The sequence below is a fragment of the Vigna umbellata genome, chromosome 9, assembly GCF_029865625.1.
Source record: "Vigna umbellata cultivar VRB3 chromosome 9, Vumbellata_1.0, whole genome shotgun sequence".
NCBI classification, from domain to species: domain Eukaryota; kingdom Viridiplantae; phylum Streptophyta; class Magnoliopsida; order Fabales; family Fabaceae; genus Vigna; species Vigna umbellata.
Genome location: NC_142173.1, coordinates 42,105,196 through 42,175,271, shown reverse-complemented (window position 1 = coordinate 42,175,271; position 70,076 = coordinate 42,105,196). Strand labels below are relative to the sequence as shown.

Below are 70,076 nucleotides of genomic sequence, written 5' to 3'. Positions count from 1 at the left end.
TTCTGAATACATGTTTCCAATTAAAAAAAGTATTAATGATGTCCAAACACCTTTTTTTTAGCAAGGATTGTGTACCATGAACAAAACATACATCCCAAGTCACTGAATGAACTTAAAAAACAAAAAGTGTAGGTTCAATACAGTGCTAATAGCACAATTCAAATAAGTGAGGATTTTAGTTATGACTTCAGCACATGAAGGTAGACTTTGTTCTGAATACATGTCTCCTATTAAAAATAGTGTTAATGATGTCCAAACAAAATTTTTTTTCAGCAAGGATGGTGTAGCATCAACAAAACATACATCCCAAGTCACAAAATCAACTTCAAAAAAAAATTGTAGGTTCAATACAGAGCTGATAGCTTAGTTGAAATAACTGGGGAGTTTAGTTATGACTTCTGCACATGAAGGTAGACTTTATTCTGAATAACATTTCCTATTAAAATAATTATTAATGATGTCCAAACACTTTTTTTTTCAGCAAGGATAGTTTACCATGAACAAAACATACATCCTAGGTCACTAAATGAACTTTAAAAAAAAATGTAGGTTCACTACAGGGCTGGTAGCATAGTTCAAATTAGTGGGGAGTTTAGTTATGACTTCTGCACATGAAGGTAGACTTTGTTCTGAATACTTGTCTCCTATTAAAAAAATTATTAATGATGTCCAAACAACTTTATTTTCAGCAAAGATGGTTTACTATGACAGAATGAACATAAAACAGTTTTGTCTCACACTCCATTGATTTAAACAACCATGATCTATAATGAAGAAAACTTCCTTTCAAATAACTATGTATGATGTTCGTACTTCAAATGCTCTTCCCCAATTACAGATTTCAGTATCATCTCCATAAAAGGTTAATTTCAACAACCTCAGTACAATAATGACAAACACAAAAGACAAAAGAAATTGAAATTAATGGGAAACAACAATTCTAGAGTACATGATCATATGTTTTGTTCATTGTACACCATCCTTGCTAAAAAAATGTGTTTGAACATCATTAATCATTTTTGTAATAGGAGACATGTATTTAGAACAAAGTCTACCTTCATGTGCAGAAGTAGTAACTAAACTCCCCACTTATTTGAACTATGCTACCAGCCTTGTACTGAACCTACACATTTTTTTTAAGTTGATTATGTGACTTGGGATGTATGTTTTGTTAATGCTACACCATACTTACTGAAAATAAATTTGTTTCGACATCATTAATAATTTTATTAATAGGAGACATGTATTCAGGACAAAGTCTACCTTCATGTGCAGAAGTCATGACTAAACTCCCCACTTATTTGAATTGTGCTACTAGCCCTATACTGAACCTACACTTTTTGTTTTTTAAGTTCATTCAATGACTTGGGATGTATGTTTTCGGTAGCCTGGGCAGTTTTGAAACGGTGGAACAGCGTCGAAAAGTACTCTGGTGAACGGTCAACGGTGGCGCTTCCGATGAACGGTGGAAATTCGCTCAAACTCCGAAACCTCTTCACGCGACTTTTGGTGGGCTGGGCAGTTTTGAAATGGTGGAACACGGTGGAAAGTGCTCCGGTGAATGATCAACGACGGCGCTCCCGATGAACGGTAGAAAGTCCCTTAAACTCCAAAACCTCTTCACGCGACTTTCGGTGGCCTGGACTCCTCTCTCTAGTATTTTTTTTATCCCAAATGTAACTTTTGATTTTGAATTGAAAAAGTGAAATGCACCACTTCAAACTCTTGTCTCAATTTATTTCCATGTCATTTTGTTTTTTTATTATTTGACAACTGAACCTTTAAAAAGAGAACACGTGGTGGTGTGTATTTTTTTTAGTTTCAAAGTATCATTATCCATCATAAGTTATCTAAGAGAAAATATGCAATCATTTGTAAAAACATTCTCTAGTTGTTAGGTGAAATTTTCTCATACATAAGTGGAAATATGAAGTATAAAATGTGGAAATCGAGAAGATGTGAAAGATACTACTATGCATATCAAGAAAGTTGGGACACCTCAAAGAAATATTAGCTCAAAAGAAACTATAACAAAAAGATCAACGAAGCATTTATTAAATATGGTGTTTCTAGAAAAGGTGATATCAATAAAAAAACAATCGTGGCACGTGTTAATACGATTAAACTAACTTTGATGTGAAATAAAAGTTATGACAGTTTTTAGTATTTTATTTTTTAGGTTTAATACGTATTTTGGTCCCTCTTTTCGTAGGGTCTGTTCAAATTGGTCCTACTTTTTTTCAAAAGTTCACTAAGATCCCACTTTTCGCAAAAACGATGCACGTTAGTCCTTTTTGGTTACGGCGTTAAAAAGACTAACGGCACAGCTGCCCAGCTGGCATAAAACTGATGAGCTGTACATTTTTTGTTGAGGTGGCACTGTGAATTGGTGATTCAATCCAGTTACAAAATCGAACCTTCAAACCTGCTTTTTTTTTAATTTCTAAAAAAGGGGAAGAAGCCTAACTGTGTATCCATTCTCCTCTTCCAATTTCTATCCAACCAAACAGGTCGTATGAGAAAGACATGCATCCTGATACTTGTTCCATATCTTTCAAAAACATTTTCCATGGAGTTTCAGCTTCACCCAAAGCTCAACTTTCTTTTATGCTTATTCATCCTTACCCTTTCATTTGCCAACGCTCAAGCTACTACCTTTGGATACTGCGGTACTTCCTCTCTCTCTTTTATTCTCTTTCAAATTGTACCCCTCAATTCTGATTTTTTTCGCCCTTCACATTGATCCCCCATATTAAAATTTTATACTTTATTTTTGGGGATTAAATTGTAGTCGGACCCAATTTGTTGATAACATCTGTTTCTGTCTTCGATTCCATTGAAAATTTATGCAGCTGATGTAAACTATGTCGTGAAGGTGTCTGGAGTTGAAATCACACCAGACCCTGTTGTTCGTGCTAGGTCTGTAACCAACAAACCCTAACTTTTAATTTGGGAAAAACAACCATGAATCCTCTGTTTTCAGGATGAATCACCAATTCACAGTGCCACCTCAACGAAAAATATACAGCTCATCAGTTTTGTGCCAGCTGGGCAGCTGTGTCGTTAGTCTTTTTAACGCCGTAACCAAAAAGGACTAACGTGCATCGTTTTTGCGAAAAGTGGGATCTTAGTGAACTTTTGAAAAAAAGTAGGAACAATTTGAACAGACCCTACGAAAAGAGGGACCAAAATACGTATTAAACCTATTTTTTAAAATGTTAATTATTACTTAACATTGATACATTATAAAACAGTTAGGTTTTCTATCATTCTTCTCTTTTTACGTAAAATAGTCTCTTCCTCTTTAAATTTCTTCAACCTTTTACGTTTGTTGTTCCTTGAACAGTACATAAAAGAATTGTTATAAAAAGTTGAAAAATGTATAAATGTTATTTTATCTATATATTTAACACGAGATCAAAATATTTATGCCAATATAAGTATAATAATTATTTATTTAAATCTAGATAGTAACTTAAGTTGCAAGGTATTCATGGCATGAAAATTAGGAACCATTTCCATCAACTCAATATGGAAGAAAAGAGAAACACAAAGATGTTTTAAATAAGGAACCTTTAGTTTGTTATGTATTATGTATGCCATAAATCCATGGTATCTCAAATTTCTTTACATCTTAGCAAAAAAATAAATAATCAAAGCTCTAATAAGAAAACTTATATGCCTTGAACCAAGAATATTTTATAAGCAAATGACAAGAAAATTATAGAAATCTAACATCAGTGAGAAAGGGAATAACTGAACAAACTACTTTCCAAATAGCTTCCTGCGCCTAACTGATGGCTTGACTCGCAAACCAGATGATTCACCAATCACAACTTCATCAACCAAGTCTTTGAATATAAGTCTCTCAACATCCAACACAATCCCAGGTAAATAACCATGAAAATCTGTCCAACTTTCTGAGCCAAGCATAACATCTTGACACAGCATACTTTTCAGATCATCATCTTCATCTTCTAAGCAGCATTCTGGCTTCTTGGCTTGAATTTTTTCGATCTCAAAGCATAGTTCTTTGAGGAGCTTTTGAGCACCCAAGGTTTTCTTAGTGAGTCTGTTACTGTTAGGCAGAAACCATGGCTCTAGGGATGAGCCTAATTTGGCACCAAGAATCTCATTCACAGAATCAAAGATGAATTTCCTGTGAAATTTCTCTTTGTTCAGCTTCATGTTAGAATCTTTTTCGGCGGTGCTTTCTTCTTTTGAAAGCAAACTACTTGCCTTGGTCTGTTCCAAGACAAGGAATAACTCAGGGTTAATGGGATTACCCGAAGAGTGAAGTTGAAATGTCAGCAACTCGGAACTCAAATCTCTGAGTAAGAGGCCTGAAGCTAATAATATTTCAGAGATGTATCTGTGATCTGGATTTGAGTTTTCACATAGGGAAGCAATGTAATCAATTCTAGCTTCATCGTGACTGGAGTTCAGCCGTCGAAGCTTCTGAACAAGGTGGTCTATGTTTTGTAATTTTTTTCGATTGATCTCTCCTGATCCCATGCTGTGAAATGAAAGGCTTTCTGCTGGGTTCCATTGATCTTTAATCTCATTTTCTTTGGATTCTTGAGCATCATCACCTGCAAATTTGATATTATAATTAGGAAGGTGAAAAAGTTTCACATGATTACAAGTGATATCTATTGGGAAAATCCTCAGGACATGCACATTAGGCAAGGAAGAATTTACAAGCCAAAGTTTTCTTAATGGCATGGCCCATAATAATTTTCAATGTGTAACGGATGTGCTTGCTCTCTAGGTGGTACCAATACCATTGTTACCTTTGACAGCAACTAATTCTAGATGCACATACACTTCATATCACTTGAGGCTCAATAAAAAACAAATGATCCAATCTGATCAACTTCGACTTATCGTATTGATACCACTTGTCAGTCCCTCGTTTAACAAAGCATTTCAACTTTTTACTTGTGTAAACATCTCAAAAATAAAATGGATAAGAGTGAGACAAATCTGCAATTCATCCTAATGCTGATCTGATTCTGAAAAAATTAAGATTTCGTCCTACAATTTTATTTAGTATCTTTATCTATAAGACAGAAACTATACCTTTTGAATCTTCAGATATCTGCTTTACTGGGGATGGCACATCATCTCTATACACCGATCCATCAAGAACTGAGATAGGACTTGGATGTTCCGGAGCATCTCCTCCAAGTTCTGCAACCGACTCATCCTCATCCAATCTTGGAGTTGATTTCTGGAACAGTAAGCAAGATATACACATTATCAACTGGTAAAAGGAATATACTATTTGCTTAAATTTTCAATTTTATCACATTGTGCTAATCAGAAAGCTTGATTATAAAGATGAAAATGGCTCCTACTTTTGGCGCTGTCTCTGAAATCAATTGCTTCACAGCCTTCAAAGAAGGACTTTGGCTGTCATCAATTTCAACAGACTTTAAACTACTTGTGACTTCGACTTCCATCTTTGAGTTGACAGTTAAACTGTCTGATTGCAAAGAAATTTCATCCCCCAGGCAACTTAAACTTCTTGATTCGTTGCTTATCTCACTCAGTTGCTCATCATTATGCCGCGAGTTCAGAGTTTTGGGTCTTTGTTTCCCACCTGGTGAACCTGACTCTGTTGCCTTCTTACCAGATTGCCTTCTGAGTTTGGTTGAATCTGATGGTGGAGCAGGTGGACGAGATCGCTTCTCTAACTCCAACTTCTTCTGTTGCAATCTAGGGCTCACGGTTCCTGAGTGCTTCACAGAACTTTGGCTATTTTCTTTTAGATGTTGCTGAGACCTAGATTGAGATTGTGCAGATCTAGTAGTCTTACTACCATTTGCTTTCTTATCAATGGAACTGGCAGAAGCATCCCGATGAATGTTCCTGGGAGACTGATCTTTTGCTACTCGAGTAGCAGATGTGCTGGTTCTATTATCTAAATATACACCAGCATTCTGGTGTTTCTGGGAAACAGAAAGACCACCAATAGGAATGACTGAAGAAGCAGGAATTGCAGTTTTCTCAACAAGCTTTGCTGGCTTCATTATCACTATTGGGGATTCAAAAGCCCTTGCTGATTCAGTTCCCTTGATTGTGGATGGTAGAAAATTGTTTCTCTGAGAGTTTTGTTGCCTTAATGACCTGGTATTCTGATCTTGGCTGGTAGCTCTTTGGTCATAGTCATTTTGACTTCCAATAACATTTGGAGCTTGTTCTTCTTTTCTGCTCTCTAATAGTCCCTTTTCTTGCATTGCTTCAAGTATCTGTTTTAATGCTCTGAGATCCCTTCCAGATTGTTTGAATTCAAGATCCTTCAACCTCTTCTCTATCTCACTATAAACTGAAGGAAAGCTATCTGGTGCTCTCGCTGGAGCTTTTACACCCCTTAAATTCAGTTTCTGGGAGCTTCGATTTCCATCTTGCTGCTTCCATGGTGCTGGTTCAATGGGAAACCTTGAACTTGAGATGGGTTTCATAACTAGATCAGGATTTTTTCGACGAGGGGAAATTGGGTCTTTCAAAGAAACTTTTGGAGAATGAGAAACTCGGAGTGGCCTGGTTAGTCCTTGTTTTGATGATCTTGGAAACTGACTATTATCTTGTGCTGAGTATGTTTCAGTTGAACATGGTTGAGTGTCACCAGCCAAAGAGGAATCTGGTAATGCTTCCAAGCCCATTAGTTTTGCCACAACACCAGGTGGACGACGGGGGATTGTTGAAGGCTGTTGTAGGGTAGAGAATTTGTCATTTGATGTGGGTGTGCCACTGTAAATGTTTCTTGATGGGTGAGTAGCTGAATCAGAACTGTAAGGGCGTAATGAACCTTCCTTACTATCCAGTGAAAGTCTAGGAAGCTCTTTTAGTTTTGGTGTGGATTTGATGGTCTCTCGTGATTCAAAGGACAAACGATTTATTTCTTTTCCTTCATTACCAAACCAAGAAGCATCCTTTGCGTTCGAATGCCAGGGTCCATCTTTTACATCATGTGATGATCTTGGAAGTTCTTTAGTTTCTGCATAATACCAAGGTGCTTCTCTAAGTTTAGCAAGGACTCGGATAGACTCCTTTAGATCAATAGGAACACTTTGTTTTCCATCTATTCCACCTCTATAAGATCCATCAACAGATTTGGGCAACTGCATAGGACGAGGTGAATCCCTGTGCTTCATGGCGTTAATGGCAGATTCTTCTTTGCCTGTAGTCTTCACTGAAAGCCCTCGGGCTTCCCTATACATAGAATCTTTCACCACATCCCTCAGGTCAAGGGAGTTACATCCAAAATGGGAAGAGATGGTTGATTGGTTCATGGCTGCATCCCTTGAAGGAGTTTCAGGAAAAATAATCCGGTCAAATGGAGCCTCTCCTTCAGCCTTGCAGTCCAAAGAGGACACTGATGATGAACAAGAAGAGAATGATGCTCTTGATGATTCGGTTGAAATTCTCTGCCTTTCATTCACACCCTTGTTTAAGCTGCTAGTATCCTGCAATGAATTCAGTTTGCTCCATAAGTTCAGTTTCATGTGAAAACTGTCATATTCCTTGATAGTTAAAATAAATGCATCAACATCAGAAAGTATCTGTCGACTATACATGAATTTTTTTTTCATGAAAAAGAAAAAGAAATTATTGTGCAGAAGTCCATGAGATGAGATGATAAATATAGAAAATGATTAAAATATGCTCAAGTCTTCACCTTCTACATTTGTCTCCAATAAATGGCAGTTAAATCAATCATAAGTGATGGATAGCATATCATAGAATCAGTGAATGCACACTGATATCGTAATAAAACTTTTCTCCCTCAATTTAAAGCCTAATTCAATCATTTTTAACTACAAAACAGTAAAAAATGTGGGTAAAAAGAAGGTTCGTACTGTTGTTGTTTGGCGATGGTGTATATTATTAGAATCTCTTTCCAAGCTTCCATAACTGAAGTGCGAATTACCTAAGGAAAACATAAGCATTAGATGCAAGTTGGAAATTATTCCAATGAAATTGAAACATATGACAAGAGCCAACAATAGTAATGCAAATCACATTAACTGACCACTTCACACAGAGGATCACCAAAAAAACAACAAAGATTTATATTGAACTTACAGTCAATACTATAAAAATAAAATCTCTTTCAAAAAGTATCTTTCAAGGCCTTGTTCTGTTACTAAATACAATGGAGTAACCAGATGATACAAAATTGTGAAAAGAAATGCAAAAGACATCCCCTCTCTCTTCCAAAGTGGGAAAGTCAGATGCTAATTCATAAAAAAGAAAAAAAAATTACGATACACAAATGCAACTAATACTGATATAAGATTAGCATCCATGTGATAAGATCAATTAGTAATCAGAACTATCACTAAAGTCAACGACTTGAATGATAAATTATATCAGAGATTGCCAAGTGGGAAAAACAGAGAAAAAACAAAAAACACAACTGAATTAGTAAAATTGAATATTGTTCCTATTAGGGGAATACCAGAAGGAAGCCTCTTCTGGGCAATGCGGCGAGCCGTGAGAGCATGGTGACGATCAAAAAGCTGAAAAATCCCAGTCATGCATCCTATCTGCTTCTGCAGATCTGGGTTTTCATCTGCTAAAGATTGCAGGAGTTTTGCTGCCATATCAACCTTTTTCCTTTTCACTTGAACTAGACCCCCCAACTACCACAATCAGTTACACCCTCTTCATAAAGCTGTATAATTTATTACTCTTAAATCTACTCACACAACACTGCTAAGCTCAAACCCATTTCCGAAAAGGAATATTATTCTAGTGCAAAATAGAAGAATACAGAATCCAGAAGTTCACAAACCCACAGGGACCATCACTGTCCTGAACCAAAATCCACTGTGCTCAAAAGATAAATTAAAAGAATCTCCTCTCTTTTCGTCAATTATATCCAGTCCTAACCCTGTCAGTTACAAAAAGAATGAAACAGTTTCCACAGTTCTGTAGTCTTAAGGGAAGCATTCAGAAAGATAGATGCTTTCCCAGTTGCAGGCAAACAATTTCCAATAAAAATACAGAAAACACCATCCAGCAAATTTCCCCAAATTATACAGATTTGGATCCTCACAACACGAAAGGTGAAAACTTTATCTCACTGAACCATACAATTCATGTTTTGGTTGTCAAAGTTATCCCACAACCTCCTCGCTTACAAAAGCGAAAATGCAAGATGAAAAGGAATATCCCAGAAAGCTTAATCCCTTGGCACCCGGGCTTGGAAGAAAACCTTGATGAGTTTCAGAAAGGAAACCACACAAAACCCGTCAACAGCCACAAACAATGCAGATAAAGAGAGAGGGAATGATAATCTAACACAGTCTTACAGTGGACAGAGAAGAGGCAGAGAAAGAAACAATTGAAAGGGTGTCTGTCTGAATGGAAGGAGGGACAGAGATAAGAGAAAAGGGTGTTTTTTTCTTAATATTATTTTTTCCTTTGGGCATCTTAAGAATGTGCAATAGCAATCTGGTTAGAGCTGGCAGAAAGGTTTTTCCTTTATTTAATTTAGTTTTTGTATTTTTATGAATTTGTTAATGTGTTATTGGGGAGAGGAAGAAGGGTGAAATGTTTGTGTGGGTCATATGTCACGTAGACTCTCCCAAGAGATCACAAGTGCATGATCCATCCATGTGGGATGAAGATGTGCGGGTGTGGAGTTGTCTGCATGTGCATGTGATCCTGTCAGGATAGAAACAGAATACAGAGTGGGTGGAATGTGTGTGTGTGTTACACAAACCAATTTCTTCAACATATCGTCACAATTAATTTAATTTAAATCAGTTTAACTATTCTTCATCATTAATGACAAAATTTAATATTTTACATTAATAAATCATTTATCTTTAACTTAAATTTATAATATAGTAATTGTATGATTAATTGTTATTTTATAATATTCTTACATAACCTTTCTTTTTTTATGTTCTTGAAAAACCGAAGGTACCAACTCTCGTGCAATCGTATACTAATTGATTACTAACATTGTACAAACCACTACAATTTAATTAAATATTATAAATTACGATGTTATTTTTTAAGTTTAATGTATTTTATTATATATTATAAAATAGTATGTAATAATTTATATAATGAGTTGACTGTATATAAAAAAATATGATATAATATCCATCCGAATATGATATAACATCCATTCGAAAATGTTTTATTAAGTATATTATTTTAACAATTTACAATTTGGAGTGGCAAATTAATCCTGCAGATATTAATGAATTTATTTGTTTTTAATTGTACAAGAGATGTCGAATATTGTTACACAAGAAAAAGTACTGAAGAAACATTTAATGCAAGAAATTTCAATCTTCTATTCATTTGAATTAGTATTCTATTCAGTATAAATAGTTCAAAGTTATAAATAGATGTTTATTTTTAATTAAAAAATTAAAATTGGTGTAGTATTGAATAAATAAACTGAATTCTTTTTAATTTATCTGAGTACAGAAAAAAAAATGAACTTAGTATCAAACAAAAAATGATGCTTCCTCTCTTATTACCAGTTACCAGCTGCAAAGTGCAAAGTTCAGCCTTTCTTTTTCAAACAGTTGTCAGGTAGTGAATCACTATAATACCCTTTCATCATTTGTATTTTTAAAGGCAGAGTCCGTGATTTATTTATTTAACACGTATTTAATTTTTTTTTTCTAACACGATTTAATTGAATAGGTGATTTTAACATCTCCATCTAACACTAACTATATTCAATTTCTAGAAAATTTATTTATTTGGTTTTTACAGAAATTTTTATTTAAAATTGAATAACTGAATTTTTGTTTTTAATCCTTGGTTCTCTAACTTTTTTTTCAATCAGACTATTCAGCCAGGTTTTCTTAAAAAATAATAATAACTATCACACTTTGTTAATATTTTAAAATAATGAATAAAGTTTTATTTGTTGGATAACATTGTAAAGTTTTCCCACCCAACTATTTAGATCAATTCCTTTGATAAATATTGATAAAGAAATGAGATGAACTATTTTATAATTTAAAATTTACTTAAGTATTAAAGGTTATCTTTTAAAAAGTCAATATGAAAAACTCGTATACACATACATAAATTAATTTCAACCCATAAAAAATATTTTACATTTCTTTCTTCTAAATTACTTATAAAAAAACAACCCAACCAAACTTTCAATTCATAACACATGCATTTACACCTAATAATGGCAATTTTGGTACATTTAATAATATAATTATTCCCATTATATACCTGCTTAGCAACTAGTCAAATTGTGCAAAAAAAGTCCATTCATTAACCTAATACTCCATTTTATTTCTTAACAATATGGAGGTAGAAGCATCATTGGAGACAAAAATATTCACAATAAGTGTCAGAACAATTTTACAAAAATATTCACAATCACTTTTTCTAAAGTGATAAAAAGACAAATATTTGTTAATAATTTTCTGAAAATAACAAAATTTTCTGGCTTACATCATTCATGTTAACGTGACTCTCTCTCTTAGGGTTTTTAGCATATTGTTTTTTCTTTTCTGTGCCAACCAATCCAATTTATTGTGTCGTTGATGAGTTGATTTGTCATTAAAAACACCCTACCATACATGGAGGCCATTATTATCAATACCAAAAAGTCCTAAGCCAGTTTCTGCTAATATAGAGTATTTAATTCGATTATGGTGTTGACCGTTGAATATGTATGCACACCCTTTCATATTATATTTTTTTAATATTTTTATAAACATCTTTAAAATACGTTATATATTTTTAAAATATATCATTAAGTCTCTTCTTTTATCATATTGTTATTAGCAAAGAATTTGCATACCTAGATGAATAGTGGAAGGTGAGTGAATTGACTAACATGGAGATTTGAAGAAATAAAAGAAGTCTAATTGAATATAAGGAAGATATAGAAGAGATATCTAAAGAAATATCAAAATTATATTATATTATATATTTATTTCTTTTATTTAAAAGTTAAAAAAATAATAGAAGAGTTATCAGTGTGATTGCTTATCATGTTTTAAGAGCTTTACTATCACATGGAGTTTTTAAATATTCTTAGGTACATATGTTTTTATTGTTTTTATAATCATTCATTTATAAAATCATTTTGAAAATTTGTTTTAATTGAAACAATTTAGAAAGTCAATTTCAATATACAAACTCACTTCATCGTTTCAAATGTATTGGAAGTAATGAATGGAATATATGAGTTGGTAATCATAAAGAATTGAAAATGTTTATTTAGTATGATTTTAGAAATTAATTATATTAAAGTATTGTCTGGTTGAAGTGGTTTTAGTTCATATATAAGAATTTTTATATATTCAAATTGAAAATTATAATATTGCTAACTTAAATAAAAACAACCCTATGACATTTCATTTATTTTGTCTTGAAAGTTCGAATCTATATTGACGTAAATATTTTCATAAAAAAACACACATATACTCTGGTTGATACAATTTTAGTTAATACGTAATATTGCAAGCCTGAATAAAAACAACCACTATATATATATATATATATATATATATATATATATATATATATATTATTTGAATCAATCAATCTAAAAAATTTCATCGAACTCACGCAAACTAAATTTATTTTTAAGATGAATATTTAATGAATAAATAATGAGAAAATTTATATAAATAAGTTACATGTTAATTCTTTATTTTGTTAGAAATTTATATTTATATTTATATATATATATATATATATATATATATATATATATATATATATATATATATATATATATATATATATATATATATATATATATATATATATATATATATGGGTTTGGTAACACGTACGCCTATAATATTTTAACAAGGAGTGTTTCTGATTTTTTCCAAGCCAATTACCAATTTCTTTGATGTCATTATGCTTGTGAAAATTAAATAAAATTATATAAGACAAAAATTATAAAATGAAAACTCATTATAAAATCATTTTTTTGTAAGAAATTGTTTAACAACGAGTATTTCTGATTTTTTCCAGGTCAATTACCAATTCCTTTATGCTTGTGAAAATTGGATAAAATTAGATAAGACAAAAGTTATAAGATGAAACTCATTATAAAATCATTTTTTTTAAGATTTTTTAACAGCAAGTGTTTCTGATTTTTTCAATTGGGACTACAGTAGGGATGACAGAGAAAAGATTGGAGTGAGAAAGAGGAAAGAGAAAGGGTTGAGAGGAATGAGAGAGGTGAGTAAGGGTTTGGAGGTTTCTTTTTTTTTTTTAGTTTTGAGAATGAAAATTATTAAAATATCCTTAACCTTAAAACTTGGAATCCATAATATATAAGGGTATTTTTGTCTACTAAAATCCGGTACACATTGCTAAAATGTATCAACTGAAAAACAGGCGTACGCGCGTTAGCAAACCCATATATATATATATATATATATATATATATATATATATATATATATATATATATATATATATATATATATATATATATATATATATATAAAGAGTTAGAGTTATTTGAGAGAATTGACTTAATTTTTGTTCTATATTAAAAATTTATACTTAGATTTTTCTTTTAAGATTGATATTGAAAATAAATAATAGAGATGTTGAAGCACTTTTCTTTTCTAGTGAATTATCTACACTTAAGTGTTTTCTCTCTTTATTTATAATTTATATTTTTATAGTCATTTGAATTTGTAAATAAACACTTTATCTTTGGAGTGATCATAAAATAGTACACAACTTTTATAGGAAGATTATCTTTTGTCATCTCGTTATTATTATTTTAATCTTTGTCTTTTATCTCATGGTGTAATAACTCATTGTTGGAACATTTTTTTCAACTATTTAGATTTTTTTTATATAATATATAATCATAAAACATAAATATATATATATATATATATATATATATATATATATATATATATATATATATATATATATATATCATTTTATATTCTATATCCATCAAACAAAGATCTTTTTCACCGTATATGATTAGGTAGTATTTTTCCTTTTAGAAGCATGTTCTTGGAAAGAAAACAAATTTTTATATTAAATTTTTATTATTCATTCGTCTTCAAATTCACCAATTCTAACACTAATAAGGTTAGTTAACCGAGAATTACAGACATATCTTCATATACATACATTATTAAGTAAAATATTGTACTATAAAATAATAAATAATGTCCACTTATCAATCATCCTCCAATTGGCTAATGTTGGAATCAACAAATTCTTCATTTTAAGAACTTTTATTGTCAATACTCATACTCTTAAAGTTTATATACCAATAGTTTATATATCAATGATTGTTTGAAAGTCTCCTCCGATTAATTATGTCAAACATAATGGGGATGTGGATTGTTATAGTAACTTTGGTTTTATTACTTTGTGCGAATATTTTTAGAGATAATAAAGAGGATATATAAAAGATTTTTCTTCTTATATGAGTATTGATATATAGCTTTGAAGGTTGGGATTTTTGGTGTTGTGTTAGGTATTGAACTTATTATGAAAAGAGGTTGGAATCCCTTATGGTTCGAAAGTGATTCCATGTTAGAGGTTTCTTCTTTTAAAAACCCTAATATTGTTTGATAGTGTTATCATGATAGATGGAATTGTTACATTGCCATAAGTAAATGTTTGAATTTTAATTTCCCACATATCTATAAAAGGAAATTAATGTGTGATGGACAATATGGTCAACTTGTGTGTGGATATGATGTAGGATTTTTATTCGGTTGATAGTTTGTCTTCTTGTATTACATAGGATTTTGTTTGGAGAATATGTTTGAGATACTTGAAAATATATTAGTTTTGTTTTTGTTCCACCATGCTTTATTTACTATATTTATTTACAAAGGGTAATTAGTGTCTTTGGTTCAACGTTTACTATCATATTTCGTTTTTAATATAATAAAAAAATAGTAACCTTAGTTACAATTTTTAATTTCGTCAGTTTTGTTTGAATTTAGTTAATGATTTAGGTAATTAAACACATATTTAGTCTTTAAATTGTCATGTGTGTTTATTAATATATAATTAACTATGAAGGGAGTTTTTTTTACTATTTGTTTTGTAAATTTAAAACTTTAGTAGTTCCTTTAATACTTATTATATATTAACATTACATTTTTTTTTGCTGACAATTATTAAAGATAAAACACATAGTATATTATCTTATTTGTTAATGAAATTGAAATGAAACTAAAGAAATTAACCTTTCTACTAAAACTAGTTTATTTTATTATTATTATACTAAAAATAAGACATGTTAATATTTTTTACTGAACTGACTATTTATTCTTTAATAAATATCCTTAAAAAAGATATAAAGAGCAAAATTGTGAAAGTAAGTGATATTATTATTAATGTTGCCTTGAAAAACATTTAGATACACAAGAGAGTAGTTGGTATTAGTAATTTACATGCATACCAACTTTATCATTAGTATTCTTTTAATCTGTTTGGTAAAAAGTATAATATCTTAATATTTATTTTTATTGGAGCCTACGGTTCTGATACCTTAAAATTTGGCTCTGTAGCTTATATAAGATACAATATCTATGAAAAAAAAATTGAAAAGAAAATTGAGCACAAATAAGAAAATAAAAGTCTGGATCGCTAACTTTTTTTCACTGTCAGAAACAAATTTTATGCATATGCATTGTTCCAATATGAGTCACCTTAAATTAAATTGTTTTAATAGATCACAGAATATTGAAAATATTCTAAGTTAATTTAATAATTTTGTTAATAAGAATAAAATTGAGAAGTTGTGATGGTTATAGATATTAAATTAAATATTTGACTTAATTTAATCTTAATGATATAAGTAAGTTGTAATAATTAGAGTTTGATGCTAAAAAATAAATAAAATTATTGATGTATAATTGAGTTGGAAGTATCTAGGAGTATTTTTCCATTTGTGTTATTGCTAAGCATGTAGATTTGAATTGAGTTGAAAAAGCAGAAGAGAAAGAATGATGAAAAAGTGTGTTATTGAGGAAACTGAGAATTCCGTGTCAGATTCTTCGGGCACATGCCTCCCCACCTAACCTATTGCATTCCAATTCTCCCTACACCTTCTCCATTCTGCTTTTTATTCTTTCACTTTCAATACACACTATGCACAATTCCACCATAAATTCTCAAATAATAAAAAAAAATATTTTTCATAGCTCTTGAAAAATTTATGTCAATTAAAGATAAAATAAATTCTTCACAAAACTATAAAATGAATTCTTATTTTTTTTAAAAACTTAGTTAAGTAAAAACCAAAACGAATAAAAAATTTAAATATTAAGACTAAATATCTATAACATTAATCATTAAGGAAAATTGTTTACATATATTTTTATAAAATTTATATTTTAAATATTATTTTCTAAATTTGAAATTTTTTAACTATTTTAATAGAATTATAAAAATTATTTATATTTATTTTATAACTATAATCTAAAACATTAATAGAGAAGATTTTTAAATTTCTTAAATTTGACTGCTTTTTAAATTTAATATTTTTTATATTTAAATAATTATTTATAATAAAAAATTATTTATATAATAAATAAATTTTATTTATAATAAAATTATAAAAAATATTCATGTTTATTTTTATAATTATCACTATAATAATTTTAATATCTTTTAAATGTATTTTCACTCAATTTGAATAATATAAATATCGTGGAAGAGAATAATTAATCTACGCTCCAATGGACCCCTTAATCCCATAAATGTCCAAAGGACTCATTTTGTTTTATCACTCCAACATCCCTCGTCATCTTACATGTGTCTTATTATAATAATAATAATAATAATAATAATATTATTATTATTATTATTATTAAAATTAAAGATTATGCAAAACGTGAGCCTCGTGTTCACAATACAGTTTGCCACGAAAGCTGTTAATGGAAATTAATAACGTGGGTTGGAAAAATTTTAATTGAAAAACTAGTTTTAAATTTGTGTTACTTTTGTTAATGTTTGTATGTTTATTAAAAGAGATTTAAAGATTAGAAAAATAATAAATGATTTTAAGTTTATAATTAAGTTTTAAGTAGAACCAACTTTAGAAATAATAGGTCTTGAAAGGCAATATGATTATAAAAATATCAATATAGGTTTCAAAAGTTAATATCTTTATAAAAATATAAATAATAAACTTTTTGCAAAAATATAAATCGTAAAAGTATAAAGGATATGCAAAAATATGTGGAGTTAATTTGCTAAAAATATAAATTAGTATATCAACAGATTGATGTAATGTGTTGTTAGACTTGTCTAATTAATGCATTGACAAACTTGTTCAATATGTGTTGATAGACGTGTTTGATACACTCGACTAATCAATACATGGACACTATAGGAATCTAGAAAATAGAGTATTAGAGTAGATATGTGTATTAAAATAATGAGATCGAGTATTTTATTATAAAATAATCTTATAATATAAATATAATTTACTAAAGTTAGCTCATTATCTAAAATACTATTTATCCATCTAAACTTTTTTCTCTTTGTTTTCTCTCACTTCTCTCTAACCTTTCTCACCCTTAGACCATCTATTCGACGATCAGGAGGTGTCTAGGCGATCCTGATGTCGAGGGCTACCTTTACAACCGATCAATTTCTTGATTTGAGTCGGTATGTTTCGTTCTTGTTTCTTAGCTTTTTCTTAATCTGTGATCATACAAAGAATCGGTCTTTGCATGTGATTAGAGTCTCCTTCTCTTGATTCTTAGCTCAATTTCAGGTTCCAACGGTTGTTTCCTATCACTAATTGGTGATTTGTAGGTTTTTCTAGAGTTTCCTTGCGGTGCAAACATCATTTGGGGTTTTCTAGAGCTGTGAAGATTTACACTGAGGTAAGGGAAGCTAGATTATGGTTTTAATTAGTGATTTAGTATGTATGTGAGATTATTCTACGCTTATTGTGTTGACTGAACTAAATTTAAGCTTTTAGAGTAAATGTATCATGTACAATTTGACTGTTGTGAGTGTGCATTGATGAACTGTGATAATGAACTGAATTGGATGATGTTTGATCGATTATTGGCTATATGAAATGTTATAAATTTGTGATAATGTTAGTTGGTTGTGAATAGAATCACATTGTAATGGTTTAAAGTTAGTTTTGAGGAAGTGGAGTAGTGAAAATGTGAATTAAAGGTTAAATGCTCAATTGGTCTGTTGGGATAGCTTTGGTAAATGAAATAGGACTTGCTCGAGTCCCTAAGTTTCTTAAAACAGTGCTAGAAGTGGTAGAATGCAAATTGGGTCCAAAGGTTGAGGTTGTTAGATTTTGAAGCTTAATGTGATTAAGAAATACTTTAGAATGAGGTTAGTAAGGTTTAGAAACAATTGTTCAAGTCTAATTAAGTCCACAACACGATCTAGGAGGATTAGAAGTTGGGAAAAGTATTTTCAATAGGTCAATTGGGTGCATATTCATAATTTTGTAGTTTGGTGTTGCAGAATTATGCAGACTCGCTGAGCGAGTGGAGTCGCTCAGCGAATGGTTGAGAGTCTAGACCATTGTCTGGGAGATTCGCCTAGTGAGTTGTGCCGCTAAGCGAGAGGTTGGAGTCTGGGATCATTGGGAGTTTTATTCGCCTAGCGAGCCATGTCGCAAAGTGAGTGCATGGGGGGTCTTGACCACTGTTTGGGGGATTCACACAACGAGTAGAGTAGTTGAGCGAGAGGTTAAGGTCTAGGAGAACTGTGAGTTTATTCGCTTAGCGAGCGGGGTCGCTGAGTGAGTGGTTTGGAGTCTGGAGGTACTGTTGTGTATTCACATAGCGAGCTGGTTCACTATGCGAGAGAACTTTGTAGTCGCTCAGCGAGTGTACTTGCTCAGCGACTGGTCTAGGTTTTAGTTTTTTTCTTTCTTTCTTTGTCCTTGATTGATTTAATGATGTTTTGCTTCATTGTGAATTATGTATGGGTGTGTATTGAGTTATATGAGTATTAAAGTTATGAGTTTTTATTCAAAGTGGTGAAAGTAAGTTTCAAAGTGAATTCTCTTGGTGAGATTCCAGTATGTTTAGAATGAATGCAGGAGCTCAGTCTTGGGGGTTATCTTGAAACTCCAATGGTCTTTCATTCTCATGTAGAGAGGATTGATCCATGTCGTGAGGAGTACAGGAGGTCTTAGTCTTGGGGGCTTCCAGTATGCCCCAAGACCCATAATAAACTAACCTTGTGAGTGTGGTAGGGTAGAACCAACCTTGTGAGTGGTAGGGTAGAACCCATTAACAATGGTTTTGCAAAGTAGTAGAAGCCACCACAAGTGCATAACCTGCCATAGCTTGACAATCATTCTAAGTCCGGACAGTCAAGTCATTGTAGTGTCATGCATAAAGTGTCTTTTGTTGGTGAATAATTATGTGTGAGTGTATATAACATAGTTGATGAATATAATGATTGTTCTTTTATTTAAACTAGCTTACCCTGTTGTTTATACTTGTGTTTTGTATGTTGCGATGTTTTCTTCTTTGCAATGATCATCCTGTGGGTGTGAGCAGAGGGTGAGGAGCTTTCAGTGGAGCAGGCTCTTGATGGCGGAGATGTTGCTGAGTAAATTTGTTTTATATTAGCTTTATAGATAGTGTTGGTTTATCCCGCTTGTAAATAAAGTTTAAAATTTTATGGTTATTTTTGGATGACTGTAAGTTAGACTTTATATTATAGATATAATTGTTCTATCATATTAATTATGTGATAACTACAATATGGTTAAACACTATATTTTGGGATGTTACAGACACATTCATTTAATATTTATTGTTAACTCATCTAGTTAGTCTATGAACAAAGTTGTATAATTATCTTAAGGTATATCATTATCTAACTCTTCATTTGTTCACACCGTGAAGTGATCATCACAACAAAAACAAATAAAACACAAAAATACAAAAGAAACAACAAGGTATGCTAGTATGCAAAATAATTATCTTAAGATAATTAAATCATCAACTATAAGCTAAGCATGGATTAAATAAATCATGTAGGTACATACACACAGTTGACGCTAAACTTCATTATTCGGATACATGCTCTTGATATAGAAACTCATTGAAGGTGTGCACTTGTGGTGGTTTCTAAGTTCTACAGAGCCATAGCCTCAAGGAGTTATCACCCGACCATGCACAAGGTTAATTCTCTTTGCTCCTAAGACCAAACAATATCCATAGACTAAGACATTCTCCTACTTTTCACAACATAATACATTCTACTCTATTTAAGTGTAAATGATTATTAAAGTGTTAAAATATCCTCTTACTGAATCTCATATGTCAATTCATACTTTAAATTCATCACCACAAAGAATTTCTCATTGAAATTCCTTCATCACCATCACTACATGTCCACACCCTATCATCAAACAATCAAAGAAGAAAACATATCCAATGATATAAATTGTCGTTTAGATGTGGCGCTCAACCCTAAACCTTTCTCAAAGAGTGGTGCTCAACGACAACACTGACGCTCAACATCATTCTTCTCGCAAAAGTTTACGCTCAGGTACTTTCTGTCGCTTAACGTCCTAGAGCTAAAATGCTTTAGACATACAGTACAAAAGTTGCGCTCAACGGTGTCCTTTAACCACAACACTAAAGCATTCACAAAATACAAACGCTTAGTGGCTTGGAGCTAAAATGTTGTTAGACTTGTACAACAAGGCTAGTGTTTAGGGTTAGTCTGTCATCCCTTAACATTATACCAGATATCAACAATTTCATTTTGTGTTTTTGAGAAAATTTGAACTTGTTAATTGATCAAATTGGTACTTTTTTCTTAATGCATTGGTTCAAAACAATTTTAAACTTGTACCAATTTGTCCAATTACTCAGATTATAAACTCTTTCAATCACACAAAAGCGAGCAAAAACAATCAAGCACAAAACAATCATCAACATGCAAAACATTAGATTTATCAAACTCACCCACACTAAAACAACTAGTTTCTCTTACCTGATCTAACAACTCACAAGACCCTAACCAGCGAAACTTCTCCCATCTTGTAGGATACTTTATCTACACATAGAAATATCATAAGAACAATCAAGATATACTGTTATGATCACTGGTTAGTAGAGATTTGTATAGATGACTAAAAAGATACATACTAGTGAAATAATGTCAACATGCAACTGCTAACAAAAAAAGATCAAGAAAAAAAAGTTGAAAATTAACTTGTATAAACAAAAAATGAAATATCACCTTATAGTATTTTAAAACGTGTTCATATTATCTATAAACATGCTTTTAATGGATTGGAATTTTGGTTTGTTAGCATTTGCATTTATTCATAACTTTTCTATCATCCATCTCATAAATTATTAGTGGGTGTGCTCTAAGTTCCATCATAGGGGAGTTTTAGATTATTGGATAAAGGTTAAGAATTTAATTATAAATTTAAGAGTGTTAGATAATAATAAAAAGTCTCATAAATTAAAAATAAATGAGACAAAAATATATTTTAATAAAACAAATATTCATTTATTATTTTAACGATTTGAATTAAAAATAATTTTTCGATCTCAACATACACTTATTTATAAATTTATAACTCATTAATATTAAATTTTTTAATCTCTACCATTCTCAAGTATTTGAGAACACACTTAAATAAAATACTTACTGATTAAAAAATAACATCAGATTAATTTGGCTTGCATCAAAACATATAATTAAAGTGGGTGGATAAAATATATTTTCTTTCTAAATCTATTTTTGGAGAGCGAAATATGTTTTTCATTTCTATTTTCAATCATTTTAGTTCCCAAAATATACATTTCTCAGTAGAAAGTATGTTTATAGGATATGTTGGACGGAGTGTACTGCTCACAACCCATTTGAGTCCTTCATCAATTTCTTAAATAACATAAACCTAAACAAATCATTCAATATTTTTTATTTTCATTTTATTATTTATTTTGGATGGTTTCTCAAAGAAAAGTTTACCAGAAAGATTCAATTTAAGTTAAATCGAATTAATATTATTTTTAATTCAAAACTTTAAGACAATAATTAAATGTATTTTTTTTATAGTATATGTTTCAACTCTCTTATTACTTTATCATACATTTAAATTCTTAATAAAAAAAATTTCTCTGGGTGGATGAAAAGAGTCCAGCTGTTAGGAAGGAGATGAGGCATGTTGGAAAAATGAAATGATAAGTATAGATTTGGAGAAGGATTGATTTGAATTATTGGAATGTATGTGCATGAAGAGATGTATATATGATTGCATGGAATTATGTGGGTAGGAATTGAAAGAGATAATGATATTTGGGGACAAAGAGGGTTAAGCATAGCTAGCAAAAGAACCCCACATCACAAAGTTAAGGAAGGCACATGTGACATGTTGGAGTGTTTCAGGCACAACCAACTAACCTAAACCAATCATCACTAACCCATCCTCATTCTAACATTACCCAAAACCCTACTTCATTGCCACATTATGCTTTTCCTTTTTGGAACCAAGCATCCCCACTTCTAATCATCATCTCTTTACACTATTAGATTCACCTCAATCAACTATACAAAAACTTCCTATAGCTATGCCTATGCCTTCAACTCAAAAACTTCATTTTTTTTTCAACAAAACAATGTGCATGCTCAATAGAAGAATAGGGTTTGAACAACTCTATAAATGTTTAATAATATATACTTGTTTTTGTTATAATGACTCTTTAATTTTATCCTTTTAGAAAACAAGTTACAATGTGATGTAGTTTGTTTTGTCAAGTTGACAATGATTTTGTTATAATGATATATAATGCCATGTTTGTAATACAACTAATGATACTTAATCACTCGAGGTTTATTTATTGATTAGGAATAAGATTGACATATGATATGTGTATGGAATCATATATGTCATTATAATGATGCCCTCGTCATTAATTTAACGAAAATAATTATATTAATTTTTTTAAAATTTCGAATAAAGTCAAAATGATCAAAATATTAGAATGAAATTGAAAAAAAAAATCTATGATGATGAAAAAATAATTAAAAATAAAATAAATAGAAAAAACGAAATAGTATTTTTTGTAAGTTAAAATGATTTTTTTTGAATTGCAAAAAATGTTTTTACAAATTAACTTATGTCTATATTAGTTTTAGTTTATGGAAAGATTAATTTTGTCTTTGTTATTTTAAAAAATTTAAGCCAACGAGGAAGATTTTGATCTTGTTGGAGTGCACGATGGCATATTGGGAAATTGGAACTTTACTTTACCTTTGGCTTTTTAAGGCTGTGAAAGTGAAAAGTAAATTGGGATATTTTAGATTCAATCTTGGATTTGAAGTAAAGTAGGACTACAAATTAAATAAAAGCTGACTAAATTGTTCGTTCAACTTCTTTTGCTTTTTATAGTTTGAGTATAGGAAAAACTAAACCAAAGTTGTTGGTTGATTTGATTCCATGATTTAACTTTCTATCACGTCTCAGAGTTATTTTATTCTGTGTTATTGACTCCAATTTTTCTAAACAATTACTCTCACAATTAGTTTATGGATAAATCAAGATCCAAAATATCCATTTAGAAAAAAATTGAGAGATATGTCAAATACAAAGTGACTCTCTCATAAAGCTATATAACTTTATAGTTTTTATTATTTATTTCAATCTAATTAAGCATAAAGTATTATTTATAATAACTTTCTATTAAAGATATAAAGTTTTATTTAGAACAAAGTTATTCTAGTTAAATATGAAATATTATTTATGTAATTGTGATCGGTTCAATCAAACACAACATTATTTTGAATGTAACAACTTTTAATTAAACATCAAGTATTATTTAAATATGTAATCTTTTCGATAAAACATGAATGAACTAAATTATTTTTGGCTAAATATTTTGTTTACACAGATTATGATATTATCGATAACATGTTTCATTCATTAAAAAAGAGTAACAATGATGTTAATGATCACATGTTTTGTTTACTAAAAAAGAATAACATAACGTCTTAAGATGAATATAAGATGAAAAACAATCTTTTAAGTTTCTAATGAACACAGCAACTTTCTTACTCACAAACTAAGACAAAAGGATTGATAAAGAATATAAGAACTTTAATGTTATTGTTAACATTTTTTCCTCAAAGAGATCTTATTTAAATATATATAGAAAGGAAAATAGTTGTTGTAAATCCTTTTGAAGATATGGTAAGATCTTAAACAAGTTATTGTGCGTCTGTGTATGTTCAAGTTAATAGATACACAACTTTTTGATTGGTAACCTTTTGATATACAACATGACTTATCAAACTTAAGTGACTTGTATGAAAAAAGAGCTCTTAAAAACTTTGAATTTAGAATATTTGCATTGGGAGGAGAAGTGAATTGAAATTTATGGGCTTTGGTTACAGTAGAAGAAGTCAAGACAATTGATTCGTCGTGCAGGAAGTTGGAGTTGAGTGCAGATTTTCACCACAATGAGCAAATGTGGTCCAAAGAGAAATGGAATCTAAAAACCAAATTCCATTGAGCAAGCGACAAAGATACAAAACACTTGATAAACCAAATTCCGTATGTTGGAAACATAGTCCACTGATAATGATGGAATCTCTGTTCTTAATTTTAGATTTGAAATGTTATTGGAAATACTTTCTTTTTTTTAGAATTAATCTAAACCATCCAAAAACTACAGCTACTAGGAATAGAGTTGATGCCTTTGGATATCATTGTTTTTTTCTTAATGCAGGGATCAATTGACATTAATCGGTGGTGGAAGAACTTTCAACTTGAATTCCTTGCAGAGAAGAAGAATGAAGTATCCAAGAGTTGAACCTGAATTTTAAGGGAAAGTCTAAACCCAAAATAAAAGCTTCCTGAGGGTTTGATGATGAGAATGAAGAATTATTGAAGAAGTCAAAAGCAGTAGTAATTCTTACCTTGAAAATGATGACTACTATGGACTGAAATCTCCTCTAAAGCTTTAAATAAATTTCAGTCATTAAATATCATTTTATTTTAATTTATTTAACTTTCAAAATCATTTTATAATCAACTAGCTCCCTTGTCCAAAAAGGATATGTATGGAAGAAGGAAATAATACCTAATAGACTTGCATATTCTTTTTGAGGATCCAAATGCCACCTTAAGTAGCTTCAAATGAGACTCTAGTTTATTCTGTTAATCCAAGTTTTACATAATAATCAATTTTGAACAGCTCTAAACTGGAGTTCAGTGGTCAGTGATTTCCAACGGCAAACCAAAAGCGTTCCAAGAAGGTAAAAAAATGATGAAAACAATTGAACTATATGCCCTGCTGCTAGTCATTCTGGCTTAAGAAGTAGTAAGTAAACAAAACTGATCTATTTTAAATCAAAACTGAACGTCATTTCATTCATCAGAGTGATTAAACAAATGCAGTGCCTGATCGCTTCTTTTGAACTGATTCTATAACTCTACGGTAGTAACCCCACGATGGATTTGCTTCTCTTATCGGCCGTTGCCCAAAAGGATTTTCTGACACGTACTTTCTTACATTCTCAGCTAAAGCCAACCCTTCTAGATAAATCCGAAGATCACCTTCTGGTCCTGTCAACACAATTTCACATCAGTATCATTAAAGCATTTGTTATTTGAAAAATGGTACATGTGTTATACTGGAGAGGAAGATGAGCAGAACACTGTCCTACCTAATTCTGAGTCTCTGGTGTAGAAGTATCGGTAAGAATAAGGAAATATAGCTGAATGCATCTGAAAATAAATTGCAAGGTTGAAATCACAACAGCAGAAAGTAAAGCTTACTGCATAAAAGGAAGACAAAAGAAGAGAGCTTACAGGATTCATTAGTGCCTTGTAAGGGGAGTCATCCAATAATAATGTGTTGGACTCGTTAAACTCTCCCTTCTCCCATGGTAGATCGGCTTCTTCCTTTTCCCACAATTTTCTAAGTTCCTTCAACACAAGGGGCTTGTGTAAATCCTCAACAGTAGTGAATTCAGTTGTAGTACAGTGGGACTGATTCTGCACATCACATTATACAAAAAGATTAATAGCGTCTAGAGAAATTACAAGAAGGAATGAAGATAACTGTAGCCATTTACAGGCTAAAACTGCATTTATAATGATGAAACACAAGCTATCTTACTAAAATGTAATTATGATTTACCACTGCATCCACTTTGCCTAAACCAAAATCCATACACACTCACAAAAGACAGCCATAATTAAAAGGCTGGCAGTGCAATATAATTTTCTTGTTGATTGACGTTTATTAAAATATCATGTAAGAACTCCATATATTTAAATGCCGCCAATGTACGCTCTTTTTGGGTACTGATAATTAAAACATAAAACTAATGATATGGAAAAGCCTGCAGAAGAGAAGGCATAGGAGTCAGTCAGGAAGAAAAAATATAACAAGCCGTACTGAAGAGACACACGATATTAAATGAGAAAAATTAAATACGTGACAGACAGCAATTTTTTAAATTAACAATTTGTTTTGATTAACAAAATTTCCTATTTAATTCGATATGCAGGGAATTACAAATCAATCCAAATAACCCTTCCACATCTGGCCCACATAAAACAAAAGACCATATAGAGTAAAATTGTAATAGAATACACCTAGATAGAAGATGTACCTAATTCCTAAGACTAGGTTGGAGGAAAATAAATTATTTATTGCAGACTTATATACCTTACCAAAAGCCCCTAAAATAATACTAAAAGATACAAAAAGAGTTATAGATCAGATTACCCAACAAAAGAGAAGTTTGGATGCAGATTTCCCCATGAGAAATTTGATTGCTTCATCAACATTGCACCTGCCAATAGTGGCAAAGTAAAAAAATGTAAAAAGACCACTTTTCTATTGCTTAAATACAATTCGGAAAGTCTTTGATTGCAACTCAAGCCTAGGTTAAAATAATAAAAAAAGAGTCATAGAATGGAAAATACTTGGCTCTAGAAGACCATACTCCTACATGAAATCTGTCAAAGCAAAACTGTAGAAAATTCTCGGAAAAGGGCCTCTTGTAGACTGCAAAAGGAAAAAATAACATGGCACTAATTTTCAACCTAGACCAAAATATGAAATTTGAAATGAGGAAACCAGATATTTGACCATGTTACCTTTTCTCCCTTTCAGTATAAAATCTGGCTCTCGTTCTCGCCTATATCTTGTTCTAGTGTCATAGATACTGACAAAATCAGCAAGCAGTCCATTCACATCAAGGATGAGAAGCTTCTTCTTTGGGTTCCCCGAACCACTTCTGTCTAGTGAGAATTGTGAAATCTTTAAATGACCATCTCTTACTGTGTCTAAGCTTAAATCAGAAACATCACCTACACAACACAGATTATTTCTTGTAATCTCCGCATGATCTAGCTGTCTACCATTAGTTTCAACTTGCTCCACATGAATGCCAACTGCAGATGAGACAGTCATAGACCTTTGCTCATCAATGTTGTCAGTGTTCAACTCTATTTGCTCACCTGCAAAACCAACAATGAGAATTATAAAATCTTTAAATGATCATATCTTACCATGTCTAATCTTAAATCAGAAACATCACCTCCACAACACAGATTGCTTCTTGTAATCTCTGTATCATCCTGTTGTCTACCATCTGCTTCGAGATGCTCCACAGGAATGTCAGTGCTCAACTTTATTTCCTCAGCTGCAGCCCCACTATATGAGGTAACTTGATCAAATGAAAGTTTTGTTTCTCCATCCATCAAGCCAACTCTCAATGATCCATCAGAAAATTGGTGTGAATGATCCTTGTCATGATCCTGAAAAGTCTGTTCCTTGTTAGCACTTTCAGGACTATGGTCACCACTGCTTCTCCTACAATCAGCATCAACCATTTGTCTCCTTGTACAGGCTTTGTAACACATGTTTTTATCGTACAATTCATAATCTGCTGGGTCATCAACATCTTCCTTCATCATAATTGTATCATTTACAAAACTATTCTTATCCTCCAGGTTGGAAATGTTATCATTTATGCTATGCTCAGGACTCAATTTTACAACTTCTGGCACACACTCTTTCGAAAAAGGCTCCGGACTTGCTGCAACAGAAGTGTGGTTGCAGCTTACTTCTGAAACGTTATGCTGCTTTTCTGCAGTTGTATCCATTGTCTTCTGTTCCTTTTCTTCATGATCTCCCTGACAAAACCCCACTTCCTCACAAGATTCACATGTTATTGGATCAGTGGAAAAGCATTGAATTGGACGTCCTGAGAGCAAATCCAATGCAGGGGAGGAAGCTTTTGCTGCAGTTGTATTGATCATCTTTTTCTCCTTTTGTTCACGATCTCCCAGACAAAAACCCACTTCCTCACAAGATTGACCTGTTATTGGATCAGTGGAAAAACATTGAATTGGATGTCCTGACAGCATATCCAATGCAGGTGTGGAAGCTTTTGCTGCAGTTGCATTGATCATCTTCTGCTCCTTTTCTTCAGGACCTCCCCGACAAAAACCCACTTCCTCACAAGGTTGACTTGTTATTGGATCAGTGGAAAGGCATTGAATTGGATGTCCTGAAAGCATATCCAATGCAGGTGTGGAAGCTTTAGCTGCAGTTGTATTGCTCATCTTCTGCTCCTTTTCTTCATGATCTCCCAGACAAAAACCCACTTCCTCACAAGACTGACTTGTTATTGTATCAGTGGAAAAACATTGAATTGGATTTCCTGACAGCATATCCAATGCAGGTATGGAAGCTTTTGCTGCAGTTGTACTGATCATCTTCTGCTCCTTTTCTTCTTGATCTCCCTGATAAAAATCCATTTCCTCACAAGATTGACTTGTTATTGGATCAGTGGAAAGATATTGAATTGGATGTCCTGACAGCATATCCAATGCAGGTGAGGAAGCTTTTTCTGCAGTTGCATTTATCATCTTCTGCTCTTTTTCTTCATGACCTCCTTGACAAAAACCCACATCCTCACAAGATTGACTTGTTATTGGATCAGTGGAAAGACATTGAATTGGATGTCCTGACTGCATATCCAATGCAGGAACAGAATCTTTTGCTGAAAAAGTATTCTCTGAAGTGCCACAGCCGCTATTATTGCCTTCAATAGGATTATGTGTTGCAATAGGATTATGTGTTGTCTTCTTCCTTTTGCTCTTCTCATTCTGCTTTGTCGAATTAAATTCTACAATTATTTAGCAAGTTAAGATATTAGACAATGGGTGATTTATAGTAGCATCCATCTTTGGTGAAGAATTATCCAGTGAAAAATCAGGATCTTCATACTCAACAGCATTACCTTGTTTCTTCCTTTTTGGTGTTTTCCGCTTCTGTGACAAATTTACATCCTCTGTACTGGTTGAACCTCCCATATGAAAATCATTTACTACATCCATCAATCTCGGATCCCAAAATGGAAAAACACCTCCTAGACAAGAAAGATGCAGAGGCTCCAAATACACTGCCAAACTAATAGTGATAATCTAAAATCACCCTGCAAAAACACCTTTCTATATGTCTAAATATATGTTACATAACCACCCAGCAAATCCTCGTTTCTTTGTCTCTATATATCTTACAATAAGCTTTATTTTTCTAATTGAATGTACCTACTGAATCTAACCTATACTCCAATCTATTGCCAAAGCCTCTTTCAGTCACTTCCCCTAAAAGCCTGCAAGAATAGTCAGTCAACACGAGATCAGCCCAAAACAGCCATACAGAGTTTCAGATCTCCAAATGGTGTTCTAAACAAAGTTTTAAATTGAGGCGGCAGATGTGGTTTCAACTCCACCCTTGATACTGCAGGAAATTACAGAAAAAATGTTTGAACACACTGTAACCGCCATGGGGTTTCCCAGGTGACCAAAAACCTTGACACTGCGGCCAAAATCAAAACTGCAAATTCATTTTTAAAAACTTGGTCATACATTGACCAATCCACACCAAGAAATGACAACTGAATAGCCAAAACAGAAACTTTACATAAACAGAAACCCAAAAAACATTATACAAAAAAAGATATTTTTTTGTCATTATTACGAATCCATAATTAACTGGACACAACTACTCTCCTATCGAGTTTCACATGAACATCTTTTCTTTTTTATTTCCACTGTTTACATAAAACAACATAAGATGAAACAAACTAGCAACCCTTCTTTCTGCTGAAAATGAAAACCCAAAAACACAACAACTAATAAAAAGAAGGCTCAGATTCATACAGAGTGTCATTGAAAAATGAAGAGCGAGAGAGTGATTGACAAAAGAAACCTCGATTCAGCTTCTAAACGCAGCGACAAAGGGAGACGGATTTTGTGCTGAACCAGCCGCGATGGATTTGACTAATCGAAGCGATCTTTACAGTTTTAGGGTTTGAGAAGGTTACAGTGACCACCGGAGGATTTAGTCTGTTGTGGTTCTTAAACAGCAGCTACAGCAGCAATTAGGGATCTTATAAAGGTGTTACCCAATCACACGCAACATTTTATGCATTTTAACAAAGCTTATTACAATTTTCATTTTTATTAGGGATAACCGGTGCCGGTGCAAGCTACCCATCAATCATATATTTTGGAGGGAAAAAAACGACACGGTGGTCCTCTGAACTTTTTTCTCAGAACAAAAAAAAACCTACAAAAAAAAAAAGAAAAAAACCTCTTTATAGTAGTGGAAACATGTCCTCTGTAGGTCATTTCTATTACAATAAAATAACTTAGATCTTAGGAGATAGATTCTCTATATCTATTTATACTATTAATAAAGAATATTTATTCTTTTATGTATACAATTTTATTTTCAGTTTATTTATATTTACATTATTAATATATCTATATCTTTATATAATTAGATTTCTCATTTTTGTTTCTATATTTATTTTTTAATTATATCCTTTAAATATACTTTTAAATTAAAATAAATATTTTATTAATTTTACTTTTCTAAGTAATATTTTTAAATTTAATTATTTTTTATTTGATTGTTTTAAGCTTAGCCATTTTTTATTACAAATTTATCTACAAAATAAGTACAAATTATTTATAATAAAATTATAAAATTATTTATATTAAATTTTATAATTATAATAAATAATACAATAATTATAATAATTTTATTAATTTTTACTATCATTAAAAAAAGTGAATAAGTACTAGTACTGTTAATAAAGAAAATTTAGTTTTATATAAACAATTTGTTTTAGTTTCATCTTATTTGTAACTACGTGTTTCCAACTTAAGTAATTATTCAAAACAAATAAACAAAATATTTTTAGCTATACATGTGTAGAAAAAGTTTTAATTCAAATAAATACTTATATTAAACAAATCATTTACACAATAAAAAAATTATTTGCACTAACATGATAACGAATTTTTTTTTATAATTATCTTTATATAAAATGTATTTTATAACTTTTTGATATTTTTATTTTAAAAATTAGTAATCAAATTATAGTGTAATAAAACTTTTACTATGACAAGAAAGAAAAGTTAACACCCATGGCGAATATGTTTCCATTAGTCATTAATCATAATTTATACAGCTAATAAAGGAAATTAACTTTTGTAGTGTTCAATTTTTTTAATTTTTTTTTAATTCTATCATTTAATAACATCTTTTTAAATTCAAATAATTATAGAAAATAAAAATAATCAATTTAACTGTTTTTTTTAATTTAAATAATTATTCATAACAAAAAAACCTATATATCATTGGATTCATTTTTTGGTGTCCACAATTCTTTTTCAATTTTACCCTTTAAATTATTAATTCTTAAAATTTAAATAAACACTCTTTTTTTTATTTTACCTTTATAAAAACCACTTTTTTAAAATTCAAATAATTACTAAAAAAATTATTTTTCAATTTTATTATTTTAATAACTGTTCTTTTTAAATTCAAATAATTATTTATAATCAAAAACAAATTTAAATAATAAAATATATAATTTTTTTACTTTTATAACTACTATTTATAAAAAATTATTTTATTTTTAATTAATAGTTTTCATTTTAATTATGAAAAGTTATTTCAAAATTTAATAAAGTTTAACTGTAGAAAAAGTTGACACATACAGTAGTGAAAATACACCACATCCAAATGGGTGTCCACATTTTCTTGTTATATTGTCTATGTTTTCTTATAAATAATATTTTATTATTATTATTATTATTATTATCTTTGTCTATACCAACAAATGTAATTTACTCTTTTAGTGTTCATATTTTCTATTTTTTTCTTCAATTTTATTATTTTAATAAAAATAGTATTTAAAATTTAAATAATTATTCAAAATAAAAAATTAGTTTTCAATTTTATAGTAACAATTTTTAAAATTAAATAATTATTTACGATAAAAAAATCTATACGATTGGATTTACTTTTTTAATCCACAATTTCTTTCTAGTTTTATTCTTTGAATGATTACTTCTTAAAATTCAAATAAATATCCGTTTTTTTCAATTTTACCTTTTTAATAACTAACTTAATTCTAAATTGAAATAATTATTAAAAATAAAAAACTATTTTTCAATATTACTCTTAGTAACTATTTTTAAACTTATATAATTATTCACAATAAAAGAACAATTTACATAATAAAGAAATATAAAAGCTCTTCATTTATTAATATTTTTCATTTTGATAACATTATTTAATACATTTTTACTTGTAAAAAAAAGTGAATACACACAAATTAGTGAAATACAACACAATATGCAAACGGGTGTCCACATTTTTTTTATTATGGTGTCTTATAATTTCTTATAAATAATATATTATTATTATTATTTTATATAAATTTATTCATTATAAAAATCATATAATAGAACAAGTTATTTATTATACACACATTAAAGTTATAGATGTAATAACTAATTTTGTTTTGGTTTAATTAGTCATTCCATCCATTTTCTCCTTCAAAAATGTTGAGTTACTTCTTCCAATATTTTTTAGTATCAATTTGATCTGATTTATGAAAGCTTATGCAATTTAATCTTGAATTGTGAAAAATTGATATAATTTAATTCTTTCTGTTAAATTTCTTGAAATAGATGAAAAAATATTCATCAAAATTGAAGTTGAAAATAAGGATGCTTTGTTTTGTTGGTGTAATTAATATAATGTTAGTGTTAATGTAAAACCAGTGATAATTTTTCACAAATGAAAACCAAATTATATCAATTTTCACAAATCATGGACTAAAAGAACTAAAGAACTAATTTGACATTTTTGAACAAAAACATAAACCAAATGACTAATTAAACCTTTTGTTTTCTTAAGAAATAAAATTTAAAAATAAAAATTTTAATTATGTCTACATTTCTATACTTTTGTTTTATATATAATTTTAAAGTAATAACTTTCATGCGAGCAAGTACATATGAGATCTTTTGAATAAAACCAAAATATGATATTTTTTCTTATCCCACTCTTTATCGATTAGTTGTACGAGCATTGCAATATGCTACTCTCACTCATCTTGATATCAGTTGTCAATAAGGTTTGTCCGATTATGGTTAATCTAGGGGATGCACATTGGATTGCTGTTAAAAGGTTTTTAGGTATCTTAAAGTACTATATCCTATGGTTTTCATCTACAACATTTTCTCTCATAGATATGTGTGATGCAAATTGAACTTTTGATGTTGATGATTGGAAATCCCCATCGAAAGGAACAAAACATTAAGTTAGAGGAGGTGGACATCTTAATTAAGACTAAATGGCTACATAAGCTTCAAGAATCTAAAATTGACGATAATGAATTAAGTCTAAATGTTTTAAAGTTAATGGGGAAAGAAGAGAAAAGAGTGGAAGGGAAAGAAATCATCAAAGTATTTGGCTAAAGAATGACAAATATTAAGTGTTATAATTGCAATAAGAAGGTCATTTCAAGTCATATTGTCCAACAGGGAATATGTTGATATTGTGATAATGTTTGATAGATGAGGTTGCAGGGGTGTTAATGGCGCATGTGTCTATTACACAAAGTAATGAGTCATGGACTCAAGATGCACTCAACACATTTGAGACCTTGGAATTCTTTGAAATTGAAATAATGAAAAAGGTTCTTTTGAAGAACAATCAAGCATGTTAGGCGCAAGGCATGAGGTTAATCAATTTAAAGACGTTTAACAACCCATAAATGTTATTGCAAGAAGTGAGGTATGTTCCATAACTCATAATATTTTGTTATTTAGTATGTTTAATCTTATGGGTTTCATGACCAAAATTGAGAAAATTATGAAAAATTATAAAGGGAGCATTTATAATTGTGAGGAGGTTGAAAAAATATTGTTTTTATATATTAGAGGATTCAACTTTGACCATAAATGTGTATGTGACTAGTCAGATGATGCAACATAAGACAAAGTTTTGGCATCTAAAGTTGAGGCCCTAATATAATGGGGTTTGATGGAGTTAAGGAAGCAAAACCTAATAGGAGGTGATAGGTTGAAGGAGTTATAATTGTGTGATCACTGAAGATGACAAAAATACTTACACCCTTATGTACTCGCAAATAATATTTGTTACAAATAATTGATACTTGTGTACAAGTAGGGGGTAGCAGGTAATTTAGAATTCATTTTAACGTGTTAGGTTCTTTTTATTTTCACTTTCTATCGTCGTCCAAGTGTTAGACAAGTATTTTGGAAAGCATTTTTCATTCTCTATTGTTAGAGATTTACGACAGTCCAAGTGTCAAAGATTTACTACTATTCGAGTTTCTTCTTGTTTTTTTATCTTCCCTTAATCATGTTTGGGTGGATGGGTATGAGTTTCTCATAGATAGTGATTGAACCCAATACCAATAGCATGATGTATATCGAAATGATTGAAATGTGTTAGAGTAGGTGGGTGTTTGATTAAGCTATTAGTGCAAAAACAGCGTATAACGTCGTGCGTTCAACGTCCAACCACTAAATAACCAACGTTAAGAATGACCAGTGACATTTTTGTAAATAAATGCAATTATTAGACGTCATTTAGATTTGTAATTCGACGTCAATTTGTTATATTGGGTAAATTTTGATAAAATGTTTGGCCCGAAGGTGAAAATGTATTTACGTATGACGTTGAATTTGTTAGAATTAGACATCAAAAGGATATAAAATGTCGAATGCCCCAACGTTAGACGTTAAAAGGTTAGTGAATTCAATAAAAATTTGAGCGGAAGATTGAAAATTCATTCACTTTTTAAATTCATTCACTCATTCAGGTGGGGCATTCCCATTATGGATCAAATTGTCTAAAGGAGTGGGAAAAAGTTTTACACAAGGGGCAAACTATAATGAGTTTTTATTATTTGTGTTAAGACATTGTTCAATAAGCATTTTGATGTCAATTGGTAGTAGTACAATCTCGTGTCAAAATAGTTGGATATGGAAAAAGGCAAGGAAAAAGTTCACATTGAGGTGGAGCATTCTAGATATGAATCAAATTGTCTAAAGGAATGGCAAAAGGTTTTATAAGTGGAGGGGACAAACTATAATGAGATCTTTCTCATCTATGGTAAGACATTGTTCAATAAGCATTTTGATGCCAATTGCTAACCAATATAATATAGTGTCAAAATTGTTGGATGTGGAGAGAACTCTTTAGCATATATTATTGAAGGGTTTGTAGAATATCAAGGAAATGCGTGTTTCTAAAGAAATCTCTAAATTGAAACAAAAGTCCAAGGAAATGGTACAAGATATTTAATAGTCTTCAATACAAGACAATATTTCATAGAAGCAATTATAATAGTTGTATCTACATTCTATAAAGAGAAGGAAGGTGTGCATTGCTCTTGATCTTATATGTAGACAATATCCTTATAGCTAAGCAATGTAAAAATGAAATAAAGAAAAATTAACCTCAAACTTTGGAATGAAAGATATCACGACGCAAATACTTAGGATGAACATATGAAGGGATCAAACAAATGGAAAGTTACATCTATCTCTACAAGGATACTAGTAGAAGGCGGTTGAGAGGTTTCAGATGCACAAGTTTAAGATCATTGGAAGCTCTCAATTATCCAAGCTCCTAATTCTAAAGAATGTTAGAGGAAGATGAAGACCATTTCATATATTAATGAAGTAGGTAGCATAATATATAGGATAATGTATAGTAAATCGGATCTCACACTTGATGTGAGTGTGGTTAGTAAGTTCATGATAAATCATGGACGTACTCATTGAAAGACTTTGAAATGGGTGTTGAGGTATGCGAGAGGAATTGTATCATCTAATCTAGTGTATAGACAATCCACTCGTAGCGAGATGCTAAAAGGGTTTGTAGACACAAACTATACAAGAAATATTGATACTAAAATGTAGCCAACTTTGCAATCAATGGTGGTTATCTACTATCCAAGCTGAGCATATCACACTCATAAATGGGGTAAAAGAGACACTATGGTTGAAGGGGGATAATAGCTTAGTTCCGTATTGTGTAGGAATGTGTGACCATACTTTTCGATAGCCAAAGTGTTGTCCATTTTGTTGATCATCAGAATTTACAGGAGGACCAAACACAAACATTACTACACTTCATGAGAGACATTGTTGAAGTTGTGAAGGTCAAAATCGAGAAGATAGTCTCAAAGGGTAATCCCAAAATGTGTTTACCAAGACAGAGATTCACCCACTATCTGAAACAGATTAATTTTTTGTTTGAGAAAAAGGAAATGTGATACAAAAGCTCTTCCTTGATTTGGAATCAAGACAATTGTAATGATTTGAAAATGAATAAAAGTGCTTTCTTTCAATCTTATTCTTGTTTTTTTTTTATTATTATTGTTACAAATCCGTCCTTATCTATTATATATAGACATATGCTTAAGTCTCATTCGGGGCCACTATAATCAAATAGCACCCATCCTTTTTCGATTATATATAGACATTCAATGGCACCTGCTGGTGCTAGTACCATCTTGCACAGGAGAATGTCATCACTAGTAACATGTTGCGTCGTGAACATACTTTGATCAGCTAAGTTGAATTTCACTTTTGCTTGTTTTGTAAGTTTATTTTAAACATATTTCTTAACAACTTAATATAAAAATAAATTGACAAAAAAACAGAGCATCAACACCTAGTATCACCTCTGACAACTGACAGTGTGGCCAGTAGAACAAATCTAGTGAGGGAGGGAAAGAAGAGAAAGAAGAAAATAAAGGGGAAAACTGGAACATTGTCCTCAGGCAATCGCCTCTGACGATGATTTGCTATGTCTAGTGGAACATATTTAGGAGGGAGGATCTGTTTTCATTATCAATTTTACTAATCATAAAGAATCAAATCAAGGAAAAATTCACAATTTGAATCTGGATTCATCTACCATTGGAAACAATAAAAATTTCAAACCAATATATCATCTTCCACGAAGAGATGAAAAAATTATGTCAAGAAAAAAGGTTTACAAGAAATATTTCCGTTAGAGAAATTTTCACAAGCAAGCTAAACTCTAGTGCCCTATTTACAGCAAAGACCAGTGATGTTGGCACTTAAGTGACAAGCTAAATGAAGAGACCTGTAAACTCTAGGCCTGGCTTTCTGACCAGGGGAGAACTTAGTTCAACTCCCCCTCCAATTGAATGCCAGTTTCTGTGATAAATGAAGAGACCATTGTCATTTTGCATTATAATTAACCAGAATGTAATAAAGCATCCCAAATTCTCCGCGATTAAAAACAAATTTGATTAACAGCGTCTCTGTAAGAAAAGCTGCTTCTATTTCCATGGTTCTGTTTGGGGAAGATATTTGATGAGGTCACCAATAAAAGGAAAAACTTAGTGTCTGCCAAACCACAAGATGGTTTGGAACGTTAAAAAGAAACAATTGGGCACCAACACAAATTTACAGTTTTCTTATAGTATTTTTACATGCAATTCCTTCTAGCTATTAGCTTAAAAAAAGCTACAAGAGTAAACTAATTCCAACTTCGTGATATTCATCATAACACTTCAAAATAACACGGAGTTGAATCTATAACATAAAAAGCAAATCACAAGAGTAACAAGGAGAAATACAATACATACATATCGGGGGCAACCAAAAATTCTTCAGGAACTGGAATGTTGACCAACCATTTTCACACCAATCCAGTGCGCCTTTAATATTGAGAGTAGACAACTCCAGGGAAGTACCGATGTTCCCTGTTGAGATGCCATGCCCTCCTGTTGAAATGCCCATTGACTTTGAATGTTGGAGAAACATTGGCATAGTTCACTTTCATACCTTCACATACTTGTCAACATAACCCTGCCGAAAATGTAGGGAATAGAACATCACTAAAGGCAATTTGAATATTACCACTTAGGCATATTGTTATAATCAAATCAACTATCCCAGTTTGACCCGTGGCTAAAATTTTTTTGTAAAGCAATTCAAATATAATGCTTCCCATCTCCAATTTATTTTTTTAAAATAAAAGAAAATGGTAGTTCTTCTTGCATATAAAAATCTTTGGAAGTTAGACCACAGGTGAAGTTCAGTAGATCACTAAAATCTGTCTAAAATTTGACCCGTGGCTAAAATTTTTTTGTAAAGCAATTCAAATATAATGCTTCCCATCTCCAATTTCTTTTTTTAAAATTAAAGAAAATGGTAGTTCTTCTTGCATATAAAAATCTTTGGAAGTTAGACCACAGGTGAAGTTCAGTAGATCACTAAAATCTGTCTTATTGTGGATCTATGTAATCAGTCACATTTCAGCATAGAAGCAACTTTTCAATTAAAATCACTGAAGGAAACATCTAAAATGCAGTTAAAATAACAGTGCTGATCCTTTCAAACGTGTTACAAAGAATTTTTTCTTTTCATTTAAATACAATAATATTCCAAGACAAACAGGGTAGTCTGTGCATCAAGCCTCTTGTCATTTTATCAGTGAACATATTTGTTTATAAAATGTAGACCTCTGTTAATTCTCAGTATAGATTCACGAAGGGATGCAAAAACACAAAACCATACCCATAGCAGCTATCTACTTGGCTCTGATAAGGGAAAAAAATAAAAATAAGTGATGGAGAAAATCAATTAATTACCATCACAAGTTTAGTCAACTTTCGCTGCGATGAATCAATATATTGACTTATCTTCGCTTGGGACTTAGGTACACGGTGGCCTTTCATGGCTCCTGACACTTTATCCACGGTCTTTTTCACAATGGTTTTAAAAGCAACCTTACTCATATTACCTTGTCGCCATGATGGTTTCAAAACCTCCTTTACAAAGTTCGCAATGGAAACTTTGAACAATTTCATTGATCTGGAATCCTTACTCTTTTTTCTTTTTCCAGGAGACTTGACCCGATTAATATCAACCTCCTTTGTAGTCACTTTTGCAACATCCACATCATCACTTACGCTCTCATTTTCAATAGCACCAACTTCTGCATCCGCTGTCTCACTGTACTCATCATTATTTTGAGAAGTGGTAGAGGCAACAGCCCCAACCTCCTCCTCCTTGTTTTTCTCATCCACATCCAAAGAAATGTAAGAACTTTTGGGCCTTAGGCTGACATTGGATTCACCTGTGACTTCCTGCTTCTGATCAAAATCAGTTTTTCTCAAAGAAGATGATGGTTCAATGCTGTCAAAAAGTGGATCATATTGGTCACCACCAGACCTAGGCAAAATCTGACCAAGAGCTCTACCCGATTTTGGTGCAGATGCCGAATGTCTTGATCCAACCCCACCATCACCCTCCCCATTTACCGTAGTATGGTTCAATCTAGAAGAAGCATAATTGTTACCATGGACTATTTCACTTTCCTGTCTAAAAATACTTGAACTAAATTTGGAACTTAGTGGTTTCTCAAAGGTTGATGCATAAGGATTATAGTGAGCAGATATTCTTGATCCACTAAATGGTGGAAGAGAAGTTGAATGACTGCTATCCAGAAAATCAGGTGGATATCTGGAAACAGTAGCAGTCTCCCCAGGCACACCCAAATTAGCCTCGGATACAGAACACTGAAAATTGTACATTGATTGTTGTTTTTGTGATGATGAATCAATGTGTGAGGATGTCATAAAATGTCCTTCGGCAGGTAACTTGCCACCCAGAGAAGGTTGTAGTCTGTTCACATCCGATTTCCAGGAAAATTGATTTTGTTGAGGCTGCAAGCTGCCAAATGATGTGGCACTGGAAAATTTTGAATCCTGCAATGGAAGTTGATTATGAAATTCATCTCCGTTGAGACTAGATCCTGAAAGTAATTGACTAGCTGGGTTCCCTTGAGGAAGTTGCTTTGGAGAGAAAGGTTCAGTAAGCATAAAAGTCCGTGAATGGTCCTGCATAGGAGGGTATGCTTTATCATGAAAATCAGAATTCTCAGAGCAACTCGGTAAAGGCTTCATGGAAGTCTGGGAAACAAAGTCAGTTCTTGAATGCATTTGACTCTGAATAAATTCAGAAGAAATATATGATTTTACAACTCCTGAGTTTACATTGGGATCATACACCATTGTTGATGGCGGCGGTGGCAGTGATGGTGGCGGTGGCAGTGGTGGCAGTGGTGGTGGCAATGGCAATGATGTCCAAGAGCTATTAGGTGGTACATTGAAGTGAGCATTCTGCATGTGTAAAGGAGCTGGGTAAGGTTCAAACTTTTCTCTGGCAGTGGATTGGAAAGGAAAGAGTGCCCTTTGGTGCATCACATTATACTGCCTTGAAATTTGTGGCATGTGCGCAGGATTTTCGCCAGGGGAATGTGAAACAACAGGTGCAGACACCTGGTAATTATGACGTGGAAATTCCACTGAAGAGTCACACTGTGGAGGTAACTCTTTTGAAGCCTGCTCTGATGTGACACTGTCAGGAACTTCAGTAACACTAGTAGAAACAGTTGATCTTTTATCAGGTGATGCATCAGTCACATAGGATGCATTTACATGCTGAGATGGATAACACGATTGTTCCTGAATTCCAGCAGCAGAAACACTGAGTTGCATTTTCTGAGCAAAAAGACCATCTCCTGAGGGAATGACATCTTTATATGTACCAGATGATTTAGAAGTATTATCATGGCCTAAAGCATCAGGGTGAAAGCCTTCAACTATGTGTTGCTGTTGAGAATCACCTGCTTCCGAACTATCATTCCCATGGATTGAATTCCTTGGATCCTCCCTCACATCAATGGTTTCCTGCATTTCAGGAGCAACCTCTCTGATAGATTTAGATTTACCTAGATTGCTATTAACTGATTGGCCATCAAGATGAATGATAGTTGATGCAACAACATTCCTCCCTGAATCTTCTTTTTTCTGCACTACTTCCTGGCTAGTCACATTCAGGCTAAGATCATCATCCTGACTTCTAACTCCATCATGCTCATTATCAAACACTTTAGAAGAAATATTCGTCATGTCTCCATTAGTCTTTGATTCTTTTCCACAATAACTGACTTCAAGATTATGTTTATTCTTATAGCGCCTTGAAGTAGCATTCATGTCAGATTCATGGTGAATGTACCTGCAAGATGCTCCCCGATAGCACTTTCCTCGAAGAAAGTCAAAGCACTTATCCTTGTCCCTTTTAACATTCTCACCACGAAAGTCACCTGACCGTCTTGAGATCGGTGACCTACTGCTTCTTCGGTGCTGGGGTGACCAGCTGTAACCAACAAAATTTGAAAAATTATATATAGTAGTATTCTATACAAAGATAGAAAGCTGTCAAGAAGAATCACTATCAAGTGACTCTCACGGAATCAAAAGAGAATTAAACTCTAGCGGAATCAAATGAGAATTCAGGTTAGACATAAATCTCATATTACAATCACATGCTATAATATTCTATCTGCGTGTATATATATTCTATTATTTTCCATTAATTGCATCAAAGCTATTGTTAAAGATATCAAGAATCAAGATTTGAAATGCAAAGAAAGACAATTGATTCTATTAGCATGAGAGATTTTATGTTTAATCCATAGAACAGATAACCTAGGAAAGGAAGACTTGTACATTGTAATACAAATTGTTTGGGCATAAGATTCACATTAACAGCAGGTAATTAAGGACATTCTACAATGCACAACAGCAGTATGTACCTGCGAGACCTATTTCTTTTATCTCTTCTCCTCCGAGGACTCCTCCTATTCCTCCTACTCCTCCTGTCTGGAGGAGACTGGCTGCGGCTCCAGCTTCTTCTATCTCTTTTATTAAGCCTCCGTGTCCGGTGATGGAATGAATCATCAGAATCACTATCTGAAAGACCTTCTCTTAGTTGTCTTCCGAATTCATCTACTTTCATAACATTTAGTTCAAATTTTGAGGTTTTCCCCTCATCTTCCTTTTCAGCATTACCACTTCTACTACCACTGTTAATGGCAGTATCCTCTAATCTATCTTTGCCCTTGGAAGCTTCCACCGATGAAGCAAAATTAACAGACATCTGATTTTCAAGGTTATGGTCAACACGTCCATCACTACTCCAACGTGAGACAGATTTTTTTCGGTTGCGAGTTTTCTTAGACTCTTGTAATAAATGTGTAGATATTTCTAAACCACCCTGTGATGTTCTGGAGAGTGACCCAAACCCCTTTTGAGTACTGGCGGGACTCTTAGATCCAATACCAATCTCCATATGACTCCCAGAATCTTTATGGACTGCTGAAACACCAGTATCAACACCTTCTGAGAATGTGAAAATGTTAGCATCTGCAGCATTGCTTTCATCCCCATTAGCTGAAGTGTCATCAGAAGCATAATCTTGAAGAAGTCTTATAGGGCTGCCACTCGCTAGGAGTGTCCCATAATCCCTATTAGTAGTAGCGGTTTTATTGTGATCAGAAGGAACAGTACAAACAAAATCATCATCAACACAAGTTGCAGCTTCCTCCAAAGCCTTGCCCAAGGATAACTCAGCCACTTCAGTGGAGTCATTCTCAAGACTTGGAACCTTGGTAACTGGTCTTACAGATTTCCTGTGCTCCAGATCAGATAAAATCTCGGGTCCTGTATTTAGTAAAGAGCTTTATTAACACAAACAATATTTTGTTTTAATAAAGCAATATATTAGAGTTAGCCATAGAATGAATTTGACATCTAATACCAAAGTCAACTCTATTAATATTCTACCACTTCTGAATTCTGACCGGCTACATAAAAAATGAGATCAAAGTAATCATTTTTTAATTCAGTGAAAAAGGAGCAAATAAACCACATATAGTGATCATGAACAATGAGTTGGCAAACCTATCCTCCCTTCAATTATATAAGGAGAAATATAGTTAGTTATTCACCTCTAACTTACGGAAAAATATTTAATGAAATGAAACAAGTTGACAAAAAAAAAACTACATGGATATTAAATGAAATTCTGTTCTGCAAATAATTACTAAATTCAGTGCACTGCATGAATCTGTTGGAAATAGTAAAAATAATTAATAATCATCGGAACTTATGGGAGTTGTGTATCAGACAAAATATTGGAGTTCTACTAATTAATTCAATTCTTGTATTTACTCTTTTATGCCTGAAAAAACGAGAATGTTGAGTTACCACAGTCCATCAATTGACAGGACTTCTGTGTAATTTCTACAAGTCTTTTTTACAGTTTCTTATGTCAATCCTCAAACTGTCAAGTTAAATTCAGTGTTTAAAGCGAGAAAGATATCAAAACACTAAATTAATACCAAATTTAAGTACTTAAACTTTCAGTGTAATAGAAACTTTTGATTAAATTTAAGTACTAAATTAAATTCTGTGTCCCAAAACTTTTGACATATGTCTATCACCAGCATTACTGACTTGATTGAATAAAGAAAAACATGTTAAATAAAAACTTGATTAAAAAGTATCTAAAAGTAATTAAACATAGAGAAAAAAGGCTTTTCTGAAATGAAACCTTCATTCTGTTTGCTGACTCCCATGGATCCAAAGTATGATGGACTGCAGGATGAGATGACCCTGTCAGGGTCATTCTCTGATAATTTCTGCACCTGCGCTAGATTCTGATTCACTCTATGCACTTCATCATCTCGATTTAGGGCTTCAGTTGCAAAGTTTGAACCTTGGTCCTTGTCAGAAAGTGTGATATCATCTTAACCCATCCATAGAGAAATAAAACAAACCAGATCAGGCTCATCTAAAATGAATTTTTATTTGTGTCATAGTTTGAACTATTTATCAAATAAAAATTACAAAGTAATCCAAAAAGGTATTGGGAGACAAGGTTTGGTCCCTCCTGTTAAGAAGTGAACTTTAAGTCTAACTCAACCCCACAAAACCAGCTTGTAAGATAAGGTTTGCACCCACTTATATACTCTAAATTGGTCTTATCTCTAATCAATGTGAAACCTCACCTTACAAGTTGGCTTTGTAGGGTTGAGTTGGGCATAAAGTCCACGTATTAACATGATATCAGAGCCAGGTTCCGAGTCTATCCTAGCGAAATTTGTTGTTTGTTGGACATATTGTTCCATCTAATATCAAGTCGTTGTAGGACCACCCATTAGTGTCTAGTCCCATGCATGAGATGTATAAACCTCGGCTTGAGAGAAGTGCGTTGGAAGTCTCACATCGACTAGAAATAAAGTCAATTTAGAGTATATATGTGTGTGCAAACTTCACCTTACAAACCAATTCTGTAGGATTGAGTTACACTTAAAGTTCACTTCTTAACAATATGCATATAGATAATTCGAAAAAAAAAAAACATACAAATATAATTATAATAATGTCAGTGGTGGCAGTAGTGAGATCTCAACAACGACTAGTGGCAAACAGAAGCATCAACAGAAATGCAGGGATTGAAAAACAAAGAATAAGAGGCTATTGTGTTGTAGGTAGGGTAGGTTAAACTGTAATGTTTTTTTATTGGGCCTTGATAACCCGACAAAAGATTAAGAGAAAACAAAGAGAATAATAGGTTCCTCTCACGGACTGGAAAGGTGGTGCAGGCTGTATTAACAGTCTCTAAAAGATAAATTACAATTCTGTTCTGTAGCAAAACATATAAAAGAAGAGAAGAAGTTGCATAGCAGTTGAGAGAGGTTTGCAGCAGTTACAAACCAATGTAACTTCCTATAATTGTAACTAATCTAAGAAATAAAATAAACAAAGACACCTGAAACAAACTGCAGATAGTTACAATACTATAGACAAAAAAATATCACTAATATCCCCCCTCAAATTCAAGGTGAGGGATTTGAAAGAACTTGCACATTGAGTTTGCTTCTAAGAAAATGAAAACAATAGTTGGACAAAAAGTTTGTTAAGAACATCAGCCCATTGGTCAACACTTGGGATGTGAGAAACCTGTAACTGCTTGGACAACACTTGATCAAAAACAGAGAAGACATCAATCTTCATATGTTTGGTCTTGGAGTGAAAAACAGGATTATGAGCGATAGCCACACCACTTTGGTTGTCACATAGGATGACCATGGAAAAGGGGATATGGAACTCTATCAAAAGAGCCTGTATCTAGAAAAATTCAACAAATTCATGGCCATGATACAGTACTCAGCTTCAGTGCTGGAACGAGCAATGATTCGCTGTTTGTGAGACCACCAAAAAATCAGGTTGGGACCATGGAAACTAGTAGAACCAGATGTAGACTTCTGGTCATCAACATTAGATGCCCAATCAGCATCACACATGGAGGTGATGGAGAAAGGAGTGGAGGAAGAGGCTGCACAAAAAGAGTGACAAACTTTGCTGACAACGTAGCTTATGTCAGGCCTAGTGATAGTGGCATACTGAAGTGATCCAACAACAGAATGATAGAGAAGGATCAGAAAAAGAAGTAGAATCAATCTTGGAGAGTTTGCAGGTAGATGCCACAGGTACAGGATGAGCCTCAATCATCTCAGTTTTGTGCAGAAGATAAAATAAACTGTAACTATTCAACCTATAATTGTAACTAATCATCCTATAATTGTAACTAATCTAGAAAATGAAAGAAAAAAAGACACCTGAAAAATAATTAAAACAAATTACAGATCATTACAATACTATAGACAAACAGATAATACTAATACTCATCCGTTGCTACACATTAGGGTTTCTCTCATGCACTGCTGCACATCTACCTCCTTCGTTTTCAGATAGAAGTTGCATGCCTGCCGCCTTTTTGGCCATCTCCATTCTATCTTCGCATTTCATGATGCAAAAAGCGGCCGCCATGAGAAACCCACAATCACCACCATGTTGTGGCCACAGGCTATAAATCTACAACCAATTTCCGCCATGGCACTACCATAACAGATTGATTATAACACTGAGTCCAATGCGGTAGATGGTATCGAGGAGGGATCAAGCTTGGCCTCCATTGTATCTTTACTCATCGAAGAGGGATATCGTACTGGAATTTCAATAGGCGATGATATTCCTAAATAGGTGTTGGAAAAGCATCCCATGTTTTAACAGTCATCTAATGGTGATGAAGGAAGAATGATAGCGGTCGGAAAGTGACCACAAATGTCATCATTGGAACGAACAATAGGATAATGTAGAACAGACTCAAAGAAAGAGGCAATAGTAGACACAAAATACCTATAAATACTGGGAGGGAAATATCGATACCCTTTTTGAAGGCAATGATATCCCACAAAGACATATTTGAATGACAGAGGAGAAAGTCTATCACAATCAAGTGTGAGGTTATGTACGAAACATATGGTGCCAAGAACATGTGGAGAAAGACTACATACAGGGTACCCTGTCATTAAAGACAGATGACATTCGGTTAATGACAGAACATGTCATAAGGACCCCCAAAAATGGTGAGGAAGATGACTGAGAAGAAGTGTCCTAGTAGTTTCAACAGATATTTGTTTATGCGTTAGGCTAATAAATAAAATCACTTCTAAAATACATATACAATCTAGATTTTTTTTTATTACATAGGATTAGTTCCTTATTTCTATAATTATAACAAAATCAATACAAACTACAAGGACTTTCATGTTAAGAATACGTAACAGCATACCCAAACCAATGCTGGACTAGAATCAGGAGATGTCATAATTTAATACCTCAAACATAAAAAGTGTTAAATATTAGTTTTCAATTTCAGGATCATAAGAAAACTAACCTTCCATTTCCATGTCAGAATCAGCACTCCCAGTTGCAACATGCAGGTTATACTGCTCACCTGAAGAGTACAATCTCTCTGGTTGCCTTTTCTTTTCATGCCATCCAGTATCTAAATTATATTTCTTCTTCATCCACAGGAAATAAGTGTTAGAAATTGCAGCCTCAGTTCCTGGGTCTCCGCCAAACAAAAATACATATTCAGGATTTTGGAATTCATCTCGACGAATCTTATCTTCAAAATCAGCTCCCTTCTCAGCAATAAGCTGACACAAAGCTTCTATCTTCAGTACAGTATTTTCTTCCGTTGGCTTAGGTGGGGGAAGATCCTCATCTTTTTCAGCATCAGCAACCTCTCTACAATTTGGACCGTCCCGTTTAGAATCAGAACCATGTACAGGTGCAATACCAGATGGAAGAAAAGCTACAACTCCATCAACCAAATCCACAGTCTTCACAGATTTAGGGTCATCTGCAACATTTGAGGAGGAGGAGGAGGTTACCGGAGCATTAAGAGGAGGAGGCGGTGGAGCGGGAAGAGCAGGTGGTGGAGACAATGGCAACGGTGGGGGAATACCAGGAGGCACTCGGTAATTCCCAACAGCTGAATGGAAATAACCTGTTGAATGGGGTGGTGGTGGAGGAGCATTATGCAGATTCTGAACATCACCGGGGTGCAGAGGTGGACCATGGAAAGAAGGGTTATACAAAATTTGACCTTGGGAAGCCGAGGGAGGATGAGGTGGAGGTGGTGGTGGCAATACTCTAGGCGGTGGTCCTGGAGCCCAAGATGTTTGCGGTGTCACGGTGTTCCCCTGGTGTAATTGAGAAGGGATAGGGTAGGATTGTCCAGCATTTGGCATCACATTATGTGAACCTTGAACGGGAAGGTTCATGGGAATTGGGGAAGAAGAATTAGGACGCGGTGGAGGAGGAGGAGGGGGAGGTCCATTTAAATAAACATGATGAGGGGGTGGTGGTGGTGGTGGTAGACCACCAACGTTAGGCGGTGGAGGAGGAGGACCACCAACGTTAGGGGGTGGGAACTGATGGAAATGCGGCGGAGCCTGCTGATACTGAGGCGGTGGTGGTGGAGGCGGCAGCACCGGAGGGACGGGACTCTGCCCGATATGAGAACCACGATTCACTTGACTATACATAATTCGAATGCAAACTTTCTATTTAACATAAACTAGCAACAAAGAAACTCCAAAGTCACAATCTTCACTGCTTCCAATATCGGATACCCTGAAAAACATGTGCAACGATAAAGTGAATGAAACAACTAAGGAGCAAAGCAAGCAAAACAACCAGAAGCAACAGAGTATTATTAACTAACTCAGCAAGTGGGATATATATGGTTGGAATTAAGAAATATAATGCATTCAAGAAAAGGTCACATATTATTTCGTAACATTTTCCTACAAACACGATAAACCAGCTCCCCTTACTCTTCATATTTGAATCGTGGAAATTGCCGCGAGCAAGACGCACCGTTTGGTCTGTCGATTTCAGAGAAGCCACAGTTTGAGCAAAGAGGAATGATAGCTGGTGGGTAATGGGAATCGCTAGGGTAGGGTTTTGCTGGGAGTGAGTGAGGAGTGGGAAATAAACCCTAGCTAGGAAGCTATGAGAGCATAGGGGATGGAAAGAAGTACATTTGGATTCGCGGAATTGTTATTGTGCGTGATTAGTGAGAAGAAGGAAGGAGAAGAAATTAGGAAGTGACAATAGATTAATGTCTGAAAAAACAATTGCTCCGAACGCATCCCAGAACCGTTACTACGAGAAAAACACTTTTTTTTTTTTTAGAAAAAGAAATAGTAGACTCTCCTAAAGAGAGTTTAAATGAGGTCGGTATTCTTCAAACTCTTCTATTTGATGAAACATTTTCTTATTAATTGAATAATATTATCAGTATAAAATATAAGTAATATTCGATTTTTTTAATTAAATATAAAAACGGATATTTAAAAAATATTTATCTAGTCTCGTTTTAATCTGTCAATATATATTTTATTATTATCTTGTTTTATTTAAATTATTAAAATATTTATAATTAATTAAATAATATATATAATATATATATTGTTTTATTTTTTCTTTTCTAATTGTTTAATTTATTTTATATTTATAAAATTCACACATATTACTTTTTTTCTTATTTTTTATTAGAAATTTTTTTTGTGTATTATCAATTTCAACAAATAAAATAGATGTTAGGTCTATATTTATTACTTTTACTCTTTTTACTATTTTTATTTGTTTTATATATTTTTACATAAAAATTTTAACTCTTAAGGTTAAGGGTTCAATTAGATAAGTATTTCCTTTACTAACTAATATAAAAACATATTTTTTTTTATTATTCGTTATCTTTAGTTTTTGTATTATTTAAGAAAAATTGTTAAAATAATTTTCATTAGACTGTTTTAATATTTTCAAAATAATAGAAACGTTAAAAATATAAAGATAATTAAATACACATTTCAAATAGTATTAGAAAATTAAAATGTTAATATTAATTTAGCTCGACAATAAACTTTTATATTTTCAACTTTATCTTTCCCTCAAATAAATAAAAAGAAATAATTTTATTTTTATTATTTTAGTTCGGTTAAATGTCAAATATTTTATGATTTTTTTCTCCACTTATTTTGTTTTTCTATCATAAATATATTGAAATTTGAAGGTTATTTTTTTTTTTTCAGGTTTCATGTGGAGCATATGAAAAAGATGTGTTTATTTTAATTCTAAATTAAATTTATGTTATACATATCAGGGTTTTATAATATGTATATTGATAATTAACATAAGAGGAGGTTCATCTCAAATGGTAAGTAGATACTTTTGGAGTCATTATGTAGAAGAGTTTTCTAAATAAAATTAGGTGAAAACGATGGTGATTTAATAAATACAATAATTTTTTATGTATAAGAAGAATTCCTTAAAGAACATACACATTGTTCATTATTAATCAGTTTTCCAAATCATATAGTGATTAAACTATGGAATGGTAGGGTAAGAAACAAAAATTGTAGTTAAGTATTATATTCGGTGATGGTGAATATTGTTTATGATGTCAAACAAGATTATTATTTTAAGGATCAAGAAAAACTGAAATCGATTTCTCATCATTGCAAGTCAAATAAGCTTGGAGGGCTCGTTAACAAATTTAGGGTGCAATGCTTAATTCTTTATTATTGTCATTAAGCAACATTAGTTGTGAGATTGCAAATAAGGGTTTGTTTTCTGTCTTTGTGGAAAGGTGATGAAATGACCATTACATTAGATTATGCTCAATAGAAGTTTTTGTTCATTTGTGATGTTAAATTTCATTACAGCTTCAATTTTGTTGATGAAGTTGCTAGGGTTAGACTTGAATGATGTTATGATAGATATGAGACATTATCGTGTTTTCCATGTGAGACTAACTCGCTTAAGGAGGTATATGAGGATTTTGCACCACCAAAGATGGAAGTGTGCAACAAAGGCTTACTTATTACATATCGTGGGATACACTTTTTTTATAAAAGTGTGACATTAGTTATGCTCTTACAAAAATTGTATATTATTTGGAAAAGTTAGTGTTATTGACATGAATACATTTTAATAATGTGTTTAAATTGCAATAAGCATGAACATATGAAACACTTTCCAAGAATGGGAAGAAGGAATGTGAATCTAACTTATGAGGAGTTTCACTTGCGAGTAGTAAGATATGTGATTAGACAACATACATACATTGTTGGTGTTGTATGGGTGTGGTTAGATGGTTCAACTCATGCTCGAATCATTATGAAGAACATGGATAGACTCAACTCTTCAAATCTATCTTTGTATTATCTTAGTACATTTGTCTAAAGATGTGCATTCATTAACATTTGTCAAAGTGTGTCTTGTGTCAATTTGGATATGAACAAATGATTCCTTGACTTCTAATAAAATACAAAGTTGACATTTTCAATGTACATATGTTTCGAATGTAAAGTCATATAGTACAATAGACTATAGGTAGTTGTGATTCATATACTATCTAGTTGTGCACTATCTTTGTATGCACTCAAATATATTGAAGTGATTGTAAAAGTATTGATCATGAGTGATTTTGTTTTGTAAGTGATATAGCCACAATCACATTTGTTTTCAATTTTTGTATAAATAACACAATATATTTGTAAACAATTTTTATTATAATTATGATATAATAATTGTCTTGAATACACATCTTGCATTGCATGGTTGGTTTTGACACCTTTCTTATTCAAGTACATTTAATAAATTAAATTGGGCATGAAAACTTACCAAACATAAACATGAAAAATACGCATGCACCGTATCTTCACTAACAAATTGTTAGGTGAATTGATGGAATAGTGAAAAAAAAAGAGTGAAGTATAAAGTTAAGTTGTTTGGATTGAAAAAAAAAACAAATAAATGAAAAAATAGTAAATGATTCTGATGATAGATTTTACTTAAAAGTTTGTTATGATTTTTTTATATATGAACCAATCTTAATTATTATTTGTGAATATAATAATATTATCATACATACATTAACTTGTAGAGTTCGTTATGCGATGAATGTAGTCATAAAACTGGCAAGTTTTTCTTTTCATTGTTTTCTTTTTTAGTAAGACTTATCAGTTTTCAATGATTGTATTAATGACAAAAGTACATTATGTACATAAAAATATATTTTAGAAAAAAAGTGAAAAAAAATATTTTAATGGGATTTTAACAATTGTTGAGAAGCACCTTTGTAAAACTAAAAGAAATTACTAAGGGTTCAAAGTGACGAAGAATGATTAGAAGAGTAGTACGAAATGTTTTTGGTGTTAACGGAGTTATAATCGTTGGGATTAATAAAAATTTTAAAACCATGGAGTTGCTCAAATCAATGGGTAATACAATTTAAGGTTAGATATATTTGTAGATTTGAACATTTTGATTCATAACATTTGCAATTAAATTGCTTCAATGCAAGTATGAAATGTCGTACATAACAAAAATATTAAATTTTTAAATTTTGAGGACCAAACTTGTTAAAATTTAAGATAAAAAAATTTTAATTTTATGTCGGATTAAAGGTGAAAAGGCATATTTAATCCTATAATTTAATAAAACTAAAAAATGTTCAAAATAAAAAAGATAACTTTGCTAAATATGTTTTGTCTTAATGAGACGTGCTTTTCACAAAAGTAAAATAAATGAAATGCGGTCAATATAATTTTTTTAAGTAAAAAAATTTTTTTTATGTTTTTAATAATTTTTAAAATAAAATTAATCTATACATTTCATAATCATGCTACAACCATGAGTCAAAGTAAAACTGAATTGGTGATTTGCAAAACAAATTCTGAAACAGTCATCTTGCCAAATGAAAATAAAAAATCGCCTCAAAACTACCAAGACAAGATAATGAAAACAAGAAAAAAATATTACAAGTTGGCACCTATAGTCAGCCTCTTAATATTTTTCTCCTAATGAATGAAGAGTTACAGACAAAAACTTGTAACACTATCTATACCTAAGGTAACAATTGTCTTGCCGAACAATTTAAGATCATATATGTTGTGTAGGTAACAGTATATCCCCACCAGTTAGCACGTTTCTCTCTATTAAACTGTTATGTGCATCTGCTGCAACCTTCATAAAAGGAATGTAAAATGCCAGAATTCATGTTAATTTTTCTTGTTCACTTTGGCTTCTGTCCTTGGAGTTGTGCAATCATCTGTCACACCTGTATTCATACAACAAGAACTGTGCTCAAACTCACAATATGTCATACAATAATTTTCAAATTTTCAATTGCTATTATGAAGTGATAACTATTAATTGTCTGAAAATCTTAATTCAAAAACCATGTCATGTCAGGTAAGTTTATCTATTGCAAGTGTTTAAATGTGGTATGCTGTAAACAAGACTATAAAACAATACAAGTAAACAACCAGTGCTGCAACATTGAGGTAATCGAGATTTCTTACCATCAGTAACAAAGTGCTCCTAAAATAAGTAGTAGTAGCATCATGTAGATTTCAAATTGTCTAAATTTCTTACAATTTTTTTAATAGAATTTCTTAGAATTTAATATATTAAATATTGAGTCCTGATTATTTGATTAAAAACTTGTATTGGAATCAACTGTGTACATATACTCTGACAGTAACATGCTCTCAGAAATGGATGGGTGTTTTTAACTAAAATTTACTCCAGATTTTGAAGTTTTCTGCATTACAAGAGTTCATTTAACATTACACAGACATCTATCTGATGCTCAAATATATATTATCTCTGATACTTTCATGATTGCCTTTACGTTTAAACAGAAATTTGAAATAAAACAAAAAGGTTAATCATTGATGTTGCTTTCAAGTGCAAAAATGATGACTTCTTTTAATAAGAGGTAGTTAATAGGCAAAAATGCCATGATGATTAGCCCCCTATCCATTTATAAAAGTAAATCTCTTATCCCAAAAGCATATTGGGACAGAGGTTCATTTTTTCTTTCTTTTTTGTTGTGGGAGGAGAGAAGCAGCAGCTTACCAATCGAATCATTTAGGTTTAACTCAAACTCACTTGAAAATGTTGCCATATGTGAGAGGAAATGCCATTTCATTCAAAGAAATGCAAAAGACAAAATTCCAGAGGTTTTTTTCTTTCATTTTTGTGGGTGGGGGGCAGAGTAACAACTTAACAAGTGAATTCAGTTTTAACTCAAACTTGCATGAAAATGTATCTGAAATGAAAAGGAGATGCTATTTTATCCAACATGCTAACGACAAAAAAGGTCAAGCCAAAGAATCTTCACTAACTTCTCTCAATAGTTCCATACCTTGATTTGGTGGAGAAACAGAACTCTCAGCTGCTGCAGGTTTCAGGACATCAGCATTAGAGTTTGGTGCATCACTCGTTTGTCCTGAAATTTCACAATTGGAAACTGGCACATTTATTTCATCTCCAATTTGCATTTCGCCTTTGGAACTTGTCTCATCATTGGATCCATCGTTTTTCAAGCTCTCAGTTAAGGGTTTTGATGAGTCATTTTTCTCATCATTTAGATTCAAAGAAACAGCTTCAGGTTCTGGGTTGACAGAATCCTGCAGGATATTCATGGATGTGCAGGTAAGAAAGAAACCTCACCAAAGACTCACGTTACATTCCCAGGGATGATCTTTATTAGATTCATGCGCATTAACTGGCAGGTGAATTTTCATTCACATACACCACTAGAGCCAAGGAAATGGTCTCCCTTGTGTGGAAAATCTAAGAATGTTTATCTTGGAAGATCACTATCTAGAATTGAACAAAATTTAACATACAGTAAAAAGGAAAAAACACAGTGTTGGAACAGACATCCCACCAAGGTATTAAATAAACTAGATCATGACCAACTATATCTCAGCTAAGGTTACAGAAAAGGATTCAATCCATAACACATAGGAAACAGAAAATGTTAATATTTAGTGGCAATCCATAGCTTTTCTTGCATGCATACGGAGCCTGTGGTTACCACAGACAATCATGTGCAAGTCCCATGAATCTATGGCCATAGTGCCTACAGGTAAAACACCTATGGCAAACAAGCACTGTACACATGAAAATTTTATTCAGCCACTAAAAAAACTCGTACTCTCATAAAGTTCACCTCGCAAACAGAATCTATAACTGTGTATAAGGTCACATTTATAGTTAACATCCTTCCAATAACAAAACCCAAACTGTCAATTTTAAATTTTTAATTATTCCCTGTTGGGGCCTCTAAATAAAATTTTAGAGCCAATAATCTGGCCCACATAGAATTTTATTCAACAGAAGTAAAAAAAAAAAATACTTGACCTTTAAGGAGTCCGCAGCTGTTGTTGGGGTACTTGACGCAACAATAGTATCTGCTTCTTTATGGCGTTCAAGAAATTCTGAACTCTCTCCCCGTACTTCCGGTTGATTTTCTATTTTCTCTTGCCTGAGCACTGCAGAAGTTGTTACATTGTCTGATTGTGTAAGCATGTCATTTAAATCAACATTTTCAATTTCACCAGCAGACCTTTTCCTGTTTTGAGAATCAAACACTATGTTAAAACCAAATTTTTCAAAAGGGAGATTCGGGTGGTGAAAAATTGTAAAGAGAAGGACATACCTATTGGAAGTATTAGCAACTGGACTTTGAATGTTTGGCTTGTTTGAAAACAGAATTCCATGAAGAGGCTTTCCATCAATAACAGTTTCAATAGTATATCCTGCTGAGATTTTTTCCGTAACTTTGGCATGAAACATTCTCTTTCCAGGAGGCAGGGATTGCCTTACTGGGATATTTAGTTTACCTGTAAACATGATGCTGGATACTTAGATTCCCACTTTGAATGGAATACCCAAACACCATTTTTCATTCTTTTAATCAAGGCCCATAACCAAAGAATATTTTCCTTTTTTAGAACTTACAAAACTTTACAAAATATCAACTTGCCACAACTAGTGTGCATGTCTCAGAAGAAACACACAAACTGGTCAGAGAAACTAACTCTATTTAGGAGTGCAGCTAAGAACACTAATCCTCACTACCTTATCATTATCAACTAAAAATATGGCAAAAGACCAAATAAATACATTACAAGAAAGCATGTAATATAAGCTGTGATATACACAGGAGGGACTTCCAAAATCCAATACAAAGAATGACAGGAAACACATATCACTTCAAGGAAAAACAAAATATTTTGTTATATTCCTCAGGAAGTTCATATATAAGCAGGTTCTCACTTTGTTGGCTATAGTTTAAGATTGACATAGGATGATTACTGCCAGCATCCACTCCATATCCACACAGAACTGGGTTTTGGACAAGATTGAGATTTTGCTCTTGACATTTCAGCTTCAATTGCTTCCTTAAGGATAACTTCTCTGGTCTGAGTTCTCTTTCCTGTGCAATACCTAAAAAGCCAGAAATATATTAGAAACACATTTCTGTCACAAACTTCTTAATTTGCAGAAATTCTATAATCAAAATGTTCCTCAGTATATTTAACAGGAAAAAATTTACTCTTTGCTCAACCTGTGTATAGGTAATACATATCATCCAGGGCCTCCAGATTTCTATTACAACCTCCCAAAAACACAAGAGCACCCCCCATATGTGGATCTAAACAGTCACCAGCTACAGAAAATCTAGCAGAAGGACCACTAGGTGTAGTTTCCACCTTCGTCCACACAAAAGTCTCTGTTTCCATAAGGAATGAAAAATAAGGGCACAACTTTAACACATGAACAAACAATAAATATTTACTACAAACTAGTACAGTGAAAAAATTTGAGCTCCTGTTTAAGTGTTTATCAGACTTATAAACAAGCATCTGTATTAGACATACCAATGTCAAGCATATACAGGTCATTGTATAGGCATTGAGCTTCTGTAAAGCCCCCAAAAACAAACAAACTGTTGCCCAAAGAAACTGTACAATGACCAGCTCGAGGTGGCAATGATTGGCTAGAGGTACACATTTTGCTCCAGATAAGAGTATCTGCATTTACAGAAAATGCTAGTAAATTATACTCCGATAAATACCCCCTTTCTTGCACAAATATTCAATAAGTGTACCAAAAGTATAACAGTTACATAAAAGGATACATACCAGTATCTAGAACATGAACATCAGACAGATAATAATCTTGTTCATCTTCACCACCGATCACAATAATTTTGTTTTTCCAAGATGAACAAGTGTGGCTATCTCGAGGAGATGGTGGAGTGCCTGATGTTGTAGCACGCTGCCATGTATATGTTTCTACAGGTGAATAGATGAAAAGAAATCATAAGTATATTTCTCATCTTATCCATAATAAAAAAAAAAACTGCAAAGTACTAATGCAAATGGAATTATTAAACAGAGTAAATATTAGATCAACTAAATAGTGCAACCTTCGTTGCATTTCATTCACAACTAAAATTATTATGAACCTCTAGAAGCAAGACAAAAAGTGTGACTATTCCAAGTTCCACCATGTGTTAGAATATAATAATTAAGATAAGAAATCTTTAACAATTTTGTCACACTGTATGAACCTATGATATTGTGTGAGGTCTCATGAATGTGAAGGGTAAAAATTGAAAAGTGAATTAGTTAGATAAACAAATGGTAGTGTGTGATAAAGAAAAGTCACCTGTATTTAATATGTAAAGGTCATTGTAGTACACATCATTAGTATTATTTGCAGATCTCCCACAACCACCAAATACAAATAGTCGTTTGCCAATAACTGCAGCAGCATGACCCTCCCGTGCCTCTGGTGCTTCCCCTCTCACAGTTGGAAAAATCCATGTATGTGAAGCTAAGACAGTTCAACAGCAGTGAGTGCCATCAAGTTAAACAATTACTGTACACTACAGGGTGTACATAATTAGATCACCCTAAACTCTTTCAGATGTATTATATCACAACTATGGTGTAAAACTTAGTCCAATAACATTCCCTTCCCACATTAAAAATATCAGAATAATGACTCACAAATGTCTAGAATATGCAAATCATTCAGCAGCCTGGTCCCATCTGTACCCCCAAACACAAAAAGACTATCACCAACAACAGAACAACTATGGCTGTCCCTAGGAGTAGGTGGGGTCCCTTTAACAGCTGGTTCACTCCAACTCTGCCTCACTGCAAATCACCAACATCAGCCATAAAATAGCTGCAGATAACAGAATAAATGAATAGAAACACTTCAAAAATAATGCAAACAACCCAATGCACTCAACTCGGAATAAAAACAATGCACTCAACTTAAAAGATATAGGATGTCCCAAAATAGTGAAAGCATTTGATCATATAAAGATTCAAAAAAAGAACCAGGGACCCATATAAAAAATTAAAAGATGAAAGAACCCAACAAATAAAAACTACCCATGCTTAGTGAACAGTAACAGGCAGAAAATGACAATGCAATCAAAATTAAGAAGAAAAATCAATCTTAAAACTAAAAACCATATCAAGATTTAAAAAAACAAAAACACAGACACAAGAATAGAGAAAGATTGTGGTACTTACGAGTGTCGAATACGTGAACTTGGTTGGTCTGACAGTTAAATTTGCCGTAACCACCGAAGAGATAAAGAAGTCTGCCATCTCTAACAGCGTTACACGTGTGGCCCCACCTCCTCCCTGGTCCTTCTCCTCCTGTTCCCTTTACCTTTTCCCACCTCATTTCCCCCTCCTCTTCAAAAATTGTTAAACAAAACAAAAACACACTACCCCACTAAAAAAGAATCAAACTTTTTTTGTCTTCAAATTTTAATCTTCCCAAACCTGAGAGACACGAGAAAGTGTGTGAATGTTTAAAGAATAGAGAAAGAGGTTTTGGGATTTGTGATTATTTTCGTTCATGCAAAATAGAATAAATAAATAAATAAAATGTGTATCACTGATATCACTGTCACAACAAAAATTGAAAAAAAAAATGTATATAATGCAACAGTGGAAATGGGTTAAAGAAAACAAACCAGGAGGGGGTAAAGACTGAAGAGTGAGTTCTCCAGAATCTGATCAGAGAAAACAGAGAAAGGGTAGAAAGAAGATATTGGAATTTTAATTTTGTTATTATTTTCTTCAATCTTATTTTTCTTACAAGGTTACATTTTGTTAATTTGTAAATTATACTTCCTGTAATAGAAAAACTATATTCTAAGTGTAAATGATTTTTCTTTTCTATAATTTTGTCATGTAGTGCTTTGATTTGAACGTTACACAGTTTGTATTGATTGATTTAATTTATTATTATAAGATTGCATTTATTAAGGCTTAAATTTTTGTAAATATAGTTGTAATTTTAACATATTGGATAGTACCTCAATAGTTATTTTTGACTGTCCAGTTATTCATTGTATTCCCTATATATAATAAATGACTTAATTGAATTTTTTCTTTAGATAATAAATATATAGGACTGCTTCTATATTATAATAATAATAATAACTAGGGGAAATATACGTACATGTGTGGGCCTCTTTTATTATAAAGAATTAAGTTAATTTAAAAAGTAACCGAATCTAAATATATAATAATTTAAGAGAATAAAATAATCATTTTAATTTTAAAAAATAAATTAATAATCATTTAAATAATAAAATAGAAATATAATTATTTCAATCTAAAATAATAATAATTAAAAAAACAAATTAAAAAAATATAGATAAAAAAAGAAGAATTCAAAAAAATTCCGTATATATAATAGTAATTGTTTTACACAATAGAAAAAAAATACAATTTAAATTAGGTGTATTTTCTTTAATGGTGTTTTAAACATTTTTTATACAACACCTTGATTAGTCTTTTACAGGAATATAAGTGAATTGCTTTTTCTAAGTTCAGTTTTAAAACCGTTTGTCCTGATAAATTTATTCAATCATTTTGAACTTGTTTATTAAATTGTGTAAAAGATTAATATAATATTTTCATAAATTTCCTTAATCATTTAGAAATTTTTTCAATAATTTTCAATTCATTCAACGGATTACTTTTAATGTATTTCAAAATTTAAATTTTAACCTTTTAAACTATTTCTTTAAATTTGAGGTCGATTATTTTGATTATATATATATATATAATATATATATTATATATTATTGTATATTAAAAAAATATTTTATTTTATTTTTCAAATAATTAGTTTAGTAATAATAAATTAAATTTCATGTATATAACTTTTTTATTTTTGAATTTTCAGTTAATATAATAACCTTTTCTTTTGTTATAAACTTGTTCGTCTATGTGATTTTTTTTACAAATAGATTTATTGTAATTTTGTATAGGAATTTAAGTAGATTTGATGTTTTTTGTTTTAACTTAGAATTTTTAATTCATCTTAGGAATCTAATTAAAACTCATATTTAGGTTTATGCATACAATTAATGAGAGTTCATGTATAACATATATGTGTTGTAATCAAATGGAGGGAATTCATTTCTTTAGTTTTATAAATAGTCTTTTCCTATTTTGTCATTCAATTTTCGAATTGTTTCTTCATTGTGTTTTTTTTGTTCTTTATTATTCATAAAAAAAAAACTAAATTTTGAAGCTTAATTCACCTAACCAAAATTTGTGTCGATTATTTATTATTTTAAATTTGTTTTTCTTTTTTCTAATTTTGAATTTGATATTTATGATATTAAAGTGTGTTTTTGATTTTATAAAATAAAATTTAAAATCTATTGAATCTTAATTTGATAATATATTATTTTGATTAGATTTGTATTTTAATTTAATGACTTTTTTTTCATTCAATTCAATTAATGAATTGAATTGATTAATTATTTAAACTTTAATTTAAATTTTTAATAAATTATAATAAGAGGATGCAAATTAGAGATAAGAAAGTGAACAATGATAAAAGGGGTTTAGAATGGAGTGGATCAGATTAAAACTTTTAATCCATTAATTTGTTTTGGGTGTTACTCCCTCCACCCCCACACGTCTCTTCCTCCACCTCCCCAATTTTCTAAAATGCCAATTATATCCTTTTAAAATGACAATTATATCCTCAAAAGTTAAAATTTTTTATTTTTATTATTTTAATATTTTAATTTATTTAAAACTTCTGATTTACTTCCCTCTGCACCTCTTCCTCTCTTCCATTTTCGTTTACCTTTCTCTCTTCCGTTAAGCTTCTTCTCCACCTATAACAAATTCATATTTTAACAAAATTATTACGTTTAAAAAACTAACCATATATAACATTTAAAATTATAAATTTAAATATAAATTACTGTAAATAAAATAAACAAATAAAATAAAAACGAAACGTAAAAGGAACACTGCCTCTGGACGGATGACATCCTTCAACGGATGTCAACATCCGTTGAAGGCAAAACGGATGTCGACATCCGTTTTGCCTTAAACGGATGTCGACATCCGTTTTGCCTTAAACGGATGTTGACATCCGTTGAAGGATGTCATCCGTCCATAGGCAGTGTTCCTTTTACGTTTCGTTTTTATTTTACTACGTTTTGCGGCTCATGCAAGGATTATAGGCTTGGATATTAAAAGGATTATTGGAAGTATGGGAAGGATTTAGGGTTTAGGATTATTGGAAGGATTGTGACTACGTACCTGGAGAGGAACCACGACAAGGACACTCTGCACCGAGAACAAGAAGAAGATTGTTTGATAATTCTTTTCACGATCACCAAGCTTTGTAGAAAAATATTTTACTCATACAAGAAACTACGTAGGTTATCAGTGAAATATGTTATAAATGAATAAAATTAAAAAACAACAATTTTAAAAATAAAATTTTACTGAGGGGCAAAATAGTAAAGGAAAGGTGGAGGAAGGGGCAAAATAGTAAAGGGGAGGTGGAGGAAGAGATGTGTGGGGGTGGAGGGAGCAACACCCATTTGTTTTGACGCGATTTGTCTAGTCCACTAAATTAACAAGTCAAACAAAATGCAAGTGGAGTGACCCAATATTCTTTTCTATAAATTAAAAATAAAAATAAAATATAATTAAAAAGATTATTTTTTTATATTATATTATTTTAGAGATGTAAATATATAATATTACTGTAATTTAAATTATTAATACTTTCAAAGTTCTAATTATTAGTTATAATATAATAATTTAACATGTAAATATAATTTTAATTTATCCAATTAAAAACATTAATTAACAATTAAAAACTTAAAAAATATTTATATGATTAAAATTTATTATATATATATATAAACAATTTTAAAAATAATAATTTTAAAAAAGTAATAAAAATTAAGTAAAAAAACAAAAATGGGTGGGTTGTCTACCTGTTTACCTTTAGCGATACAGGTTATAAATTCTAGTTGGTTTTGTTCTAATGAATCAATCCGACTCAATTCAGTTTTGGCAAACTAATGGTAAATTGGGTCAAAACAGTTGAACTAACCCATTTTGTCACCCCTATTACAAAATAATATTTTTGTTTTCTTTAATTTTGTTTTCAATCCGTGATTTCATTTTCATATTATGTTTATTTCTTATATTCCAAAATAATTTGTGTAGAAAAAATATTAAATATTAAATACAATAGATATGTGGTATGTGTTATTTAATAATAGACATAGATTGTGTTTCTATATTGCAAATTTTTGTAAAAACTTATATGCTTTTAATTCAAAATAACATTAAATATCAAACTTTTAAAGGATGGAATTAGTGTATTTTTAGTAATTCATTCAATTAGGAGTTTATTTAGGATATTAACCTTCGTGTGTTAAGTATAAATTGTCCTAAATAGATTTATTTTCTCACTTTATACAAAACAAAATTGAGTATTGAGAGAGAAAAGGCATCTTGCTACTTAAGGCACATGGTTACAATGTTCTCCTCTCCCTTCTATGCACTTCATTAATGTATTGTTTTCTCTTCCTCAAATCGTATCGATCAAAATTTTATTTTGAGTGTGTGATTTTTCTATGTCATCATTTTCTCCTTTATATGTTGTAATATCAAATTTATGAGACATACAAGGATATTGAGTTGTGAGAATCTAACTCTTGTGATATTTTTCATAAATACATGTTTTTTTCTTGAACTATTTCATGTGAGATTGAAATGATTATTTTATTTATTCTAAGATATAAGTTCTAGATAAAAAATTTTAAATAATTTGTTATTTATTAGTTAATTGAGAAAGGAAATGATAAAGTATTCTTATTTGAGGCATATCACTATTGTTGTTCAAAATTGAGCCTTAATTTGGACTAATTAAGGTCTACCGAGCTCCACCCTAAAGAAAAGCAAGTAGGCACCACATGGTGTAAGAAATGTGTCACATCACATGTTATTAGGAAGCTTACGTTGGTGTCACCTCATCATATGGGAAGCTTGCATTGCAAGTCTCTTTCCTTGCTTGCAAATAAACAGAAAGACTTGTCTTGCAAGCTACTCCAATAAGAGAGTGCCCTCGAGATTACATTTCCATTTCATTTAAGTAGCATTGAATTTTAGCTTCATTTAGGCTAGAGTATAAAGGAGACTATCCAATCCATAAATAACTTTCTCATGCATTTTCTAATTACTTTTGAATCTAATGAGAATTGATGTTCCTCTAACAAATCTTTTGCTCGCAAATGTCACAAAGGAGAACTCCTTTAACTTGTGTTTGGATTTATAAAAGTGAATTTAAGGGAAAAAAGATGTGAAAATAATGTTGTTTGGATTAAGAAAAAGATACTGAGAAATGAAGGAATATGAGAGAAAAAATTATGAAAATTGGTGCGTGACGTGATGAGCTTGATAGATTTAAAAAATATTTTAATTGATAAAATTAGATTATTACAATTTTACCCTTGATTAAAAAGATAATATAAAATAAAATGTAATTAGTGTAAATTATGATAAAATCAAATGTGAATTATTATTTAAAATAAAAAAAGTTGAAATTGATGAAATTATATTGAAATAAAATAGAATTTTCAACCTTTTATATATAATTTTTTAAAAGTTTTTTTCTAATGAAAATATTTTAAATTTATAATATATTTTAAATGTTAAAAAAATAAATATATTGTAAAAAGTATTTTTTATAACAACTTTTAAGAAAAATAATGACATTAGTTGTCTTACAAAAATAACCATTTACATTATTTTAAACACATTATTTAGACTTTTTGTTTTGTATAAAATGATTTTATACTAGTAGAGAATTTTTTTTTAATTTACTTTTTTTTATTATGGAGGTGCTAAAAGCTCATCATAATCACTACAATATGCAAAAGTTTAAAGTAATGGTCTAAAATAAGTTTTCAAGAGCAAAAAAGAAGAAGAAAGCAACAATGACATGCTATAATGTTACCATTTTTCGAGTTTAACTATGGTTTTTAGGGACACTGTGTGAGCAACTCCACATTGAGGTGCATCATCTTAGATGTAGCACAAGTGACATAGGAGAGAAATTGTGCATCCAAGAAAATGCAATGTAAGCTGCATTTTTAAGCATTTATTACGATTTCAAAAGTAAGAAGGAGATGAAAACAAAAGATAATCAATTTTAACATTAGAGAAAAAAGAATAATCAACTATGCTTAAAAAAAAGAGACGAGAGAATCATTTTTCATAAAAAATACACATAGGATAATCAATTCTCTATGGTTCAAAATCAATTCTCTCGTGTTCTTTGGTCATCAATCACTTTTCTTGCATGCGAAAATCTACCATAATCACTTTGTTCTTACCTCACACACATCTCACGTTTGATTATAATTGGGCCTTCACCGAAGCCAACATCAACATTCACAAATGCACCGTACAAAGTAAACAAATCATATGGGAATCACATTCGTAAATACACTAGAATAACAATAAATTTAACAAGTAAAGGAAACCAAGATGCACCATAAATTTGAACTCTCACAACATAAATACCTTAAACCCAACCACTTATTCATGAGTTTAATGGTGTATTGAAAGCTTTAGTTACCATGGTCATGGTCAACGACAAATTTGAACTATTCATGTTTAGGAATCTTGTTAATGAATCTTTATATGCTACACAACTTTCATGCATTTCATGTACATTGAAAAAACACAAAAAAATATATAGTGAAAAGGGTGAAATGAAAGAATGGAAACTCAAGGATAAATAGGTAATTTAGCATGTTAGGAGTTGTCTTTCTCTCCTCTTCTCTTCACGAAGACCTGTTTCTCATAAATCTCACAAATTCACGTTTCTTTTTTCCTTCAAATCGTATAAAAAAAGTGAGAGTCATATTTGTATTTCCATCATTGACTACAAAACACAAACTTAAACTTCTTCCATGATAAACTATCCTTGGGAATTAGAAGTTTGTTCTCTTGGAAGCTTGAAATTGTCAAACATATTCTTCATCCTTCACAGAATTCCATTTCATATATTCTCTCATACCTTTCCACTCTTTTTATAACAAGGAACTAGTGGATAGGTTTACTTGAAGTGGAAAACAAATAATATACATCAATGTAAAGTTTTCCTAAAAACTGTGAATTGGTTGATATTTTGTATAAATCAGGGACAATTCATTCCTTCGTTTCTCTTAACCAAGTCAAAATAATCATATTGTTAGCTTTTTATTTGCCTTCTTTGATGGTTTCTACCTTTATTAAGAAAGATAGTGTGATTAGTCATGTTCATATGGGGTGTCTTCTTATTATACTAATTTTTTTTATGTACATATTATTCTTTTAACCATTTATGTAAATTAAATGTTATTTTATGTATAAATTGGTTAACATCTAATAAAGTGATCATAAATTGTGATAAAATCACATAGTTTCTTATAAAACCTCCCCATTTCCATATTCTTATTCATATTTGTTATGTAATTTTGTACTAGTTTTCAATGTATAAAAAATGGAGTTTTTTTTTGGGATTCTTTCCTAAAACATAAAGGTACAAACAAAAACTATGAAAATAGGTCAAAATCATAATAAGGAAGAGTTGAGTTGTGTTTAATAAACTTTAAAAGTTTTTCAAAAAATTGTGTTCAATAGATTCATACAAATGAAATTTGAAGCAAGACAAACACACTATTAAGCAAGAATGTTAAGAGTTGTGTCTTATGAAGAGTTGTCAAACACAACTTCAACTTTAGCAACATGTCATGTAAAAAGCCTTTTGAAAGACGTTTTAACAAATCTCTCATGCTTAGAATAGTTAATAAATTACATGCAATATAAAAGGATTAAGGAAAGGAAAACTCTTGATTTTTTTTATACTGGTTCGTCTTTAAATTCCATAGTACATTCAATTCTTTATCAACTTGATTGAGTTTTATTAAACATACTAAGGCTATGAAGATACAAGCGAGTATTGTTTCGACCTTAGCCATTTTATGGGTAAAATAACTTAGAATGTTATTTGAATATACAACCACTTATGTCTAACATAATATTTGAGTTATTTTAGCTATAAATGGCTAAAATAATATTTGGATGGACTGAATGTGAATGATCAAATTACTTTTGGATGGATTGGAGAAGAAATGAAAATGAGCAAGTTTCTTAGAAGAAAGACATACGACGTGTTATGTTGGTGTTAATGGATTTCAGGAATATAAGTCAATGCGGGCCAACTCGTTGTTAACTTGAGTGAGTTGTGGGTTATGCAGGGTGGGCTTAAATGGGCAAATAGACTAAACTACTTAGCTTGCCTCGCATTTTTTCTTATAGGCACGCGAGTTAGCTTGCATGGCCTGCCTTGCATTGTCATTCTTAGGTAGAAAAGGTTGTGTCTTGATTAATGGCTATAACTTCGATCAAACAATGTTTTATGATGAATATAAAGATTATAAACACTTTTAGGTAACTATAAAATATAAACAATGTTCTTATAAAGCTTATGGCACAAAAAGATTTAAGGCTTTGAATGTTAAAATTGGAAACGTTTTGACAACTCTAGTTTTATTTAACTTTTTCTTAACAAGATATTTTTTTATACAAAGCTTTGAAAAAAGTATTTGCTATAATCCTTTATATATGTGTGTGTGTGTATATATATATATATATATATATATATATATGGGTTTGCTAACGCGCGTACGCCTGTTTTTCAGTTGGTACATTTTAGCAATGTGTACCGGGTTTTAGTAGACAAAAATATCCTTATATACCATGGATTCTAAGTTTTAAGGTTAAGGGTATTTTAATAATTTTCATTCTCAAAACTAAAAAAAAAAAGAAACCCCCGAAACCCTTACTTACCTATCTCATTCCTCTCAACCCTTTCTCTTTCATCTTTCTCACTCCAATCTTTTCTGTCATCCCTACTGTAGTCCCAATTGAAAAAATCAGAAACACCCTACTGTAGCCCAATTGAAAAAAATCAGAAACACTTGTCGTTAAACAATCTTACAAAAAAATGATTTTATAATGAGTTTTGATCTTATAATTTTTGTCTCCTCTAATTTTATCCAATTTTCACAAACATAAAGGAATCGGTAATTGACTGGAAAAAATCAAAAATACTTGTTGTTAAACAATTTCTTACAAAAAATGATTTTATAATGAGTTTTTATTTTATAATTTTTGTCTTATATAATTTTATCTAATTTTCACAAGCATAATGACATCAGAGGAATTGGTAATTGGCCTGGAAAAAAATCAGAAACACTCGTTGTTAAACAATTTCTTACAAAAAATGACTTTATAATGAGTTTTCATTTTATAATTTTTGTCGTATATAATTTTATCTAATTTTCACAAGCATAATGACATTCGAAAGAATTGGTAATTGGCCTGGAGGGTTTTTTTTAGAGATGATGGTTCAACATATGCAGATGATGAAATTAGAGAAATTAGTGAAGATGGTGAAATTGAAGAGATCTTGAATGAACCTTTGCCTGAAGGTGAATATGTCAATGACTCAACTCTTTACAAAGTCAAATTGTTTAAAGGCAAGTGTTTCTGATTTTTTCAATTGGGGCTACAGTAGGGATGACAGAAAAAAGGTTGGAGTGAGAGAGATGAAAGAGAAAGGATTGAGAGGAATGAGAGAGGTGAGTAACGGTTTGGGGGTTTTTTTTTTTTAAGTTTTGAGAATGAAAATTATTAAAATACCCGTAACCTTAAAACTTAGAATCCATGATATATAAGGGTATTTTTGTCTACTAAAACCCGGTATACATTGCTAAAATGTACCAACTAAAAACAGGCATACGCGCGTTAGCAAACCCCATATATATATATATATATATATATATATATTTCCAAAGTCAACACAAGACATGTTGACCTATAACAACTTAAGGCATCTCTTATAACATAATTACTTTTGACTAAACAACTTAGCATTTTTGAATCAAATTATACCTAATTAAACACTTTGTTTAGACCGTGATTTAAAGATCACAATTTTTTTCTTAATGAAAATAGAATGATGTCTTAAGATGACTATAAGATAATAAACACTCTTTTAAGTTATTAACAAATACAACGGTATTATTCTTGCTCACAAACCAAAAAGTTAAGAATTGTTTGAAAATATAACCCTAAAAACTTTCTCTTAGACATTTCAATATTTTTTTTTTCACAAGATATTCTTTATATAAACTTCAAGATGAAAATAACAATTTCAAATATTTTTTAGAACCATTGTAAGATGTTGAATTTTTTTTGTCTGCATTTAAGCATAAATGCTTCATACAACATTAAGACTATATTTTCTATACAACTTTTGTATATGAACTTATCAAATTTAAAACACGTGATTTTTTTCGTAAAAATTCTTTACCAACCTATTACTAAATTTTATAATTTAAAATTATATATTACATATATTCTTTTAGACTAACTTTTATTCATATGATAAAATTTAGGCTTAAATGTTTACTTCATGGTTATGTTAAGAGTTGAATTTCTGTTTAGTATCCGGTTTTAAAAACGAAAATATTGGATTCCTATATTATGAAAAATATATGAATAAAGTTATTTCCATTAAGTTGATAGCAACGACGTTAAGTCCATGTTGATGTGGTTGTACTTTTTCTCTTCTATTGTCCAGTTTTTTCTATCTCTTGTTCAGTTTTTTATTTGATGATTTGTTGAACTTATTCTTTCTTTGTGAACTTTATTCATATATTTTGCATAACATAAAACCTAATGTCTTCATTTTTAAAACCGGATACTAAAGAAAATTCACCACTTAATGTGGACGGAGACGAAGTAAGCATTTAAGCCTAAAATTTATATACTTATTTTATTTTGTATTTACAAACTAGATTATTAATTAACTTATAGAGGCACTTTTAATGAATTTATTAACTTCCAAAATTATCAGTTGGTTTAATCGAATATACCCATACATACTATTAATTTTAGGGATCACCGGCTTAATACCACAACCACAACGAAGACAAATCACGGTTGAGGCCACAGACAGAGCTTTTGGCAGCACAAAGAATGACGTTGGGCGCGAAATATGCAAACGCGCGTTTCCTCGGAAGCACTTCCGCTTTCTCTCAGTACAGAAAAAAAATTGCGGTGGCGAACCTATTCCAGAAGTACGGTTTCCCCTCTTCCCTCATCCCCTCCTTCCTCTCCCGCAACCCTTCCCTTCTCCAAGCCCCTCTCCCTCAACTCCACCATTCCCTCACCACCCTCTTCTCCCTCCGCATCCCCCAAAACGACATCGTTTCCCTCCTCACTACCAACCCCTCCCTCCTCCACCATTCCTTCCACCACACCCTCCAATCCCGTCTCCCCCATCTCCAAACGCGCTTCCCCACACTCTCCCCTTCCACCCTCCTCAACCTTCTCCTCTCTTCCACAAAGTTACATCTCGACCCGCTCCAACTCTCACCCAAGCTCAACGCGCTCAAAACCGATTTCGCGTTTTCCGACGCCACCGTGGCCAGCATTCTGGAAGGGTTCCCCGACGTGGTTGTCACGAGCGAGAACGAAATCGCGATCGTGATAGATTTTCTCGCGGGGTTCGGAATTCCCCGGGACGAGATTGATCTCGTTGTCCGTTCCTTTCCTAGGGTTTTGGCGCTCGGTGTTGAGCAGAGGCTGATGCCGTTGTTTCGGGAAATCAAGGAGCTAGGGTTTTCCAATCGTGAGATGAGGAGCGAGATCTCGCGGGACCCGAGGATTCTGGGGATGGAAATTGGAGAGCTTACGCGGTGTTTGAGACTGATAGAGAGTTTGAAATGCAGGGAAAGTATCAAAGAGAGGGTTATAGGTTCGGGTCTGATGAGAGCGTGTTTTGAGGTGAAATTAAGAGTGGATTGTTTGTGTGGGTATGGTTTGACTCGAAGGGATGCTCTGAAGGTTATTTGGAAGGAGCCTAGGGTGATTTGTTACGAGGTTGGGGATGTTGAAAGGAAGGTTGAGTTTCTTGTGCAGAGGATGAAGTGTAGTGTAGAGTGTTTGGCTGAGGTGCCTAAATATTTGGGTGTGAATTTTGAGAAGCAGATTGTGGCTAGGTACAGTGTGGTAGAGTGTTTGAGGGGGAAAGGTGCCATTGGGTTTGAGTTTGGGTTGAAGGATTTGATTATGCCTTCTAGGCTTAGGTTCTATAATCTTTATGTGAAGCCATACCCGGAGTGTGAAAAGATCTATGGAAGGTTTTCTGGGTGTGGTGTTCAAGTTAAGACG

General features: G+C 31.8%; 3 protein-coding genes and 2 pseudogenes across 6 annotated transcripts; 1 reads left to right on the top strand and 4 right to left on the bottom strand.

The window, feature by feature from the left end:
• Positions 1–3,665: 3,665 nt before the first annotated feature.
• On the bottom strand, positions 3,666–9,478 carry LOC124841680 (protein LONGIFOLIA 1). 2 transcript variants are annotated; one of them, XM_088098794.1, is made up of 6 exons: positions 9,324–9,457; positions 8,468–9,226; positions 7,866–7,936; positions 5,361–7,472; positions 5,083–5,233; positions 3,666–4,592 (listed from the first exon to the last, which is right to left on the bottom strand). In XM_088098794.1, the coding sequence occupies exons 2-6, from the start codon at positions 8,610–8,612 to the stop codon at positions 3,766–3,768; spliced, it is 3,306 nt and encodes a 1,101-aa protein (XP_087954920.1). In that variant the 5' UTR covers positions 8,613–9,226; positions 9,324–9,457; the 3' UTR covers positions 3,666–3,765. The 2 variants fall into 2 exon arrangements, with proteins under 2 accessions (XP_087954920.1, XP_047173950.2); XM_047317994.2 differs by having other exon boundaries at positions 8,468–9,478.
• Positions 9,479–25,072: 15,594 nt separating this feature from the next.
• LOC124842255 (uncharacterized) lies at positions 25,073–30,589 on the bottom strand. 2 transcript variants are annotated; one of them, XM_088099617.1, is made up of 9 exons: positions 30,228–30,589; positions 29,254–29,852; positions 27,544–29,139; positions 27,101–27,463; positions 26,927–27,008; positions 26,727–26,793; positions 25,802–25,987; positions 25,657–25,717; positions 25,073–25,555 (listed from the first exon to the last, which is right to left on the bottom strand). In XM_088099617.1, the coding sequence occupies exons 2-9, from the start codon at positions 29,348–29,350 to the stop codon at positions 25,374–25,376; spliced, it is 2,634 nt and encodes an 877-aa protein (XP_087955743.1). In that variant the 5' UTR covers positions 29,351–29,852; positions 30,228–30,589; the 3' UTR covers positions 25,073–25,373. The 2 variants fall into 2 exon arrangements, with proteins under 2 accessions (XP_087955743.1, XP_047174658.2); XM_047318702.2 differs by having other exon boundaries at positions 29,254–29,628.
• Positions 30,590–37,654: 7,065 nt separating this feature from the next.
• LOC124822814 (uncharacterized) lies at positions 37,655–48,782 on the bottom strand. Its single transcript, XM_047294884.2, has 6 exons — positions 48,441–48,782; positions 46,991–48,237; positions 43,799–43,993; positions 42,000–42,906; positions 38,989–41,560; positions 37,655–38,203 (listed from the first exon to the last, which is right to left on the bottom strand). The coding sequence occupies exons 2-6, from the start codon at positions 48,147–48,149 to the stop codon at positions 38,174–38,176; spliced, it is 4,863 nt and encodes a 1,620-aa protein (XP_047150840.2). The 5' UTR covers positions 48,150–48,237; positions 48,441–48,782; the 3' UTR covers positions 37,655–38,173.
• Positions 48,783–52,453: 3,671 nt separating this feature from the next.
• Positions 52,454–58,204, bottom strand: LOC124822813 (uncharacterized; annotated as a pseudogene). Its single transcript, XR_015781939.1, has 11 exons — positions 58,026–58,204; positions 57,489–57,638; positions 57,145–57,312; positions 56,616–56,768; positions 56,352–56,504; positions 56,039–56,203; positions 55,747–55,917; positions 55,127–55,310; positions 54,829–55,039; positions 53,825–54,089; positions 52,454–52,732 (listed from the first exon to the last, which is right to left on the bottom strand). The product of XR_015781939.1 is annotated as an uncharacterized LOC124822813 (transcript).
• A 10,617-nt stretch (positions 58,205–68,821) lies between these two features.
• Positions 68,822–70,073, top strand: LOC148193598 (transcription termination factor MTERF15, mitochondrial pseudogene; annotated as a pseudogene).
• Positions 70,074–70,076: the final 3 nt, after the last annotated feature.

What these genes read in the sequence shown, in the direction of transcription:
- LOC124841680 (XM_047317994.2), bottom strand. Translation starts at nt 8,612, where the DNA reads ATGGCAGCAAAACTCCTGCAATCTTTAGCAGATGAAAACCCAGATCTG. An exon ending in ACCATCGCCAAACAACAACA is followed by an intron (nt 7,473 to 7,865) that starts GTACGAACCTTC and finishes AATTCATTGCAG; the next exon opens with GATACTAGCAGCTTAAACAA. An exon ending in GATATCTGAAGATTCAAAAG is followed by an intron (nt 4,593 to 5,082) that starts GTATAGTTTCTG and finishes TCAAATTTGCAG; the next exon opens with GTGATGATGCTCAAGAATCC.
- LOC124822814 (XM_047294884.2), bottom strand. Translation starts at nt 48,149, where the DNA reads ATGTATAGTCAAGTGAATCGTGGTTCTCATATCGGGCAGAGTCCCGTC. An exon ending in TTCTGACATGGAAATGGAAG is followed by an intron (nt 43,994 to 46,990) that starts GTTAGTTTTCTT and finishes GGATGGGTTAAG; the next exon opens with ATGATATCACACTTTCTGAC. An exon ending in AAAAGAAATAGGTCTCGCAG is followed by an intron (nt 41,561 to 41,999) that starts GTACATACTGCT and finishes TGTTGGTTACAG; the next exon opens with CTGGTCACCCCAGCACCGAA.
- LOC124842255 (XM_088099617.1), bottom strand. Translation starts at nt 29,350, where the DNA reads ATGGATGTAGTAAATGATTTTCATATGGGAGGTTCAACCAGTACAGAG. An exon ending in GTATGGTCTTCTAGAGCCAA is followed by an intron (nt 26,794 to 26,926) that starts GTATTTTCCATT and finishes CACTATTGGCAG; the next exon opens with GTGCAATGTTGATGAAGCAA. An exon ending in CACCAGAGACTCAGAATTAG is followed by an intron (nt 25,556 to 25,656) that starts GTAGGACAGTGT and finishes TTGTGTTGACAG; the next exon opens with GACCAGAAGGTGATCTTCGG.